The 72089-nt window shown below is 40.1% G+C and overlaps 1 protein-coding gene across 1 annotated transcript; it reads left to right on the top strand.

Annotated features, from left to right (window-relative positions):
• The first annotated feature begins 25205 nt into the window (after positions 1-25205).
• LOC133418449 (homeobox protein OTX2-like) lies at positions 25206-28708 on the top strand. The gene is made up of 3 exons (XM_061707137.1): positions 25206-25593; positions 25790-25941; positions 27184-28708. Exons 1-3 carry the CDS (start codon positions 25497-25499, stop codon positions 27820-27822), a joined length of 888 nt encoding a protein of 295 aa, XP_061563121.1. The 5' UTR covers positions 25206-25496; the 3' UTR covers positions 27823-28708.
• Positions 28709-72089: the final 43381 nt, after the last annotated feature.

Below are 72089 nucleotides of genomic sequence, written 5' to 3'. Positions count from 1 at the left end.
TGCGTTTTCAGACATCAGATCAATCTCATGACATCAATTTCAGCTATAACTTTAAAAACATGGACTGAATTCTTTAATTCACACCTGGATCCGTCCAATTTGAAAATCTAACCTTCAGTGCAGTGCAGTGCCTTAATATTATCCCACCCAGGTCACAGAGTTGAATATACAATCTCATTGTCAAAAATCAATTTCTTATATCCTTTCCAGGAAACTTTTCATCCCTAATGTGCAATATCTGTCTAACTCATAAACATCCTGCCTGCTTTTTTTTTGCACTATTTCTCTTTCTTTCTTATACTACACTACTTTTATTTTCATTCCAATGTATATACTGTTTATATTTTGTAATTATATATGTTTTACGGTACTTTTCTTTTTACCCTTTCGCTGCATGCGTGTGTTGTGTGTAATTCCTGCTGAGGCGAATTTCCCCTCTGAGGGAGGAATAAAGGACAATCTAGTTTAATCTAATCTAATCTAATCTAATGTGAGCCATTATTATTAATACTATTATTATGTCCATTTTATTTATTTCCTCATTAACCTTCATTGAGGATATTCTGGTCATATTTAACCGGGGGATTGGTACACGTCACAAGTGACACATTACATAAATAAACTACTATAAATATATACCCAGGATTTATTGTAAGCAAAATATATATTTTAGATTACAGTTTATATAATAAAGCTGAATCCCTAGTTAAAGTATTGAAGTACTAAACAAGAAGAAGCCAAGAATATATATGTATACATGCATTATTCTATTTATTGATGGAATCTTATATGAATGTAATAATAATACCACAGTGGGTTTCTTTAAGTCCTTAAACCATCACAATCTCTTTTATAATAGATGTAGTTTTGGAAAAAAACAACAGACAAACTGTGAAGCATGTCAGCATATCAGTGCCATTTTCCATTCCTACATTTGCATAGTCTACATACACCAACTCTACTAAATTAGATCCAGAGATTTAGCAAAATGCCGTCGCAGCAAACTCCATTGCAACAGAAACTGTCGCTTTACGACTGTAGTGTGAGGGTATCACAGTTGTGTTTTCAGACATTAAATCAATCTCATGACATCAATTTCAGCTTTAACTTTAAAAACATGGACTGATTTCTTTCATTCACACCTGGATCTGTCCAATTTGAAAATCTCACCTTCAGAGGAAGCATCTTGTTGAGTCAGCATTGTTTAATGGATTTTTACAGCAGACAAAAACATATTGAGGGTACTTTCTCTCATTTTTATACTTTATACTATTATCCCAACCAGGTCACAGAGTTGAATATACAATCTAATTGTCAAAAGTCCACTTCTTCTGTCCTTTCCAGGAAGCTTTTCTTCCCTAATTGTGAGTCATTATTATTAATACTATTATTATTTCCATTTTATTTCTTTCGTCAGTAACCTTCAGTGAGGATATTCTGGTAGAGACTGAACGTGATCTGGTGTGTTTATTAGTCTGGAGTCATATTTAACTGAGTTGGTACACGTCACAAGGGACACATTACATAAATAAACAACTATAAATATATACTCAGGATTTTTTGTAGACAAAAGATATATTTTAGATTACATCTTATATAATATCACTGAATCCCCTCACACTTGAAGTATTAAAGTACTTATACAACAAGAAGCCATGAATATATATGTATACATGCAATATTCTATTTATTGATCACTCTTATATGAATGTATAATAGTACCACAGTTGGTTCTTTAAGTCCTTAAAAAAACAAAGAAAAAAAAACGACGTGAAGTGTGTCAGCATATCAATGCAATTTGTTTTAAAAGGATTAAATAAAGTTCAAAGTTGAAATTCAGAAATTGCATCATAAACATAATAAACTAGTTTGTTAAGTTTATCATAGATAGATAGAAATTTTCAAAACCATTAATGACATTCGATTTTTTTTTACAATGAGATTGAAATTAAAACATGAACGTTTCGTGTTAATGAATCTCAATCTCATGTTATGAAGTCAGACCATATTGGGAAATAGAACTGGTGAAGTACACATAATGAATTACTTTTGGTAACTTTATGCAATACATAATATTGTACTTTTTTTTTCAAATCACATTTTCATACTTGACAAATTCTTATATTAATAAACGTAAATATTTGAAGGAGTTCCCTTCTGTTGTTATTATTTTTGTTGACATTTATTTGTATTTTGAATTCGAGTGGAACAAGAGGATACCCCACCAAGAAGAAAATCACAGAATTCTGGGGAACGTTTTAAAATCAAGGCAGGAGAAATAAACATTACTGTAGAGTCAGTCAGAGTTGAAGATAATGCATCTTTATTTTGCTGCAGATACAGCTACATTTCAAGCAAATGCGTCAATTAACTGTAATCTTCATGTCTATAACTGAAGAATTTGCGCTGGTTCACTGCGCTGTAAACTCCGTGAAGGTTATAATATTTGTCACCACTAGGGGGGCCCTAAATAGAGTCGCCGTTTCATATCTGCAATGCTGCAGTTTCTCCAGCAGATGTCGCTAGAAGACCAATTTACGTGTCATCCTCCTCCGGCAAGCTGCAGCTGCAAACACTTACTTTAACCCCCTCTACTTCAGAAATGATATATGTACTTTATGACATCTAAACAGCTGATGTCTGTCAGCTGTATTTATAAAGTACCTATAGATGAAGGTATGAATACGTATCTTGTGAGCTCACGTGATTTCAATTTAAAAGTGCAATGGACACTTGCCCAGTTCACTCAAGGTTATAAAAACCTCCCCTTTGTTTTTATTTAAGAGTCAGTATTTAGATTTGTTTTGTCTAATCCGAATAGTAATACTATCACCCTTACAGCAAACTTTAACTGTTTTATTTCTGTCTTCAGAAACAACAATGCGTGGTTAATATTTTATCCATCCATCCATCCATCCATCCATCCATCCATCCATCCATCCATCCATCCATCCATCCATCCATCCAATCCATCCATCCATCCATCCATCATCCATCCATCCATCCATCATCCATCCATCCATCCATCCATCCATCATCCATCCATCCATCCATCCATCCATCCATCCATCCATCCATCCATCCATCCATCCATCCATCATCCATCCATCCATCCATCCATCATCCATCCATCCATCCATCCATCCATCCATCCATCCATCCATCCATCCATCCATCCATCCATCCATCCATCCATCCATCCATCCATCCAGGTGTGCCGGATCCTATCCCAACTCATTACAGGCGAGAGGCAGGGGTGTTAATAGAATGGGCGATATTTTACCGTTCACGAATATACCGTCAAAAAAATTGGAAGGAAGGAAGGAAGGAAGGAAGGAAGGAAGGAAGGAAGGAAGGAAGGAAGGAAGGAAGGAAGGAAGGAAGGAAGGAAGGAGGAAGGAAGAAGAACGAAGGAACGAAGGAAGGAAGGAAGGAACAAACGAAGGAAGGAAGGAAGGAAGGAAGGGAAAAAACAAGGAAGGAAGGAAGAAAACAAGGAAAGGAGAAGGAAGGGAGAAAACAAGGAAAGGAGGAAGAAAAGAGGAAGGGAAGAAGGAAGGAGAGAGCAGGAGGAAAGAAGGAAGGAAGGAAGGAAGGAAGGAAGGAAGTAAGGAAGGAAGGAAAGAAAGAAAGAAAGAAAGAAAGAAAGAAAGAAAGAAAGAAAGAAAGAAAGAAGAAAGAAAGAAAGAAAGAAAGAAAGAAAGAAAGAAAGAAAGAAAGAAAGAAAGAAAGAAAGAAGAAAGAAAGAAAGATAAATTCCCGTTGATGACGTTTTTGTGTAACAAACATGGCGGATCTGAGAGCGAGATAGATTTATAGTTACAAAGGTGGAGTGGAATTGATATTTTTTTATATCGTCATTTTTATCGTTATCGGGATAAATGCCAGAAATTATCATGATACATTTTTTAGTCCATACCGCCCATCCATACTGGTTAATGTTTTATATTTGTTTAAAGTTCTCTGCAACTCTTTCTTCAGAAGTACATTGTCCAGTTGGATATGACAGGTTCATTAAACACCTCCTGATCTTTTACAATGCGCTAAGTATTTCTTCTTTGTCTCTGTGGGTTTTGTGATGGACTGGCGTTCTGTCCAGGGTTAGGGTTAGTTTAGGGTCAGTCACTGACCCTAAACACCATGGAACTGATGGAAATTAAATAAAAAGACTGGACGGAGGAATCCTCTAACACAACGGAGCTTGAGTTTACTTCCAGTGTGATCAAACTCCTCCTGGGTGGCAGTCGGCACCGCTCTGTCATGCCCTCAGTCAGGAGGAGGTACAGAACCACGACTGTAAACAAAGTGAAAGTCCAAATACAAACCCATCCGCCCATAGACAGATAGATAGGCGCTATTAGCGTGAACATACAAATTCTTTCCAACAGAAGTACAAAAGCCGATTCTGTTGGTGCGTATACATTACAAAGACACAGAGCAACTGAATGAGACGGAGACAGTTCATTTAAAGCTAAGCCTTGGGGCTGAAAACTCTCTGAAGAGCTGGAATCAGACATGCACAATCAGTTCCTCTTCAAATCTCCTTTGCAGGCCTATCTACTTGAACAGGCTTCTCTTAATTACTTTCTCCATCACTTAAAGAGCTGTGCCTGGAACTCAGAGCACCAGTGTTTTGCCAGAGACATTTTGGCTGGTTTGAGTCCATGTCTGTCTCTTTTTTTGTCACAAGCCTTACTTTGCCCCCCTCCATCCTCCCGAATTCCCATTTCTTTTCCTCCTGCTTTCATTATGCTCTGCTCTCGTCGTTCCACGGCTTTCCCCGTCCCGTCTCTTCTACCCTTTTCCAAATATCTCCAGGGTGTCGGTTGCGTCATGTGACTGGTGTGCTTGTGATTACAGAAGTTGGCAGACATATCGATATACGAGGAAGAACCCAAAATACCTTAAAAAAAAACAAAAAGAAAGCCGGAAAAACATCAACATGGCTCTCGAACACAGACAGAATGACCCGAATTGATGCTGAAAGCCAAGTTCCCTTCTTCTTTCAATTTTTGCCTTTTCTGTTGTGTCCGTCAGAACTGAGCTCAGCGGCTGAAGGCCAACCTTTTGGATCAAAACCACCCCCTCTCTCCTGTCCTGCCTGTCACATTTGGCCTGTTCCCCTCTCTCCGCTCACTTCCATGCGTCCTCCTCCTCCTTCTTTTATTTTTTTTTCCCCTTTCCACAGCGTCTGGTCCGTAGAGCTGTATTTAATTAGTTTCTGTTGGGTTAATTAGGGACTAAAGTTAGGGGGTCTGCGCAGGACAAAAGCGGGTCAGGCCGGGCGGATGCAGGTGCTGCAGATTGGCTGCCAGATTCCACCGTTTGGATTAAGATGGTTGAAAACTGTCGCGAGGAGTGGAGTGAGAGAACAGCCTATACCCTTGAACGAGCATGGAAGGAGGTTTACCGTCACATATGGAAGTCCTTATGCATCCACATTGGCACTAGGGATGGGCGGTATGGACTAAAAAATGTATCACGATAATTTCTGGCATTTATCCTGATAACGATAAAAAAATACCAATTCAACTCCACCTTTGTAACTATAAATCTATCACCACATTCAGTCTTTGGAGCCCCCAAATCACTGCTCTAAAAGAATACTAAATACTACTAAACTACACCAATTAAATTGAATTAATAAAAACCATTAAATTAGTACACCTGTACTGCAAAACTGGAATGACTCAGATCCGCCATGTTTGTTACACAAACACCTCATCAACTGGAATTTATCTCTTTCTTTCTTTCTTTCTTTCTTTCTTTCTTTCTTTCTTTTCTTTCTTTCTTTCTTTCTTTCTTTCTTTCTTTCTTTCTTTCTTTCTTTCTTTCTTTCTTTCTTTCTTTCTTTCTTTCTTTCTTTCTTTCTTTCTTACTTTCTTTCTTTCTTTCTTTCTTTCTTTCTTTCTTTCTTTCTTTCTTTCTTTCTGGCTCATTTCTTTCTTTCTTTCTTTCTTTCTTTCTTTCTTTCTTTCTTTCTTTCTTTCTTTCTTTCTTTCTTCCTTTCTTTCTTTCTTTCTTGCTCATTTCTTTCTTTCTTTCTTTCTTTCTGGCTCATTTCTTTCTTTCTTTCTTTCTTTCTTTCTTTCTTTCTTTCTTTCTGGCTCATTTCTTTCTTTCTTTCTTTCTTTCTTTCTTTCTTTCTTTCTTTCTTTCTTTCTTTCTGTCTTTCTTTCTTTCTGGCTCATTTCTTTCTTTCTTTCTGGCTCATTTCTTTCTTTCTTTCTGTCTTTCTTTCTTTCTTTCTTTCTTTCTGGCTCATTTCTTTCTTTCTTTCTTTCTTTCTTTCTTTCTTTCTTTCTTTCTTTCTTTCTTTCTTTCTTTCTTTCTTTCTGGCTCCTTTCTTTCTTTCTTTCTTTCTTGCTCATTTCTTTCTTTCTTTCTTTCTTTCTTTCTTTCTTTCTTTCTTTCTTTCTTTCTGGCTCATTTCTTTCTTTCTGAAAGAAACGAGCCATTTTTTTCTTTCTTCATTTCTTTCTTTTTTTCAGGCTCATATCCTTCCTTCCTTCCTTCCTTCCTTCCTTCCTTCCTTCCTTCCTTCCTTCCTTCCTTCCTTCCTTCCTTCCTTCCTTCCTTCCTTCCTTCCTTCCTTCCTTCCTTCCTTCCCTCCTTCCTTCCCTCCTTCCTTCCTTCCTTCCTTCCTTCCTTCCTTCCTTCCTTCCTTCCTTCCTTCCTTCTGTCCTTCCTTCCTTCCTTCCTTCCTTCCTTCCTTCCTTCCTTCCTTCCTTCCTTCCTTCCTTCCTTCCTTCCTTCCTTCCTTCCTTCCCTCCTTCCTTCCCTCCTTCCTTCCTTCCTTCCTTCCTTCCTTCCTTCCTTCCTTCCTTCCTTCCTTCCTTCCTTCTTCTTCCTTCCTTCCTTCCTTCCTTCCTTCCTTCCTTCCTTCCTTCCTTCCTTCCTTCCCTCCCTCCCGTACGTTGATTTAACACAGAACCATAAATCAGTCTTTACACAAAAACGTCATCAACGGGAATTTATCGTTTTTACCGCGAGATGACAAATTCTTATCGTGGGGAATTTATTTGACGGTTTATCGTGAACGGTAAAATATCACCCATTCCTAATTGGCACCAACCTCAGCCACATCCTTCTGTTGAGAATTCCCACATATTGACGCGGTTGGAGCGTTCTTTCATACGTTACCTCTCGTATTACACTGGCACGCTCCGCAGAGCAGATCTAATGTACGCTAATGTTGCCAGTCTGCTTCCTCGTCGCCACACAAGGTGCTGTGTTGTATGATCTCTTTCATATCGCTCCCAGCACTTAGGAGCCTCGTTTTCATCTACGAGTGGCAGCTATACCCTTCCCTTTTCGCTTTGTTGCCCCGGCTTTGTGCACATGCAGTCCAAACAAATGGAGCACACATGAAATGAACGACTGCAGCCTGTGAAGCAAACATCAGTTGCACGGATGCAGTGATCACAAAAAGTGAAGCTTTGAAGATTATTTGTTCTTCCTTTTGTGCGTTTCTGCAATTCACAGACCATGCACGCGCTTAGGGACGGACGCCGCATGTGATCTGGGTTACGGGGATGGAAGACGTATAGAAGAACCACAATTTGACCTTTTTGTCACTGCTGTGGCGACGACGAGGGACCGGGTGAACTGGTGTTTTAGAGTGATGTAGTGGAGGAGAGGACAAGGCGAGGAAGAACAGCAAACTGGCATGGCTGGAGCCCCCTTTAGTGTGTGAGGGGTCCTGGGGCCCTTTAGACAGGCGCCAGCCCAGCAGGGAACCAGAGACAATCACACAGCACCAGATTCAATGCACAGAGATGCAGGGATGGAGGGAGGTGAGGGGATGCAGAGAGAGGTGATGGAAAAAAAACAAGAAGCGGAAAAGGTCCAGGTAGAAAACAGAAAGAGCAGCGAGTCAAAGAGTTGAAAAGAAGTGGAGCGAGAAAGGAGGAAACGGCAGCGTGCACGGCTCGAGAGGAGGTGAGAAGAGTGAAAGGAAAGAAAGAGCGGAGCGAGGGCGAGATTGCACAATATTCTCTGTGTAACAGTCTTTATCACCAGCCCAGATCGTGGCGTATGAACAGTGATCCAAGTCAACCATCTGCTGAGGCTAGATAAGCCTGTGAGAGCCGGGTATTGAGCTGTCACTCAGGGAGGAGTGCGGAGAGAGAAAGAGAGGAGGGAGGAGAGAGAAACAGGGGAGCGACCACGACGGAACTGGGGAGCGATGGAGGGAGGACGGGAAGAGGGAGGGAAGGAGGCAGGGGGGTCCGTGCGGGGAAGGGGAACTGAAAGGAGAAGATTTGTGCCGAGTGGAGAGCATCCGTGTCATTAGAGAAAGACTTACCGTCAAAGACGTGTCCAGTCTCGTTCTCGCCGATCCCCCAATAATCCCCCCGTTAACGGGAGGAACCAAAACACTTCTTTATTTCATTTTATTGTCGCAGATGTTACAAACACACGCTCACGTACGAGCTCAGTTCAGTCCTCAGTTTGCTTCCTGTCACCATAACACACACCTGACACTAGGGACGGGCGGTATGGACTAAAAAATGTATCACGATAATTTCTGGCATTTATCCCGATAATGATAAAAAAAATACCAATTCAACTCCATCTTTTTAACTATGAATCTATCTCGCTCTCAGATCCGCCATGTTTGTCTTCAACGGGAATTTATCTTTCTTTCTCTTTCTTTCTTTCTTTCTTTCTTTCTTTCTTTCTTTCTTTCTTTCTTTCTTTCTTTCTTTCTTTCTTTCTTTCTTTCTTTCTTTCTTTCTTTCTTTCTTTCTTTCTTTCTTTCTTTCTTTCTTTCTTTTTTCCCTTCCTTCTCCCCTTTCCTTCCTTCCTTCCTTCCTTCCTTCCTTCCTTCCTTCCTTCCTTCCTTCCTTCCTTCCTTCCTTCCTTCCTTCCTTCCTTCCTTCCTTCCTTCCTTCCTCTTTTCTCCCTTCCTTCCTTCCTTTCTTTCCTTCCTTCCTTCCTTCCTTCCTTCCTTCTTTTTTCCCTTCCTTCCTTCCTTCCTTCCTTCCTTCCTTCCTTCCTTCCTTCCTTCCTTCCTTCCTTCCTTCCTTCCTTCCTTCCTTCCTTCCTTCCTTCCTTCCTTCCTTCCTTCCTTCCTCTTTTCTCCCTTCCTTCCTTCCTTTCTTTCCTTCCTTCCTTCCTTCCTTCCTTCCTTCCTTCCTTCCTTCTTTTTCCCTTCCTTCCTTCCTTCCTTCCTTCCTTCCTTCCTTCCTTCCTTCCTTCCTTCCTTCCTTCCTTCCTTCCTTCCTTCCTTCCTTCCTTCCTTCCTTCCTTCCTTCCTTCCTTCCTTCTTTTTTCCCTTCCTTCCTTCTTTCCTTGTTTTCTCCCTTCCTTCTCCCCTTTCTTTCCTTCCTTCCTTCCTTCCTTCTTTCTTTTTCCCTTCCTTCCTTCTTCCCTTCCTCTTTTCTCCCATCCTTCCTCCTTTCCTTGTTTTCTCCCTTCCTTCTTCCCTTCCTCTTTTCTCCCTTCCTTCCTTCCTTCCTTCCTTCCTTCCTACCTTCCTCCTTCCTTCCTTCCTTCCTTCCTCCTTCCTTCCTTCTTCCCTTCCTCTTTTCTCCCTTCCTTCCTTCCTTCCTTCCTTCCTTCCTTCCTTCCTTCCTTCCTTCCTTCCTTCCAAAAATCAGCTTTACACAAAAACATCATCAACGGGAATTTATCATTTTACCGTGAGATGACAAATTCTTATCGTGAGGAATTTTTTTGACGGTTTATCGTGAACGGTAAAATATCACTCATTCCTACCTGCCACACGCGTTAAACGAGGCTGTCGGACAGTTTAAAGCAACTGTGGAAATCTCACACACACACACACACCCACACACCCAGTGTATAGGTAGGTGTGCGTGGGAGTTATGTCGATTAGACACCTCTACTGTTACTGAAAATCCCCCAGACTGGTTGATGAAGCCCACGTGCAGGTGATTAAGTTAAATCCCACTCAAACATGCCTCCCTAAACCTCTCACTTCACAACCAGAGATGACAGTTTTCTTCCATACGTCTGTCAAGAAGAGACAAAGTGACAAAACCTGAAGTAATAATGTCATTTGCTTGTTTTTTTGTCTTTTAAAGATGCTTTTTAAAGTCCAACTCAGCATCTTTTTATATATATATATGTTTATAGCGTGATGCGGTGGTAGTATGGGGGTGAGAATTAGGGCCAGGAGGGGGGTCAGGCCAGGGAGTAGGGGTTAGGAGGGGATTAGCCGAGGCCAGTTGGATCATTTTACAGCCGGCGGACCCCCCTTCCACCCTCTGCAGTGTCCTGACAATGAGGATTAAACTCCTCTTGTTCCTCAACTCCGAAAAAACGGCAGGATGACAAAGACACTATTCCTCCGGGTCTCCTGGCTGCGGCTGGGAGCTGAGATGAGGAGAGCGGGGAGGGAGGGACAGAGGGAGGAGACGGAGGAGGACGGAGGCAGGGGGTCTATCAGAAAAATTAATCCCTTCACAGTTTCCTCTGGGTGCAAAGTGAGATATGAGGCAGACATGTCTAATGAAACGCTACAGTCATCGAAGGGCAAGGCGATAAAAGCACATATTAAACTAATGGAGCTCATCATTAGTGGCTCTATTAAGCGGATGGAGATTTTCTTTCCCTCCTTGGTTATCTTGCAGAAGATGAATCAATCCCAACAATAGTCCACCTTCTCAGTTTCATTTATTTGATTGATCTTGTGGAAATTTACTCGACTATTATTTGAGTTTATGATTTGATGAATGCATTTTCATTCAGGTGATCTGTTTTCGGTGCACACTCGCATCATCGGGACACAGTTCACTTTTCACAAGTACAAAGGGGGAACAAAAGTGATATGTTTTATCAAAGGTTGTGCACGGTACTCGAGTTGTAAAAAAAAATCAGGGGGGATGGTGGATTTTATCATATGGGGACAGATAATTTGTGCTGATTACAAATAATATACAAATACAAATAATAGCAGTGACCAAAACACCTGCAGAAAAACTGCAGGAATGACATAGCAGCAGTTAAATGCAGCCTTCTGTAAGCTTTAAATATCCACTGGGCTTACATCAAATACATCAAAACACAAGAATAAAAAACACTTTTCTGAACTTATCAATATGACTCTGTCCTTCACAGGATAAGTAAAATGGATCACTGCAAAAACTCAAAATCTTAACAAGAATATTTGTCTTATTTCTAGTTAAAATGTCTCATTTTAGTAAAAAAAATCTCATTACACTTAAAACAAGACTCATCACTGCACAATTTTCACCTGTTTCAAGTAGATTTTCAATTGAAACAAGTAGAAAAATCTGCCAGTGGAACAATAGTTTTTTGCTTGTAATAAGAAGATAAATCTTGTCCCACTGGCAGATTTTCCTACTGTGAAAATTTACTTGAAACAGGTGAAAATGGTCAAATAAGTTATTTTTCTGGTGTTATTTTTCTGGTGATGACTCTAAATGTTGAAATAGCAGTAAAACCACATTCATTGATGAAATGACATAAGGGATGGAAAGGGGGGATGGCAGTTTTACAGGGGGGATGATTTGGACCGTTTTTATTTCAGGGGGGATGCCACCCCCCCTCATCCCCCCTCAACTCCAGTACTGGTTATACATCATAGTGCAGTAAACAGCAATTTCTTCAGATTTAACAGATACATCATTAAAGCTTCTCCAAGTAATTACCAGACATGGGCCTTTTTCACAAAGCGACTGCTGTATAACGACTCACTGCAGATGGCCTCTTCATTCAGCCTCCACTCTCCAGCTGTGCATTCGCAGTGATCCCGTGAAGGCGAAATATTCCCCTGTCCTCCGAGAACATTACTGAGGACGGTCCCTTCCCTCCTCTCTGCTGTCCATAGTCAGCAAAAAGTCCCTAATGTCTCACTGAATAAAGCAAAAACAAGAATCTTACACCTCTCCTCCTTGGTGCCATCCATACTGTGTGGCGTAAAGGTGCAACAGCGGCAGGACAGACTGCCTGTGCGGATGGCAGAGGTGTCAAAAGTATTCACATTCATTACTCAGGTAGAAGTATAGATACTAGAGTTTAAAAATACTCCTGTAGAAGTTGAAGTATCAACTCAAGTGTTTTACTCAAGTAAAAGTATAAAAGTACTGGTTTCAAAACTACTTAAAGTATAAAAGTAAAAGTAATCTAAGGGGGAAAAAAGCCATTAAGGACAAAATTCATTGAAAATGAATGCATCTTAGTATAATGCAAATATATTAAAGAACCATATATGTGTACTATTGAGCATTAACATGTGTTTCAGAGAGCAGAAGATATGATGACTAGTTGCCTATAAGTATTGTAATGGTGCAAAAAGTCAAACTTCAGAGGCATGTTATCATTTATCCTAACCTTTATTGGAATGTACATCCAAGTTTAGTTGCAGGAATCTGAGGGAACGGATGTAAGAACAAAACTGGACAAGAACATCTGAAACAACCACAACCAAATTCACTCTATCCGGATGGAGCAATTTAACTGGATATTTTTTTTTTAAAGGCCGAAATGAAATAGAGTAACGAGGCTGTTTTTAAAATGTAAGGAGTAAAAAGTAAAGATAATTGCGTGAAAATGTCAGGAGTAAGAGTAAAAAGTCGTCTGAAAAATAATTACTCTAGTGAAGTATAGATAACCAAAATTTCTACTTAAGTAAGGTAACTAAGTATTTGTACTTCGTTACTTGACACCTCTTGCACTCTGAAAACACAAGAAAAATGGCACCAACGAGGCAGGAGAAGCTTCAGGAGGATTTACAGGAGTAGTGCAAGCTGGCTTGAGCTTTGCAAGACTAAGAAAACTTTCTGGGAGAACAGTTAAAACGGTCAAACTCCGACTTGGAATTAGTCATCCTGTCATGGTTTTGATATTTTGTTTTCCTAAAGAATCCAAGTGACTTTATTTTCATGTTCTTGGTTTGGAGCCAATACACAAAGGGTCTTTGAAAGGGTCCCTATAGGTTCCCTGTATACGTTACACGGCACATGAATGAACAAGACTGTTAAAAGATGGAAAAAAGGACGGCTGTTTCTTGATATCTTTTTTCTGATACACAACTCCAAAATGGGCATCAATTTATTTCATTGGAAACCTAACTAGTCTTTCTTCTTAAGAAGAGAACAAATTCAATTAAATAACAGAAAATGTCGGAAGCAATTCAAACCATAAACACAAAAAAAATATTGGCTTGATAAAAAGATAAATGATGCCGCCTGCTTTAAGGGTTTCCCCTAACAAACACCATGAAACATGGTGGATGAAAAACAGCAGCGCACGTTAGAAGGAATGAGAACATCAGAAAGCTCAAAGTTTAATATGGGAAGAATGAATGAAAAATCCCCAAAGAAGAGCTCAATGAGTCCTACCTTGTTACGGGAATCCCTTACAAGCTTCTGAATCTTGTCAATGGGTGCCCAAACCTCTGAACTAATCCCAGTAATTGCAATTTTAATCACCCCAGAAAGTCTACAGGTGCTTGAAAGCTTATTTATTTACTTATTTTGGCCTTTTAAGAGAAGGATACTCCCTGTTTCCTGTCTTTAGCGGTGCTGAACTTCCATATTAATACTATATGTCAAACTATCTGTTAAAAGTAAGCCGCCTGATGCTGAGGTGCATCATAGGGATTTATTACAAAAAAAAAAAAAAAAAAATGACTCCAAGCTCAGTGAAGTTAAGAATAAATCCTTTGTAAAAGCCAAGTGCCTGAATATAGCTCAAAGCTTGGTGATAAAAGATCTGTTGCAAGTGGCCAAGTGTTCGCCACGGGATGAAGGGCCGAGTTCAGTCCGTCCCGGAGAAAGACAGCTCTGGATGCCCTCGGCTGTTTCGGCCGATGTAAAAGCTCCTTTTTTGTTTGTAGATGGGGACAAAAGTAAAAGTTTTACATTGTTGTGGTGCAGAGAGTCAAATATATAGGTCAGCATCCAAGTGAGGGGGGGACAATGAAAGGGAAAGACAAAAGAACCAGAAGTGCACTGGACTTAATCTGAGAGCTGAAAATGAGGGAGTTGTTGGAATGTAGAGAGAAGAGTGAAAGGGAGAGGTCCGAGGGGGGGACGGAGGAGAGCAGAGGAGAGGAGGGGCATTTCTTATAATAATAAAAAAAAGAGGTTCTTTTACTTATAGGATGGGGAAAAAAAAAAGAGCAGAAGAAAAGCCTCCTCTCGCCTCCTGGACGCTGTGTCAAAGCCAATCAGTGTCTGTTCTGGCTGCGTTGCTCGTCTCCCAGGCACCAACTTACAATGGAGGAGAGCCTCGGCCGCCACACCTCTCACTTCCAATCTGCATCCTCCAGGACAGGCCTGAAGGCGGAGGGACCGGCAGAGGGGGACAACAAAGCATTTCACATTTTCACATTCTCATAAAAAAATCCCTCTGTAGTTAGAATTGGATTAGTTGGAAGTAAAGAAATTTAAACAACAACGAAAAAAGCACTTTTCTGCGGCTTTAGACGAGCTTACGTAGACTTTGAGGGATAATATCAGTTTATATTGTCCGGAAAGTTGGGATAAGTGTGACTCAGGGTAAAGGGCCGAGCGTAGGTGGGAGTATTGTTTCTTGAAGATGACACAAAGATGAGCCCCTTTGTGTTGCGGGGGTATACGTGCATGTGGCCGAACACAAGCACGGCTGAGTTACACAACGATTACGCCGAGCAACAATCCCGTGAGCTGTGGAGGCCTGTGCTAATAAATGTATGCAACAAGGCTTGATCCTTAAAAAATATATCTGCACTGAATAGACGCCCCACTAAATCGCATTGTCGAGCAAATCCCACGTTAAAAGGAAAGGGTTACTGTGCATTTATACTCTTGAAGACTTCGGCTAAGCCAGCGCCTCTGTCACTTTGCAGCACAGGCTTTGCCGAGCCCTGAGCAAATCTGTCTCGCAGTGGCGATTGGCTGAACGCTGAAGAGACCATCTTTTTTCACATGCCTCAGCACTCACCACCCTCCTCCTCCTCCTCCTCCTCCTCCCCTCCTCGGCCAGTGTTTACCCGTCACCAAACAATGGCTGGTTACTGGCAATTAAACAGCATTTTCCGAGGAATCCGTGGCACTGGTCTAATGGCATTACTGTTGGATGATTCAATCCTTGAATAGTCAACAGGATTTTGCCTCTCACCAGGAAAATACTGCTTCATCGAATTACCCGTATTACATAGATTTACCCAAAGCTTATGATTCAGGGTCCACAGATTACTGCTCTTCTAAAAGATGGTGGGAGAAAGGAGTGATAGGCCAAGAGAGCGATAACTCCAACGCATCAAAGCTGGCTGCCACCACGCGAAAACACGCAGACTCACCCAAAACATTTGCAGATTATTAAATTACCTGCATGCAATACTTTATTTTTGAACCATGCTTCGTTGTTTTTGGTCTTTTTTTTTTTTTTTACTTGAACTTTAATTTTTGGATGTTGCAAGCTTCAGTCTGACACATGCACGCACGTTTCTGCACACAACAGCGCAGGAGCCAAACCGCACATTGTGGCCTTTGACCTTCCACAGGTCGAGTCGAGTTGGGCAGCTCGAGGAACCAAGAAGATCGGCCAAGTCCATTATCTCACAATGAAAGGCTAATTACTGGGCCTGCAAGCCTCAAATCACACGGCAGCAGACTGCTTGTCTCTGTCCTCGGCTCACCCAACATCTTAATTGCTCTTTTATTCTCTGACTGTTTCTACTGTGCCTCTTTCCCCGACTCGGTTCTCCGCTCGCCTCAGTCATTTCACACATAAAAGCGAGATGCTAATTGCCTGCTATGGAAAATATTGGGCCTGTGATTAGCCAGGCGGTGGGGTTTGGCTGGCTCGCATTTCTCTCTCTGTCTATATATGAAGGACTGTTGAGCCAACCCGTCCCGGAAAAATAGGAAACCGCAGCTGATGGGTGTAAAGGAAAATTCATTTTGGATGCGGAGCGGGGATGAAAGCTCGAGGACCGTTATTGTGCTCCGGTGGCAACTTGTCAAACTGCTATGTTGGCAGAACGTTGACAGAAAATCAGCGGGAGCAAAATTACAGGAAAATGAGCTCAAGTTACTTTCAGGCACAGTTGGTGTATTGTTATGGGATTGGCATTATTAGGACAATTATTATCCTTATAATAATATAAACAGGTGGACTACTATCAGTTCATGACATAAATGTATAAGGAGGTTTGTTGATGTTTTTATTTTGAGGTATATCTTTGATAGTAATGATGACTTATTGACCAAAACCCTCATTAACTTCTGTCTGACCCTGATTTTTTTCAATATTTCACTGATAATAGCGACAGAATGGAGTCATGAGTGACATTTAAATTAGATCCAATGTGTAAGATCTACTCTACTCTAACTTTGTCTTTTGCAGTACGAGAGTTTTGAATGCTTCATTTTAATTGAGAAAAACAAAGATTTAGTGTCTAAAAGTTTGTACACGATTGTATTTATATGTCAGATTTGTGTCTACAAGACACAAAACATTACGTGAAGCTTGAAAAAAAACTCTTATCTCTCACCAGCACAGGCCTCCGATGATTATTTTTATGACTATCAGAAAATATCTTGTCGTTTTTTTTGAGAACCTGAAACAAAAAACGCTCAGTCAGACAAGTTTTCTCTCCAGTCGTCCTCCAAGTAATTTTTAAGATGTTGGAAATGGTGGAAACGGGAGAAAAACTGTGTTTTTCCCGACAGTGGGGCGTTTGGATTTGAGGCTCTGGAGCTGGTGGTGGGTGCAGGGGTTGAGCGGGGCGCAGGTCGGCTGTTCAAAGGCTGGCTTTCTACATTGTTGGTCAGTTGGGGATTAAGGTCCTCTGCGCAGCAGAATAGCCCCACTAATTAAAAAGGATAAGAAGGCAGAGAAATAGCGAGAGGCACGGGAGGAAGCAAAAAAGAGAGGGAGAGGGGAGAGCAAATTTGCAGAGAAAAGAAAGAAAAGAAAAACTGTTTTCAGTGTCAGTCCTGCAGCCGGGGCCCATCAATTCAGACGGGATTAACTTTACACTCCTCCTCCTCATTTCTGCCACTCTCTCCTTCTATTGAGCAGTTTCCGAACTTTACTCTCCACCTACAATTTACTCTCTTGAAAGTGAGAATTCAAAAGCATTAAGTTGGGCCTCAAAAAGCAACATCTTAGCTTTTGTTTTTTTAAATATAGTAACGTTGGAGGAAAAAAAAAAGGAAGATCGTAGTTAAATTTGATTCTACTGAAAGTCTGATAAAGTTGAATCTACATGTTAGTTTGCATTTTGTATTCAAACCCAGCTGTGAGCACCTGTGTGTGTGTGTGTGTGTGTGTGTGTGTGTGTGTGTGTATGTGTGTGTGTGTGTGTGTGTGTGTGTGTGTGTGTGTGTGTGTGCTGCTCCCCAGTCAATCACAATGTGAATAGAGGGGTTGTGTGCTGTGCCCCAGATGCTGGTTGACAGTAGGTGGGCTGTTTGCTGTGGGGATGCCAGGTTGTGTTTTTGTTTGGCCCTCCTCTGTCCCGCCTGCCTCCCTCCCCTCGGCCGGTGGGGGTCCCCGGGCTCCCGGGGTCTGTCCCTGCTGACCAATACCCAGGTATGAGGCCTCTCAGCTTGGCTAACACTAGCCACAGGCCATGGGAGGTTAACGAGGTATCAGCAGGCACAAGGCTTTCAATCCTCCCATGAGCAAACCACAAGTGGTAGATGTATCTGAATGAAAAGGGAAAGAATGGGATATATAGAGCCATGCAATATGACCAGAAAGTGAGTCAAATGGCAGTACAAGCTAATTTTAATACATCCATGGCACTGAGCTATCAAAAGAAAGTCTCTAGAAAGCCATTTCATTCTTCAAATGTTATCCCTGCTTTTTTTACATGTGTGAAACTCCAGGAAACTTTAGGCCCCGTTTACACATAGCCGGGTATTTACAAAAACGGATATTTCCCCCTCTACGTTTTGAAAAATTCCATCGTTTACACGAGATCGTTTTAAAAATCTCTTCGTTTACACAAATCCGCATAAATAGGCTGTTAACGTCATGCCAGCCAATCAGAATCCTGGAAAAAACATCAACAAATGACACGTGTAACTTCCAGTTAAGGCTGATTTATGGTTCCGTGTTACACCAACGCAGAGCCTACGGCGTAGGGTACGCGGCGACGCACACCGTACGGCGCGCATCGCCGCGTACCCTACGCCGTAGGCTCTGCGTCGATTTAACGCAGGACCATAATTCAGGCTTTACTTCCAAGACGGAACGAGAATCTTTCGTTTGGAGTGACAGAGAAGTGGAGTTACTTTTAAGTGTGACTTTAGAATATAAAACAGGTAAAATACAAGAAAATATTGACGGTGGCCAAACTTATTGTAAACACGGGTCGCACACATGACGCTGGTGACGTTTCTGTTGCATAATGTGACCTTCTGAAGCCTAAATCTCCGTTTTCCTCTGTTTAGACGCAAACGTGAAAACGGAGTTTTTGAAAATCTCCACTTTGGCCGGAGTTTTCAGAAATGATTGTTTTGGTGACTTTGAGCTCCGTTTTCGTGTAAAACGAACGGCCAAAACGCATGAAAACGCCTCCGTTTTTGCTCCGTGTAGACGGGGCCTTAGTCTTGATGATTGGACGACTGGAGGCTCCTCCTCCTTGTTTTTCCACTTTAATTTAGCTTCACCAACAGTGTTTTAATTCACAAAACTTTGGAATAACAACATTTACTGCATCTCTGAGCACGATCAGGGAGGTTACACACCCCTTAAGCACTCCGCTGTACACAGCTAGGGACTCTTCTAATTACACAGTAGGTCAATACTAACAGACACGAACTTTGATTGCCACTTAATCATCGGTACGTGCAGTTATCGGCTGTTCGGTTATGCCCGTATCAATAAATCTATTACTGTTTGGTGCATATGGCAAACAAGGAACTTTTCCATTGTCCGATACAGTTCTGCGAGTGTCGTGTAACAGATGGGCTCAGTGGAGAAGGCCAAGCCATTGATTTGACCTTGATACAACCAGCTGAATGGAACTGAAGTGGTTGGAGGAGGCAACACAGTAAACCCTATAAGCAGGGCCGCCGCAAGGGGTGTGCGAACCGTGCGACCGCACAGGGCCTCGCGCCCCAAGGGGCCTCGCGCTATGGGCCGTTTTTTTTTTTTTTTCAAATTTTTTTTTTTTTTTTTTCCCTTATAAATATCAACAGTCACGTTCCATTACAGACCTAAATGTGTACTAGTCTGTGCATATCAATAAATATATGTGCAATGATGCGCGTGTCTGTTGTTCAGTACAACTGATCAGACCAAGCGCAGACACAAGCTGCTCTGATCCAGACGGTTGGAGTTGGAACAAACTGTCACACAATGTCGAGAGAACGAGACAGAATCAGGAAATTTCGATCAGGGGATGAAAAAAGAAAAAAAACGAGAGAAAATGGAAGAGTTTAATGCCTCTCTGAAAGGCTCGTTTGATAAATTTGTTACAAAAATCACCGATCCGACCAGGTCTCAAGCAGCCGTGGGGCCCCGCGTCGAGGCAAGAGATGATGATGAGGCAGGGGAAGGTATCCAGTATTTTGCTAATTGGAGAGTTAAAATGTCGTATATAGACACCCGATCCGACCCGAAAAACCCCAAAAATTTCGGGAGGGCCCCCCCGGCCATTTCGCACAGGGCCTCGCAAATCTCCCAGGCGGCTCTGCCTATAAGTGTCTTATAATGCTATATGTATGCAGGTACGTCTCTGTGTTGTGACCATGTGACAAAAGTGGTGTTTTTTTTCTGAACATATTTAGAGAAAAGGGTGTTTTATTAAAAATCATTGTAACGTTTGTAAATGGAGCAAACCGAGTCAGGAAGAGTGGAAGCAGCACGTTATATTTCCATCACGCCAGCCAGCAGCCTGTCATCCACCGTGAGACTCAGTCCCACGATTCTTAGCCTTCAATTCGTCTCCCTGGCAGCGGGAGAAAGCGTGACTTTGTGGATATGCCGGGAGACAGGGGGAGGGCATATTGCCACAGACGTTAACAAGCGTCTTCACCTTTTAACAACCACGGCCCCGTTTAGCTGAAACACTCCCCTGGGCTATTAGATATTTTCCGATGAATTATATATCAGAGCTGAAGATGAAAGGACCCAGTGTGAGCCAAAAACGTAGCTGGGGGACAACAAGGGGACCAGACGTTTAAGCTTGCTCGGGCTGTTTGTTTTAGATCATTCTGGGTTGTGGGAAAACTCCAGTTTGGGTTAAGTAAAATGCCTATATATCTATATCTATACAGTATATATATCTCTATATATTTCTATATCTATATATCTATATATAGCTATGTATATCTATCTAATATAGATAGATATCTATCTATCTATCTATATCTAACTATAGCTATAAAGATATCTATCCGTCCATCCATCCAACCATCTCTCTCTTTCTCTTTCTCTCTCATATGTATATATATATACCGTATTTTCTGGACTATAAGCCGCGACTTTTTTCATAGGTTTTCAACCGTGCAGCTTATACAAATGTTCTATTCTGTGGATTTTTCTTCCACCGCTTGGGGCGCTCTAACCGGAATTAGAATAAAAACTAAGACAAAATAAATGCAAAGAAGAATACGCTACTTCTTCTTTAGCAGATAGAAGTAGAAGCAGATTTCAAACAGATAAATGGATAAATAAATACCGGTTATTTTCTCTTGGTTCTGTCCCGTTTTAATCAGAAAAGTTGCTGCTGTGTTAAAAGACTGTTAGGAAAGGATCTATTTAGGTACAAACATGTACATCATTTACAGTTCTTAATCCTTCTGTACATGCAGTAAATATCTAATCTAACAACATAAATATCTGCGGCTTGCATATGCTTTTTTTAAATAGGTGCGGCTTGTATATCTTTTTTAAATATTTTTTTTAAAAATAGAGCGGGTGCGGCTTATATGCAGGTGCGGCTTATAGTCCAGAAAATACGGTATATATATATATATATATATATATATATATATATATATATATATATATATATATATATATATATATATATATATATATATATATATATATATATATATATATATACGTGTGTGTGTGTGTGTGTGTGTGTGTGTGTGTGCCAGTGATCACTGATTGGTAATTAAAACTGCTCAATGCTCAATTCACAAAAGTCAAAAAGTTCATATTTAGTGTGTTTTCCCAGAACCAAGCTCATATTTGTATGTTTTTAAGGAGACTGTCCCTTACTCGCTATTTTGCTTCCACTCTATTAAAGAGTCACGTTAATCCAATATTCTCTGGTATTGTCTTGTAGAGACTAGAAAACTAAAAGGTAAACGTAGATGTCATTAAAATGTTGCATAGTCTTTAAGTTACATATGCCTCTTAAGAGTGAGTGATTCCATGCGGGGCCCATATTCTATTGATTATAGCCTTGTCTGACCAGCCAGCAGCCTCACAGTCTGTTCATCTGGCAAGTAGACTCCTAATTAGTTCTCTAACCTGCTGCTTGTTGGAGAGCATCAATTTTAAGCTTCGTTTAGGTTTGCTGAGGCCAAAGCTTTGTCCCAATGAAGTCAAACATTTAACAAAAAGAAAAACAACAACAGAAACGATGAACTGGGATTAAAGGAGAGCACTAAAGATCAGCAAGAGGAGTAGATTGGAAGTAGCTGCTGACAATCCAGCAAAGACGTTTATAATCCTGATAAACAAAGTGGTGATGGCTGAGGTTAATGTGGGACTGGGGAGGTAGGAAAATTGAACAAATATAGGCATATATATATATATATATATATATATATATATATATATATATATATATATATATATATATATATATATACGTGTGTGTGTGTGTGTGTGTGTGTGTGTGTGTGCCAGTGATCACTGATTGGTAATTAAAACTGCTCAATGCTCAATTCACAAAAGTCAAAAAGTTCATATATACATACACATATATAGCCTATGTATATATATGTGTATGTATATATATATATATATATATATATATATATATATATATATATATATATATATATATATATATATACATACACATATATATACATAGGCTATATATATATATTTATAGTGTCTTTTTATTTCGGAACATTTACAATATTATGGTATGGTTTTATTTATGCTGCATTTATGCTGCACTTAATCAAATGTATTGTGTATTGATGTATTTATTTATTCAGTACTATTGCACTGTTGATGAACATTCACCCTTAACATTTTACACTGTAAAACTGACATGAGAAAAAGCAGCAACTTATTGCTAATCGGAAATCTGCTGGATGCAATCAGTACCTGTTATATCTGTATATACTTTGATAGAATATATTGACACCATTCTTCCAAAAAAAATTACAAAATTAAAAAAAACACTCCTCTCTCTCCCGCTCTCTCTCTTTTTTCTTATGTAGACCCACCCACGCACTGACACACACTTTCTTTCTCCATAAATATGAGCATCTCTTAGTATAATCCGCATCCAACAAGGTTATCCGGATGGAAAGCTGCTCGATGGGCCTGCTGCAACCTCCACCGATGGATGGGCGTTTTTACTAACCGGGCGTCTGGCGACTGAAGTAAGTGGCACTGCTCTTAAACTGTTTCACAATTGTTCCTTTTATTTAATCGAAAGTTAAATCCGGCGATGAAATGGGGACAGCCTCCAGAGAGGATAATGGAGGAGGCGTGTTTTATAGGGAGAAACTTTTCTCTCCGCTTGGCCCCTGCTCGAAGCAAAGGAGCGTTCAGCCTATGAATCAGAGGACCGGAGGACCAATCCACAACTTCATAACAACCTGCACTAAACTGTTCTGATTTTATTTAAAATGCGTTAAAAGAAAAGAAAATAATCACAGTCAGGGATCTTTTTCATGTAATGCACCAATAAGGCGATGCGCACTTTACTTGTTCATTAATTCTAGTAATACATTTTTAAATATTACTCAAAATATTCAAGTAATATTCAATCAAATAGTATATTAAATATCATATTAATATATATATTTTTTTATGATTAAACTTTTTTTTATTGATTTTCCATCACTCGATCAAGCACTTCACATGTCCATAATATGGCCGTTTACAGCAATACAAAACCAAGCTGTGAACACGAGAAAAGAAAAGACAAAGAAAAAAAAAAACAGAAAACAAAGAAAATGCACATTCCTCTTGACACCATATGCAACACCGCATTTCCTCCTACAACATTGCACTTCACATTCATCTACCACACATTATTTGATAATACACATACCTCAGGGATATGACACACAGATTTCAATTATTATGGCTAACCTCTCCACTCATCATTTCCAGATAGGGTTCCCAGACTTTTCTGAACACACTTATACTGTTGTTAACTCTGTGAATAAGCTGCTCAAATGAAGCTATTTTAGCCAGCTCATCTCTCCATTCCTTAAAACTGACCTTCTCTCTTGACTTCCAGTGCCTAAGTACTATCCTGCCATATTAATATATTATAAATATTGTAATAATAATATTGTAATACTATTCATAGAATAAATAACCATAATAACAACAACAGCAATAATACTAATGTTAGTTTGGGAAAGTGAGAGGTTTGGGGTTGATGCTGGGTGGGGGGTTCAGGGGGGGGTTGTCTGGCAGTCAGCTGGCCTGATAACTACAATGCCAGTCTTTGTTTTATTTTCGTGACGCAGAAAATGAAGGAGGCCTGAATGCGGAGTCGTGGCTGGCGTCCTGTAATCAGGCCAGCGCGTGCCGTCCGGATTATCTCGTTAATTTCTTACAGAAAGAAAAACGACTCAGTAGAAAATTTGTGGGGAGGTTGGGGGGGGACAGCCCCCTCTTTGCAGCCCCATCATAATTAACAGCTGAGCGGGGGAGTGTTTATTATTGACCTTATGTGGAGCAACGAGAATGAAAAAGTGACAGATTGAGAGGAGAAGCAGGGAAGTGGCAGTTATTATTGGCTGTATAAAAAAAAAAAAAAAACGAGGGTTCCGGCCGCTGAAGCAGGAGCTGCGGGGTTCCTACCTGCACGGAAACTTTTAAAACGGTTAAAAGCACTTAAATTATTATTATTTATCTGTTAAACCTTTACAGGGATTTTTAATAGAGTATGTTTTACAAGAAATTCTGAGCTAAATACAATATTGGTGTCAGTCATTTATTGTATTTTCTTTTATTTTCATTCATATTAAATGAGAATGTGTCAATAATTCAAGACTTTAAAAAAAAATGCTTGATCAATTACATAAAAAAACAAAATATTGCTAGCCTCTAACCAAAAACAGCGCATTTTAATCCAGACTGTGACACATAGGTTGTGGATTTTGCTACCCAAAATACATCTAAGCCTTAACTGGTGTGTTTTGTTATGATAAAAGTTTATTTTATTTTATTTATTTATTCATTTATACATATATATTTATTTTTTGTTATTTGTTTGAGTAGTTGCGCTATAATAGCAAATTCATACACCTTATTTTGGGGGTGGTCCGGTCTCCAACCCGTAATAAAATGAAAACATGGGCCTTAAGACGACTTGTAAGATAAATTGGCCATCTCCTTGTTTCGTTTAGATGAAGTACTCCCCTCTAATCAACACTTTTCGATAGTCTCACCTTCCAAATCTAATTACCGGGAGCAATTCATTAGTGAAGGGGTGGGGGGGTTGGAGTGCGGGGGTTCAGAACCAGCCATCACTCTGGAGGACCGTCTTCATGTTTCAAATAAAAGTTTCTTTCCCCTCTGCATTTGGACCCAGATACATCTGAAGCGACAATGGTTTTAATAGCAGCAACAATAGTCCTGATATTTAGAAACGACCATGCAGGACAGGACTGCGTCTGAATGAGCGCTCACTTTGCACTATTTTACCTCCTTTGTTTGTTTCCCCCCAAAGTCTTTTTGTTATCTGCATCACTTATCGGTCAACACTGGGCTTTGTTTCTGCAAATGGCCCCCAATCAGCTGTCTATTTAGCTTCTCCCAACCTGTGGCTATATGCTAATTGAGGGCCCTGTAGGGGCCCAGCGAGTGTGCGCATTTTAACGGCAATGTTTTGTTTTTGGTGGTACTACGAGAGGAGGAGCGTTTTTTTTTTTTAGTAAGGGTTGGGGGTGGGGTGTGTGTGTGTGTGTGTGTGTGTGTGTGTGTGTGTGTGTGTGTGTGTGTGTGTGTGTGTGTGTGTGTGTGTGTGTGTGTGTGTGTGTGTGTGTGTGTGGTGGGTGGGGGCTGATCAGCCAGACAGAGCATCTCCAGTCCAGCGGGGACAGCTGGGGGTCTCCAGTCGGGTTTAAGAGCCCTGCGAGTTCGAGGACGCCCACTTCGTTAAACCCACCGCTGTGCGTAAAGGCTGCGCGTAAAGATTGGAGGACACGCACAGATCTCAACACTCTTTCTCCAACAAAACCAGAGAGAGAGAGAGACAGAAAGAGAGAGAAAGAAAAACATTTTGTGTATGCATTGCTTAAGGTTGACGTGTACGTCCTGACAGCACGGAGACGCAGCGGAGGATTAAAACGCTCTTTTCCACACCACTTGTCTTCTAAACTCGACCGGCCGCCAACATGATGTCTTATCTGAAACAACCTCCGTACACGGTGAACGGACTGAGCTTATCTACCTCGGGAATGGATTTACTGCATCCTTCTGTGGGATATCAAGGTAATGTCTACAATTGTGAGTGCAACTATTCCTAAAGACTTTTTGTCAGTTTCTGTAAGTTGAGCTATGGGGCCTATAGATCAATTTACCCCCTCACAGTAGATCTGAAAATAGTCTAATTATATATTTTTGATGGTGTGAAATGTAATATAAATGTATATTCCATAATTAAATGTCTCAAACTTTCTTATTTCAGGGACCCCTCGCAAACAGAGGAGGGAGAGGACGACCTTCACTCGAGCGCAACTCGACGTGCTGGAAAACCTCTTTAACAAGACCCGCTACCCGGACATCTTCATGAGAGAAGAGGTGGCCTTAAAGATCAACCTGCCCGAATCCAGAGTGCAAGTAAGTCGTTAAGCATGTTTATCTCAATACAGGGGTGGAAAGTAACACATTACATTTACTCACGTTACTGTAATCGAGTACTTTTTATGAGTAATTTGTAATTTTAGTAGCCTAGTTTTTGAGTAATTTTTACTTTTACTCGAGTACATTTTGACCCAAGTATTTTACTTCACTACATTTGAACCCCCTCACGTTACTGAGTACAAAATTTATGGTGAAAATCTTGTGGGCATTTTATTTTGGTTTATTGTGAATAGCAGGATCCTGCGGGCATTGGGCACTTTATTTTGTGTTTGAATACTTTGATTCTGGTTTTAGTGTTGTCGGTTGGACAATATGACTGAAAATAGTTTGCACTTTACAGTACAGGTTGTGACTGTCCTTTTTGTCCTGTTCTGCGGAAGTAAAAGGATCATGTTACTGAGCTCAGCTGAGCTTTTACAAGTGTGGATGTTTAACTTTAATATGCCTCGAAGTTAATTAAAACAACTTGTGCTGGATTTGATTTGTGACTCATCCTTTTTTTGCATTAAATAACTGAAAGTAACTTTTACTCAAATTACATTTTAAATTAAGTACTTTACTTTTACTCGAGTACATTTTTAGATGAGTACTTTTACTTTTACTTTGAGTAGGATTTAAGCAAAGGAAAGATAATTTTACTCAATTACAATTTTTCAGTACTTTTTCCACCTCTGTCTCAATACCTATGTCTGCTGAAGATCGTTTACTGCGTCCCTGCGAGTTTTTTTTTTTAAACTTCTCTTTATTGAGGTTCTGACAGCATTACAAGTATATCTGTTCAGCACTTTTATAGAACCACTTTTTTTTTCCCCTCCCCAAAATTGAACATTTTAATGGGAGAACACAACTCAGCAGGACACACTAAACAGACATAATACCCCGGTAAGGAAAACAAAAAAAGACAAAACAAAACAAAAAGTAGTAGTGGGGCAGAGTAAGAGAAATACGGAAATAATAAAAACTAGACAAAACAAAACACACACCATCAGACTGGCATAGTGATGTCCGAATTGCTAGGGCATGCTGTAATTATTTCACATCATGTGTAAACCAAAGTTCACTCCGGGGGTCCAGTCCCTGCGAGATTTAATCAGACCCCACTTGTCTAAAACTAAAGTATTCTGCTTATTTATTCAAATAAAATAAAACCTAGGCAGATGAAGTTTTTATGGCATGTCTAATGTATTAAAATGTAGTTTTTTTTTCTTCTCCTTTCAGGTGTGGTTCAAGAACAGGCGAGCCAAACACCGCCAGCAGGCCCAGCAGACGCAGAGCGGAGCGCAGAACAAGGCGGTGAGCAGGCCGGTGAAGAAGAAGGCCTCCCCGGTCAGAGAGCCCAGCTCGGAGAGCGGGGCCAGCGGCCAGTTCACGCCGCCCTCCGGCACCCCCATCCCGGCTGCGAGCTCCAGCAGCAGCGGCAGCGCGGCGCCCGTCTCCATCTGGAGCCCCGCATCCATCTCCCCTCTGTCCGAGCCGCTGTCTTCCACCTCCTCCTCCTCCTCCTCCTCCTGCATGCAGCGCTCCTACCCCATGACCTACACCCAGGCCACGGGCTACAACCAGGCCTACACGGGCTCGTCCTCCTACTTCCCCGGCATGGACTGCGGCTCCTACCTGTCCCCCATGCACCACCAGCTGTCGGCCGCCGGCTCCGCCATGAGCCCCGGGGTGTCCAGCCACCTGAGCCCGGCCTCCTCGCTCTCCGCGTCGGCCTACGGAACCACGGGACTGGGCTTCTCCGGAGCCGCCGACTGCCTGGACTATAAGGACCAAACCGCCTCCTCGTGGAAGATCAACTTCAACTCGGACTGTTTGGATTACAAAGACCAACAAGCCTGGAAATTTCAAGTGTTGTGAGGGGAGAGAAATAAAAAAAAAAAAAAAAGGACACATTTCTCTGCCTATTTTTAGGGCTGAGGGTTGAAGCTTTTCTGTGACTATTATTGGCCCTTATTTCTACCTCGGGTCGAGCAGATCAGGACTGCCGAGGCAGGTTGTCTCACTTGTCGGGCTTACTTATTGAACATTGAGAGTGACTTTTATAGCCAACTTTGATCAAGGGCACGGAACAAATGTTTTGACCAGAAAAAAAGAGAAAAGATCAAGAGAGCGAAAGATCCCGGGTTAACATGACTGGGTTTGAGGGATAGGTCAGGTTTTTCTTTTAAGCTCCTTAAAGACTCCCTCTTGTCTTTCTTTTTTCATTTTGTTAGCACACTGAAGAGCCCCTTTGATCAAAGCGATGTGCATGAGTGTGTGTGTTGTAAAGAGCGTGAGAGAGAGCAGCTCTGACGGGAACCAGGATGCACTATTTAATTTATGAGAATATATACTTATGAGACAATCAGTCCGTATGAGCATAAATGTTATGTGTTTTTCAGTTATTATTTTTACCCATGTAATAGTTTCTTTTTAAATGTGATTCTTTGTAATACCTGTATGCAATTTTACTCCGCGCAATGGTGCGCCACAAGTCAGCTGTGAATTTTGATAGTTTTATGTCCCTGTCTGGAGGTTTAAATGATCAATTAAAACGAGGATTTAGTTATACGGAAGAGCAGGGTAAGTTAAACCAGCCATTTAAGCGGAAATTTGCAGTGAAAGAGCCACAAACACCTACAATAAAGAAACTTGACCTGATCCTCGTGTTAATCCATCTGATTGTGTTTTTTTTGCTGTTTTATCGCCTGTTTCAATCCTTTTTTTCATATTGACCCACAGATTCGTTTAGATTGTATATGCGCCATGGTTTCTAAACCAATCTTCTTGACATATATTAAACGTCTTTGGCAAATATTTTCCTCCTTTTCACCAGCTTGTAGTCACATAGCTGCCAAGAAGTGCAGAGTTTCTGTCACAATTGCGCATTATCAAAGGAGCACATGCTAATCCCGTCCCACAAAGCGGGTCATCCAACATTTTTATCGACGGATTTGGTTCTGTGCGCATTACTGGCCACTTCACCCAAGAGACATTTGAAACGACTCATGGTGCACGAGGAGTGTGCACAAAACAATGCTCCATGTGCACGAACTCGGGGATTAAACATAACATCGGAAAATAAATGTGTGATCACTTTAGAAAGGTTTTCCAACTTGAATAGGGGCGTCAATTGGGTATGGCAAGGTATGGCAGCCGCCACACCTATTATTCTATTACTTAATACATATAGAATAACTACAAATGCAAATCAGAACAACATGATCGATTTCACTAGTTATTATACACTGCAAAAACGCAAAATCTTAACAAGAATATTCGTCTTATTTCTAGTTAAAATGTCAAATTTTTAGTAAAATTTTTTTTTATTACATTTAAAACAAGAGTCATCACCAGAAAAATAACTTATTTGACCATTTTCACCTGTTTCAAGTAGATTTTCACTTAAAATAAGTGGAAAAATCTGCCAGTGGAACAAGATTTTTTTGCTTGTAATGAGAAGATAAATCTTGTCCCACTGGCAGATTTTTCTACTTATTTTAAGTGAAAATTTACTTGAAACAGGTGAAAATGGTCAAATAACAAGTTATTTTTCTGGTGATGACTCTTGTTTTAAGTGTAATGAGATTTTTTTTTACTAAAAATGAGACATTTTAACTAGAAATAAGACAAATATTCCTGGTAAGATTTTGAGTTTTTGCAGTGAGCGAGACTGCATTTGAAAAAGTTCCAATTTTCTTGACCACACAGATAAGCTACATATCAGACTTCTGTGATGAGTACTTGCTGGACGTGTTGATTGATACTCTAGTTAAGTTCTGTGACTCGTAACCTTGCCATACCTTAGCTTCCACTGAATTGACGCCACTGCTTGAATATCAAAAAGCACATAATCTGAAGCCATGAAATCACCAGATATTACACTTATATTCCGTCTCAAATTGCACTTTTAAACCCCGTTCCTCCTCTGGTCAACGATGAAGGAAAAACATCCACACTAAAAAGAATCCATCAGGTGCAATCATCTGTTGCGGTGAGTGTGATTAGTCCTGCAGGACAGAAGGAGTTGAGTACCGGACATCTCTGTGGAGACAAACGCGGATTAAAGTAAAGCGAAACTCAAAATATTGCTGGATGTGACAAGAGACTCTTTTTGTGACTCTGTTTTTCCTTTAAACGCCAAAGGGTTTATGTTGTCTGTTAGGAGCAGCAGACATTCCCCAAAATGGTTCTTGTGGTTCAGATTGGTGCACTGAGTTATACTTTAATTTAATGACTGATAAACTAATGTTGAAGTTTAAAAACGTGCTATTAATTTAAGAAACATTGATTGAATCGAAATAATAAGAAACAGCCCGAGAAAACGCAATAAATGAATATATCTTCCGAGCTATAAAGTTGGATTATTGTTTAATTTATGTAGTAGGCTATTGTGCATCGTTCCCAGCCTGTGGTGACAGTAAAATCTACATGTCCACGAAGATGAGCCTGAAGTTCCAATTTAAAATAGATGAAAAGTTCAAAAACTAAAAATCAAAGCCAAATGACACCAACTCCTTGAGGGAGTTTCATCCAAAATCCTAAATGTGGCGTTTAAGCAAGATTACGCATAAATTGGCGCTTGCCTAAACACAAACACACATGTACCCGCGCACACACACATAGCCTAACCCTCTGGATTTTTTTTTTTTTCAAATTGTTTTTGCATTAATACTAACAAATATAGGTCTGCGCTTAAGCATTAACCGCTAACAAAGTTTTAAACCCATGAAAATCTAAAGGCTCGTCAACTAAATAGTTTACCAGCACGTTGCACCGTCAACCAATCAGAAGTCAGCAAGAAACCCGAAGAGTGCTCATTACAATCATTACCCTATAAAGACTTTATGTATAAATGGTTCAAACAGGGGCGAAAATCCCGTTTCATAGTTGGGGGGGACAATAAACAGTAACATTTTAGAGAATAAATCCAGGGGGGGACAAGGAATACAAGTTTTAGCCTTCCTTTAATACAGCATTTTGACATTTTCAACTCTATCTCGCAAACAGGCAGAAGACCTTTCTTAGAGTAATACAAAACAATGGTATTAGGTGGAAGGTGGCAATAATACAGCACATCTGACATAATACACTGCAAAAACCCCAAATCTTAACAAGAATATTTGTCTTATTTCTAGTTAAAATGTCTCATTTTTAGTTAAAAAAAATCTCATTACACTTAAAACAAGACTAATCACTGGAAAAAAACAACAATTTTCACCTGTTTCAAGTAGATTTTCACTTAAAATAAGTAGAAAAATCTGCCAGTGGAACAAGATTGTTTTGCTTATAAGATAAATCTTGTCGCACTGGCAGATTTTTCTAATTATTTCAAGTGAAAATGTACTTGAAACAGGTGAAAATTGTCAAATAACAAGTTATTTTTCTGGTGATGACTCTTGTTTTAAGTGTAATGAGATTTTACTGTTTATTATTATTTTCGATTTCGGTTTCGGCCACAAATTTTCATTTGCATCACTACTAAATACTACTGCATTGTTCCAAAATGATTAATTCTGTCTCAAATTATTCTAGGGGGGGACAGCTTTACTAATGGGGGGGACTTGTCCCCCCTGTCCCCCCCGGGATTTTCACCCCTGGGTTCAAACACTATTTATTACAGGCCGTCACGTTTTCACTGTATGCGGTTAAAATTTTCAACAAATCTATATGGGTCAGCAAAGACCAGTGAAGATTGATTTATGGTTCCGCGTCACATCAACGCAGACCCTACGGCGTAGGGTACGCAGCGACACACACCGCACGGCGTGCGTCGCCGCGTACTCTACGCCGTCGATTTAACGCAGACCCATAATTCAGGCTTAAACCGGTGCTTCTGCAGGACTGGGACTACACCCCCACCACCAAATCGCCAATTGATTTTACTCTAGCACAAGCGACACTGAAGAGGACCGTGTGGGCCAGAGACACGCATCAACGACCATCTCACGGTGTTTGAGGTTGCCAAACAATAATATGACTAATAATAAAGCGGGAACTGAGAACAGTTTGTCCTCAGCCCTCCCCAGACACGGTTTTCCTCCGGCCTTTGCTGCCAGATCTGCGTTCTCACCTTCCCAGGCCACGGAGAGGAGGCCCCGCATCAGCTGTAGGCCGGAGACAGACCTCCATCCATCCATCCATCCATCCATCCATCCATCCATCCATCCATCCATCCATCCATCCATCCATCCATCCATCCATCCATCCATCCATCCATCCATCCATCCATCCATCCATCCATCCATCCATCCATCCATCCATCCATCCATCCATCAGACCCGATCATATGTCATTTAATATCCTTCAGCAGTGCAAACGTTGCAAAGACATCTACACTCGTTTAACAGTAAGATAAAATACAGGACTTTATCTTTTACATTTCTAAAACCATCTGTAAAGGAAAGTCTTCTTATAAAGAGTCCAATGCGTTATTCTGAGAGAAGTCAAAGATAGCAGACTTTTGCTTGCCAAGTCATTTTCTTATGCACATTGTGTGATTTTATTCTTGTCCATATAGCCACCCAGACGTAGTGATGATGTTTTCCTGCTCCTGCTGTCATTTCTCTTCAAAAATGGTCAATAGTCAGCCAACTGATTAATTAGCCAGCCTCTAATATTATTGTATTATTCTGCTTGTATTGTTGTTTATTAAGATCCCCATTAGCTGTCACCCATGGTAACAGCTAGTCTTCCTGGGGTCTACACATAAAATACATATAAATGTAACATATATAAAATTTGTACATTACTACGTGACTTTACTACAAAATCCCGACCCACCCATCCACCTCCCAGCACACAACCCCATCCTACTCCGTACATGCACAAAACAATGAAAATAATATACATGCACAAAACATTGAAAATAAAATCAAAATAAAACAATGTCAGATGTTACAAGAACACTGTTCTAAAAATCATCACTAGGTACAAGATAACACACAATCAAAGCTTGGTTTAGACTATTGACTAGAACATGTTTAGAAGTCAAGACAGATTAAAATTAAACATGGTATCCATGAGATCAAAACAAAACGAGAATTCTACATGTTATGAAATCAAAACTCTAGTAAAAACCTAACTGACTGCTAATTGTTACTTTAATGGTATTCAGCCAACGTACTTTTTTAAAGATGTTTTTTAAAAACCATTACAGAAGTAGTGTGTCTTAAGCAATTGTATCTTAATAATGAGATTGAAAAATAATTATGGATGGTCATTCAAATGTTCATAAAAACAACAATAATAGGGTTGCCTAAAAACCTTTTAACCTGCAGGACAGGTGATGGTTGTGATGGACTGGTACCTGTCCAGGATGTGTCCAGCCCTTCGCCCTGTGACAACCGAGATGCGCGTCAGCCTCCCAATTACCCTAAATAGGATAAAGAAGTAAATAAACTACAGGAAAAAAAGATTTTCTTTTCTTTGCATCTGTTAATGCATCTCTTGCGGGTCTAGACAGAATCACACACACACACACATATATATGTTAATCCTAAGTAGGTGATGCTCTTGTCTTCTGCACTATAGAGACATATGACCATGTTTGTTTGTTTAAGTATACAAACAAAAGTAAAAGTACTAGGGCGCCTGCATATAAATACCCCAACGGCCATCTGACACATGATTACACACCAGCAGGTGTATACTGTATGAGCACATGACAAAACACAGTGGACTTTCTTGTGTAAAGAGTGTCATATTGGAGATAATCGGCCAATATAACTGTAGACTATTGTTATGCATAAGTATGTGTCCTACATTCCCAGGGAGCCAATGTCTATCACATATAAGCACAGCGAGACATACATAATTCATCTGCAAGCGGCAGCAGTCATGGAATCTCATTTAAATGACTGAAACAATGGCGTTTCTGTGCTCTCGTCAGACTGGCGGTTGACAAATATGTTAAATGGTGACGAGCAAGTGTTAACTCCCCCTGACCCCCTCTGACCACGTTAAGCTGTGTAATGTATAGGATGATTTCAACACGCGGATTAGACAATTTGATGAGATTAGACTAAATTCTATCACGCACATGTTTGCTGAATGATGGCGTGCATTGGTTTAATGGGACTTAATGTTGCGTTGAGCTCCAAAATACTGATGACTTTCAAAATAGACTCATGTGCTTGCAGAAAGAGGTCACTAACCCAAGTCTGTAACGACTGCCCTTTTTTTGCCCTCTCAAATTGATGCTATTTTATTTATTTATTTTTTGCAAACATGCCGGTTTTTAGTTTTACAGTGCATGACGATGCACCTGGCATCGCCCTTTCAAAACTCTCTGAAACTAAAACAACTTCACTCTCTTTATTTATCTGCAACATTTATGTATCCGGTCACACTGATATGTTTGAAATTGTGACTTTCCCAAAGCCAAATCCTTCGAAATGCTACTTGATTTCTTAGTAATTGAGCCTTGAGAGCCAAGAAAATCTCTTTAAAGGATTCTATGAAATCACAGAAATGTATCCGGTTCATAGTTTTAACATTAATCTCATCCAATAGTATCTTAGTACATTCAATAGTAGCTTAAAAAGAAGTGCTGAAAATTAATGGATTTGATTGGAGCAAAGATTCTTTATTGTTGGCCGCGTATGATTGAAATGATTGTCAATGCTGAAAACTGCCATTTGATGAAAGACTGCTCCGTGAACACATACATATTTTTGATATACACCCATAGGCATAAAGCAGATAGAGGATTACAGGTTTTACAAAATGTAGCATATGTAACCGAGTGAATTGCCATTAAAAAATTAATGCCTTTTTTTTTTTTTCCAAGCATCCATTTATTTCCAGACCACACCACCCTGGATTATGTCAACAGTGGACATTCGGCCAACAAAGCACTTCTGCCTTATTGAGAACAGACCATTAGCAGGAAAAAAAAAACCCAAAACAAACCCAAATCTTCTTATATGAGCCGAAAGGAGATGGTTTAATAAGAGATTACATGCATTTAATGGCCAAATTTATATCCACAAGCTTAAGCTAAAAGCATTTGACACAGAGAGGGAGTCTCCGTATGAGGTGCAGGAACGTTACAGTATTATTTCACCTTCGTAATATTGTAAAAATGAGGAAAAGCCTATCTCAGACTGATACATAAAAACTAGTCCATGCTTTTGCTAGATTGGACTATTGCAATTTATTGTTAGTGGGATGTCCTGAAGTTGCTCTAAAACATTTCTGATGAAGAGTGGCAGGGGAGATCATATTTCTTCAATTTTAATTCCCTTCATTGGCTTTCTATTAAATTCAGGATAGAATTTAAAATTATTTCGTCACATATAAAGCTCGTAAGGGTCTAGCTCCCTAATTTATGAACATTTTTCAAACTGCAGGCTCATTTGCGTCTCAGAGACTCTCCCAAATAGGTGGTGAAGCCTTCAGATACGGCTCCTCTCTTGTGGAACCAGCTCGCAGGTTGTGTTCAGAGACCAGACATCATCTCTACCTTTAAGATACAGTTTATAGTCAGGGATACTTTCATTAATGATGTACATATATTTATTGTATGATATGTCATTATTATTGTCTCTCTCTCCTGTCATCTCAGACCATCAGCCAGTCGAGGCAGATAAGCATCCTCCCTTATCTGGTTCTGCTGGAGGGTTTTTAGCACCGCCACCAAGTTCTTTACTCCCCACTGTCGCCAGATTAATCAATCAATCAATCAATCAATCTTTATTTCCATAGCAATTTTAAACAACCACTGTTGACCATAGGGCTTTACAGCTAAAATGAAATTGAGGCCGGTCAGCGAGGGACTGTTACTCAAGAGGCAGTGGGTTACAGAGTTTAGGACCAGCTACTGCAAAAGAGCGATCACCCTACTGTGATGGAAAATTTAGCCTTAGCCACTTGATTAAGCCAAAACTACAGAGAGCAGCAACATTTTGCCTTGGCCCAACTAAATGTATAGACTGGTAGTCTGCTCAAAAAAGATGAACACTGACCTTAAAGATGTTCTACATTTTTAGTGTTGTTATCTTCTTCGTTTAGATCAAACAATCAAATACGTCACAGCAGCTTCGCTTCAGCCCTCTTACTTCTGCTCCAGGTGCTGAATTGTCTTCTTCCGGCTCTCGACGAAGGCGGACGCTTTTTCTGCTCTCTCCCTTATCTGCCTGCCCTGCTACTGCTTTTGTTTGTCTCGTCTTCAGAGTCTCTTCTTTTTCACTCCTCCGAAACTCTACAATCATGGAATTGATTAACTGGTCTCTCATCACAATTGACCAAATTTTTGCAACAAGAAGACAGGGGGTAAGGGAGCCCTCTTGCCCCGATGGGACATTTTTTTCCGGATACACAATGGATTCCTACAAATATTGCAAGCCTTTGTGCCTCCAGATTCTGTCTATCGAGGATGTTGAAGATGCCTTCATAATTGGATTTATGATAGCAGGATTTCTCTTGATCATCCTCCTGATAGGAGGGGGGGGATTCCTAGTATATCGACAAACGCGTAAGTCATCGACAGCTGTTCTGGCTCTTTCAGAGCTGCCGGACGTGGCTGAAGGGTCAAGCAACGCGATCAACGCTCAGACTCTTACTTTGGGGGAGCAGAGCCGTAAACTGGATGCGATTCTCGAACAGAATCGCAGGCTGGCGGCGGTCTTTGAGCTCATTGGCAAGATTGATAACACCCTGGAGAAGTTGGAAGCTCGGCTTTGTGGGACGTGATCACAAATTCGTCTGATTGGAGTCGCCATTGATGAACCAGAGACTGAAGGCAGACGGAAAATTACTGAGGCTGCCTGTTTACAATATAATTGTTGATCCTATAATCTGGCCTTGACAGAGCGGTCTTGGGCCCATCGCTCTGGTCACAATCTTCCTGGTGGAATGTAAACAAGGTGACTCTGCCCCCACTACTAACCCTCCCCCTCTCCCACGAACACCTGTGGATCCCTGTTTTCAGAACTGTACCGAGCCGCCCGATAACATCAAGGACATTTGGCTGAGAGCAGCTCTGGGCGAAGGTTCACAGACTCATCGCCTCACATACACTTACTGATAAACACACACACCTCCCTCAATTCAACGCCTTCCTCGACCCTCCCTCTTATCACCAGCCCCCCACCAGCTGAATTTATACACATTATGAGGATGCCTTTTTTTTCCCTCCTCCCTCCCCCATCCCCAATGTTATTCTTTCTGATCTGTTCTTACCAGTTAACTCATGTCTTATGTTATTTGTTTTGTCTGTGCCCTGATGGGTTGTACTGGTTGTCATCTCACTGTGCTGGGACGCCAGACCGGTGACAATAAAGGCTATTCATTCATTCAAAAGAAACCAGGCCGAATTGAGTCGAGCCGAGCTGAGATGAGTAGAGCTGAGTAGGTGCTAGTGGAAAAGTGCCATTACTGTTCTGTGTGCCAGAACCAGTTCCAAACTGGATCTATACAGAACTTGATTGCTTTTTCACTGGCCGGAGAGTACCGGAGAGCCATAACTCTGTCATTTATTACATCACAAAAGCAGAAGGACGAAAACTGTAAAAGGAGCATAACATCCTTCAGAATGACAACAATGGAAATTGAATTTCCATATGTGCAGACCAAGCGGCAAACATCTAAAGATTTGTTGCAGTTCCTCGACCGGCCAATAGAGGCTGGCTCCAAAAGCGAGTCAATGTCCATTAACGCCCATGTTAAAATGTCCAACTTTAGAGCAGAAATAAACATATTTACAGCCTTGTTCAAAAAACTGTTTTGGTGTCAATTGTTTGATTTCACATCCACAACAACTTTGAGGGTTGTGAGTTTCTTTGTACCGCGCCAGGAGAGTATATATAAAGCAATAAATGTATTTTTAATATGATTTATGTTATATCATCTTCATCCATAATTACCATGCTACCACGCTCAGTGAAGCAACCACCTGTTTTGTAACAGGGCATCGGCTAAAGGCAACCGTCACTTTTGATTTCACCTTCGAGACAATATATTACACTGTACATGCCACTGTAAATGTCTGACGGCAGCTCTGCAGATATTTCGGCGGGGTTCAGCTGAACCTAACTTTGATTGACATGCGGTGCGGGTGTTCCCATCGACTTGCTGAGTAACATGGCTCTGAAGAAAAATGGGCTTCTGAACCGGTCTTCAGAAACCAATGGGTCACATGATTTAATGCTTCGTCAATTGTTATATACAGTCTATAGCAGTGGTCACCAACCCTGGTCCTCAAGATCTACTGTCCCGCATGTTTTGGATGTTTCCCGGCCTCAGCACACCTGATTCTAATTAACGGTCCTCATCAGCTTGTTATCAAGGTCTGGGGCCTCATTTATAAAAGAGTGCGTAGGATTCATACTAAAAGTGTAAACCCAAAAGCCCTGATTTATAAAACCGTGTGCACGCACACTTGCACGCAATGTTCCTTTATAAATCACAGTCCAGCTGGAAGGTTGCGCACGTGAATTCGCCTCATATCCCGCCCTCTACACGCCCACTTCATACCATAAATGGGCAATGCAAAGTAGTATTTGCATATGAAAGAGCCTGCTGAGCATGCGCAGCGGCTTCCTGCAGCCTGTTTCTGCTGCACGTCAGGATGAATGAGACGTGTCGAGCCAGGCAACCATGCCACTAAATTTCACAGAGACTGAGATCGGGATGTTGTGGATGAGGTGGAGGACAGGAAAATTACATTATTTGGTGGTCACAGTAAAAGTAGAAAAAGTATATAAATAGTATAAAATAAAGCGAGTGGGTGGCAGCACGCCGTTGCTGCCCGTGAGTGCCACGGCGCAATTTCCACTGGGGACAGGGGGGACATGTCGCCTCCACTTTTCAAAATCATGTTTTTGCCCCCCCCCATTTTTTACAGTTTAAAAACGGCTGTAATTGCAAATCATCAAGACACCCTGTGCGAAGACGATGCGAAGACGGCACGGAATCCCCGCTCCCCCTCCCCTTTCCCCTCAGTGCTGCTCAAGGCTGATTGATGGTTCCGCGTTACACCAACGCAGAGCCTACGGCGTAGGTGCGCGTCACCGCGTACCCTATGGCATAGGCTCTGCGTCGTTTTAACGCGGAACCATAATTTAGGCTTACGCGCAGGTAAAGGTTTCACGCACGCGCGTAAAACTCATTATATATTTAAAAAAATCTGTCTCCCTTTATGGGCTCCGTAGAGTGGCCCGGCACTCATTTGTTCTGTCCTCAGTCACTCTACAGTTGTCGCGGTGGGTGATGAGGAGGTTCCCGGCATGTCCTGCACCGCGGCTGCAGAAGCAGCACCAGAGTCCTGACTGACGCTGTGCTTCACACACAGAGGGACACGATCAGCACTGTTATATTATAAGTCTGATATGTGATGACATTATTAAGAGTATGACATGTATCTGGCTTAATTTCACCACCTCACCGCCTGCGTCGCCAGTTCCCCATATCTTAAGTAAGTTCCTACGGGAGGGTCAGGGTTGGCGTAGAGATACGCACATTTTTCGGTTAGTTTTTTCTTTTTAAATCCCAACCTTTGCGTAGAAGGTGCTTGCGCATCTTTCAAGCCCTGTTTTGTGCGCAAGCAAGCTTTATGACAGTTCTGTTGTTGACACAGCTCCTTGTATCCCGGTGTGCTGAAGCAGGGAAACATAATAATAATAAAACATTTTATTTATAACGCACTTTATATTTAATAATCTCAAAGTGCTACAGAGCAGAAAGATAAAACATGAACTTTAAAAAAAAAATAGCATATAAAATATATATTTATCTATAAGCATCTAAAACATGCAGGACAGTAGATCTCGAAGACCAGGGTTGAAGACCACTGGTCTATAGTGTCGATGTTGGTCCTGGCCCTAAAAATGTTGTTTGGAGTCCGGAACTGACTTCATGCAATTTTCTGCCATCAACATCGACAGCATTTACCTTTCAGGATAAAAGTAAGTCTTTTTAGAGTTGCATGTTTGCTGTACAGTAGATGTATTTTTAATTGTGTGGTTAAATCAGTAGGGGAACATCCATAATTTCCCAGTATGATGCGTTTTAAGCTCACAGAGGTTGTCTGAATATGGCGGTTGCATAGTTTTAGTTGGTTATAATAATCACAGCCCCCGCCGCGATGAAGTGGTTCTTGCATCTGGTCCACCAAGGTTTCAGTCCAGCGTAGCACCAGTTTTCTTGGCTTTACGGCAAATGTCAAAGGTCAAGGGGCCTCGTAATGCCAATCAGACATGAGAACAACATACAAATCACACACAACTCCATTCTTGTCGATTCACAGTGCGAATAAAATGTGGGACTCTTCAACAGAAGGGGCTCAGAAACACTGCAGGAAACAAAGCCTCATGTTCATAGTCTCCTCATATTCACTGCTACACCGACCTTTTTTATTATTTCTGTGCAGATGGAGGTAAAACGGTAAAGGAGGATGGATGGACGCCTGACAGATGCCTCGCCCTAACTCAGCCCTCCCGTCAAGGGCAGCGAGGGAGATCCTGGGGGCGAGCATGTCTGTTGCAGACAGGCGGATGCTTCCCTACATGTCTTCCTCCACTTACAGGCCTCCGATTGTAGCGTGTGTGTGTGTGTTTGTGGGCATTAGGTGTGCAGGTGTGTGTCTCTATGTGCTTCCTCTCCCCTGAGGTAGAGTGTGAAGAACAGTGTGGGGAGCGAGCCTTGATGTGTTCACGGGTCTGTGGAGCAATCGTGTGTGCGAGCGTATGAGAGCGTGTGCGTGTGTTGTGTGTGTGTGGGGTGGGGGGAGTGTGCCCTATCTGCACCCCCGCCCCCCCCCACAGCCGCCAAACGCCTGGCCACCTGCTCTGGGATTAGGGAGCATGCGGATTACACGCATCACAATGGAGATACACAAACACAAATATGCCCTTGGACAACAAAGGACACACTCACACCAGACAGCCTCACCACTAATCGCTTCTAGCATCTTCAATATTTTTTGCTTTTTTTGGGTTCAGGGGCAGAAATGAGCTGTCAATTTTTTGCTGAGACTCTATTATCATTCAGGGCGGATTCACAGCACAATTCACTGGACTGGCCTTGGCGGCTTTTCAGTGATTGTGTGTGTGTGTGTGTGTGTGTGTGTGTGTGTTTTACCACGCATGTTGTGACCCACAACAGATCAGCTGTTCCCCTTTTAAACCATGGAGAGACAACAACCTGACAGTGAGTCCTGATGATGACAAATGCACAAAATAAACGGTTTCATGTTTGACAGGAAACTTCAGAAATGTTCTCTAAATGATGTCCTATGTCGCATTAAGTCAACCATTAACAGTCCTTCGTTTGGTGCCTTTTTGACATCTGGTACAACAAAAGATTTAACGTTAGTGTCCACAAGGCTGGACACAACCTGAGCTTTCCTTTACAGGACTCGTGTGTCCGTCACTCCTAGATTTGCACAAAACCTAAATATCACAAATAAAAAGCTGGAAATGCTTATAAAAGTGCAAGATATCACAAAAACCTTTTTACGCATTCACAAGGTGGTTCTTCAGATGTGTAGTTGTGTAATGGAAACAGTGTTCTTCGCATTTGCACGTCTCTGACATCACTGGACGTGACGTAGCCAGTTAAGCGAAAGTCCTCCCAATATAGTTTCCAGCTGTTTTTGGCCTCATTAATATGATGTAGTAGCTACAACACCACTTAATCATTACCCTTTACTGCATTACACAAGGGCTTTGTTTCTGAAAAATCATTTAAATGATCCTCCGCTGTCTTCTTTGTCTGTTGACAAATTTGCAACAGCGGTACAGCAGCAGTTGCTATAATTTGTCAAAAAACTAAAGACTTTTTCTTCCATATTCTTCGAAGTCAAGATCTTATTTTCTTTTGTTTTGAAGAGAAGTCTTGCAGGAGGAGATACGGAGTTACAGGGAGAGAACTAGCAGAGTTACGCTCATACACACACAAACAGAGAAACATGGTTCAATGGAAATATCGACAAAGTGTCATGTAAATCCAACTAGTGGCTTTTTTTTGGGACACCAGAGCAGGATCTATCAGCATCTTTCATTTTAATAGTCCTATAACATATATGGCAATAAAACAATTATTTATCATCTGCCATTACCATATAAAATACAAGTAATTACAAATACGAAAATTCCAATGGGTTTTGTTAAAACTTAGAATGACCTCTCCCATACAAAGCCTTCATCGATGGGGCACACCAATCTGAGACTGAAGGCCTACAGTACTTGTGATTTCTACAGTTTGAAAAGGTAAAACGGGATGCTGAGCCTTCAGTTATGAGGCTCACCTCTTGTGAAAGCTGCTCCAAGTTTGGGTTCAGGAAAAGAACACCCTCCTTACCTTTACATTTAGACATGTCCATTCTTGATATACCCTAGTTTAGGGCAGCTGTCAGCAACCCGCGGCTCCAGAGCTCTTTAGCGTTGCCCTAGTGGCTCCTGGAGCTTTTTCAAAAATGTTTGACCTTTTTTTTTTCCTTTTTTTCTTGTTTTTTTTCTTGTTTTTTTTCCTTTTTTTCCCTTTTTTTTCTTCCTTTTTTTCCTCTTTTTCTTCTTTTTTTTCTTTTCTTTTTTTTTCTCTTTTTTTCCTTTTTTTCTCTTTTTTTCTTCCCTTTTCCTTTCCTTTTTAATTAAGACATCTTGACTTTTTTCATGAAATTTTGACTATTTCCTCGACATTTCGACTTTTTTCTCGACATTTTGACTTTTTTCTCGAAATTGTACTTCAACATTAATCTTGACATTTCAACTTTTTTTTCTCGAAATTTCGACTTTTTTCTCGACATTTCGACTTTTTTCTCGAAGTGGATAATGTAAAAAAAATCTTCCCCCAGTTCTAACTAATATATAAACATGCAGCATGTGTTGTCTTCATTCTAAGGCTGATACAAGACCTTTAATTTTTTGCGGCTCCAGACATATTTGTTTTTTGTGTTTTTGGTCCAATATGGCTCTAAAACAATTTGGGTTGCCGACCCCTGGTTTAGGGGCTGCCTGACCACGAACTAGCCCCGGGGGGCCTGTGAGGCATCGTGTATTTGTTATCACTCTTTACTTTCCGTGCATGATTATGCCTTCATAGCTGCAATTGGCTTTGTCTTAGTATTTTCTTTTTGTACCAGTGACCTATACGGGTTTCCTATGTCAGCCAGGTATACCTGGTGTTGTGTTTTTGTGTTAGCATCTCTTATCAGCGGCCTTTAGCTGGTGAGAAGTCTGGTTTAGATGGCATATAGACTCTTAGTGAAGATCGCTATGTATTGTTTTCTTTATTTATAACATTATTTGACGGAATGGCAGTATGTGGGAGCAGATATAATGAATTCAATTTAATTGGAATAATTTTAATCTTAATTGATTATATAAAACTTGATTGAACTGAAATTACATTTTATTCCAGCTGGACCTAGTTGGACTGTATTTACTAGTACTTGTACTGAATTTGATGCCTTCAAGATTACTTTTGTTATAGATTCATCTGAATCTTAATTAAAGTGAAAATAATAGACCTAATTTGTATTTGTATACATTATATAATTCATTTATTAAAATATTGTATAATCTAAGTGGACTTTTAGACTTATGGGAGAAAAGTATTAGATAAGAAGCCAAAAAGGCCACGTAATTGTCGTATCGACCCGATAGATTTGATTTAAGCGCCCATCAGGGACAGTCATTCAAAATTAGAGCGAGTCATGGAGCTGTGATGCATTACATTGGATATTTCTTATCGAGTTGGTTAAGACATCTGTCCCCCATCACTGAAACTAAATTAAAAAAAATGCTTATATCAGAGAATCTACAGTAACCTGATGCCAAAACGCTGTCGTACGACCAAAGTAACACTCTTCCGATAAATGATCACCTCTCTGAGAGCAACAAAGTTGACCTCGTTCTCCCTGGATGAGGTGAAGTGTCAGAGGTTGACTGTTAAAAGTGTAACTGTGCTCGTGTGCGTGTCACCCTCCACCTTCCTCCCTCCTTGGTTCCTTGCCTCCTTTTTGCCCAGTGGGGTCGACGGGTTTGTTTTGCTAATGACCCCATCCCGTTATGACCTCATTCAGGTTGCGCTTGGTAATTGGTGGCACACTGACATGCTGCGGTGTCGGGGGAGGGGCCGACATGCCCAGGGGGGCGATCCTTTTGTAAACATCCCTCCCCAACAAATAAGGCATTGTTATTGGTGATTAACGGCAATGAAGATGTAGTGTGTGTGTGTGTGTGTGTGTGTGTGTGTGTGTGTGTGTGTGTGTGTGTGTGTGTGTGTGTGTGTGTGTGAGTGATTGGGGGGGGGGCACAGTGAAAGATTAATGAGGGTGATGAGCAGAAGTGTTCGTCAGCACGTTTACATGCCCAGTCAAACCATTTAATTGGACCATTGTTCAGTTATTGAAAAAGTCCACACCCCATCTTGAGCATATGTCTGATTCTGTTGTGACAGGTGACCATAATGACCAATTTACGTAAGCTACAAAAACAATTAACAAACTATTTATCATGGGGCCAAGTGGTGCCAAGCATTTACATATGGTTTAGAGTAAAAAAAACAACTTTTTTTCTGCATGAACGGTATCACAGTAAAGTTCCAGAAAACTTTATTGTTGAAGGTCAGTTATGTTGTACAACTTTATTTTAGATTTCCAAAATGCCAGAATAATTAGAGAAATAACTTTTAATTACTTCCATCAAAGTGTGATGTTTACACACACTGTGTTGACCGTGGATTTTAAATAGTTGGAGAATCCCACATGATTATATCTTGGCGTAAAGGAGCTTTTTATTTTTAATCCTCTTTTTCAGTAGCCTATAATCATAAGATGGGCACTTAGTAAATTGTGGGAAGATATTCACTCAACATGATAAAAAGTGCACTGGATAATAAATCACAAAGAATTACTTACCCTGCCTTTAATTTTTTAAATAGACCTGTTATGAAATCTGACTAAAGCTGATCTGTTTGGTTGTAGCTAATAAAAATTGTTATGTTTGAAAAAAAGGACTAACTTGTTACGTGGATATATTCAAGCAACATCTGAAGACATCGGCCAAAAAGTTCAAGCGTGGACAAGAATAGGTCTTCCATATGGTCAATGATCTCATGCTTGCCTCCAAACCCATTACAGAGTAGCTTAAGGACAAAGTAAAAGTGAATATTGACTTTAAAGGGGACCTATTATGAAAAACACGTTTTCTCTTGCTTTAACATATATAAAGTGGTCTCCCCTCAGCCTGCCAACTCAGAGAAGGAGGAAAGCAACCAAATTCTGCAGTGTCTGTACAGCCGCCCGGATGACCCGTCCAGTGTGATGTGGATCTACGAGCCAATAAGATTCTGCTCCCGTCGTTACGTAACCAAAATGCAATTTACTTAGATTGGCCTCCGATGCGTGAAACCACGCCCACAACTAACTCTGGCCGGAACAACAACAACTAACTCCGCCGGCCGGAGCTTCCGCCATTTTTTCGTAGCGGTGTATCGCGTCATTCAGGCAGCCAATCAGCACAGAGCCTCATTATCATAGCCCCACCCATTCAGAATCCTGCATAGAGAATGAGGTTAGAGAATGGGAAGATAAAGATATGGTTTAGAGGCTGAATTTCTAATTGATTTAGCAAAAACAATCAAAAGCTTGTTTTTAAGACATTCAAGTCCTGTTTAAAATAGGTATTAGATGTCATAATAGGTCCCCTTTAAATAAAACCATTGCACCATTATTTATAAAACTATGACACTGGGTGGAGCCAGTTGTAACCCATTGTGTTGCAGTGGGATACTGTATACATGCATGGGTGGGGGGGGGGGTCTCTTGGTGGGAGGTCTACTGCCTTGACTTGCATCCTCCATGTTTAGGACCCACCCTTTAGGGCCCACCCGGGCTTTGGAGGCCAAATAGGAAAAAACTGCAAAAATGAAATCACGTAGACAGAATAAGAAGCGATATTACATCTCAAACATTCAAACATACAAGTTTATTTTCAAAATAACAAGATCGGGTCCATTCAGGGCAGAATAGTCTCACCTTGAACCCAGTTGAGTAGTTTGTTTTGTTAAATGATAGTAATGTGTTTCCACACATAAAGTCCCACTGAAGTCTTCTTTGTATTTATTTAGTCAAGGTACAAACTTTTCTGGGTGTAAAACTCCTCTGTAGCTGTTGCAACATGTCTGAGATCATTGGGATCTTACTGAAACATACTGAAACTGGGCTTCAGCTCTTAATTCAGTAGTGTTGAATCTATTCATGTACAGTAGGTTTTTCACTCTTGACCATAAGTCATCTGATCCCTGAACCGATAAAGTCATAAAGTTTCCTCTTGTAGATTTTTACAAGCAAAACTTTTCTTTTTCACAGTTTATGTCCCTGCCACTTAAGTTTCCACAAGATAATACTCATCTTTTAAATGCAAGGTGGTATTTAAAAGAAAAAACTAGTTCATTGCATCATTTGTCATGGAGAACCTCTGCACTGGATGAAATCAGAGCTGCAACTTTTCTCCCGTTAGGACCCATCTTTTTTAAGTTTTTTTTGTGGCTTTAGTGGCCCTTTATTCAAGTTGCAGACGGGAAGGGGGTAAAGAGAGAGAATGGGGATGACATGCAGCAAAGGTGCACAGGCCGGGATTCAAACCTGCGACCCCTGCAGGAGGACTGTAGCCTCAGTATATGAGCCGCTTGCTTTAACCACTGTACCACGAGCGGCTCAGGACCCATCTTTAAATGCTGTTTATCTAATCTGCTTGTGAATCAATGCTCACCTGATGTGCTGATCCCTTAAATGAATTTTATGCAGTGATGTAGGTGTTATTAACTTTTGATTATGTGTAATAATTGTTTTTTGTTGATAAAAATCCTTTATTTATGCTGGAAGTATCACATTTCCAGCATAAAGGTTTTGGAGTATTAATATCTCTAAAGAGCATGAATACACTCGTCTCTTCCTCCAACTGTTTCCCCCAAAATTTCCATTTGACTCTCAGATGGAGGCCCGTCGAGCACGGCTGGGACTTAAACTATTAGACTTGTAATGTGGCGCAAAATTATCCCCTGGAGGTCTATGCGTGAGCGTTAAGTGGCTGCATGTCTCCTGTGAGAAGTGCCTGGGGTCATTCTTTGGGTTTTACTAATGTGTGTGTCTACATGTCATTATTCAAATGAACTGAAGTGAAAGAGCATCACTGGGATGCGAGCGTGCATGCGTGCCTCTCCATCCCACGAGGAAACTCAGCATCAAAGAAGTCACACGATCACTATCAGTGTTAATTATCAACTATTACATCATATTATTCCCATTAATTTGAGAGCATTTATAAATCAATTAGTGTCCATTATATTGTTCCGTGTGTGTGTGTGTTTTGTTAATGACTTTGCAGGTTTAATTTCAAAGTATTTAGGCATCTGTCAATCCACAGTTTGACTAAATGCCCATAAATGGAGACAGGTTAGTCCTTCACCAGTCTTCCCAGAAATGTGTCAAAGCAACATAATAATAATAATAATAATAATAATAATAATAATAATAATAATAATAATAATAATAATAATAATAATAATAATAATAATAATAATAATAATAATTATTATTATGATTATGATTATTATTATTATGATTATGATTATTATTATTATTATTATTATTATTATTATTATTATTATTATTATTATTATTATTATTATATAGGAGGAGGGTTCCAGGATTAAAACTATCGTGATGAAGATATCTATTGCCGATGTGGATGGTAGAAGTGCATGGGGGAAAATAAAACCACACATGGGTCTGTATCTGAAAGAAAGAATACAAGATTAAATGATATGGGAGAATTAATCTCATATCTTAAAAATGGAAATAAAGCATTTGATGGTGAGGATCGTAAATGTGCATGCTTTATAACCCCCAAAAATATAAGCCGTTCTCTTTTGTATTAGTTCATCTGAGATGATTTAGCCGTGTTGTATGTTTTAGGAAGTTGCTTAAATCTCCAGATGCAGTATTTGTTTGAGTTCATGTGACATCCGTCAAGCTGAACATATGTTCATATGGATGCAGGTCCCATGGGTGTTTAAAACCTTGCACAGAACAGGAAGGGCTGTTTTTAAAGAAGATGAAAGAGCACTGACAGGTGAGTGACGCCGCGGGCTGGTTTGATTTTTCCTGATGGAGAAAATCTGTAAAATGAAATAATGTAAAGCAACTGTTATCTTTCTCAAAAGCTGCAAGATTAAAAATCAATGAGGAATTCATGAAAAACGAAGAAGAACCATCAGAAGAAAACATTATGAAGGTATAGTCACAGTTTAGTTTGTTCATACGTATTCTGTCATTGAATTTGGAGACATGGATCATACACCACCAATCTTTCTATGACAGCTTTGTCTTTTGCACAACCTTTTTTTGGATGTCACAGTTGTTACTGTTGCCCTGGTCGTGTTGTTTCTAATGTAATGTCTCTTTGCAACAATTGGACATAAATATGTCCAATACAAAGTCAATATTGTGTACAGAACTTTTAAATGGATTAAAAAAGTTTAAAATCACATTCATTTCAGCTTGTTTAAAAGAAAAACTAAAACACACTTAGTAGATTGGAGGAAATTTAATTTCACCGAAGGTCTTCTGAATGTGACAATAAAGCATCCTTGGATCATTGAAAGTCTTTAAAATGTGTTTGCTGAGGAAAAACTTCAAATGCTTTTAGGTAAATCCATTAAACTGCACGAGACAATGATGGATGAGAGTCTTTGCTGATGAACAAGACATAATGAGATACTCCATCATGACTTTTTCCTGGGTTCGTCGGAATAAGATACGTTTTCCAGCAGGAGGCTCTCTCTGGGTCGAAGCACTAGCAGACACAGATAAGAGAAGGTGAAGACCAATCATTTACTTAAATCATGACAGAACTCATCAAAATATATCACAGCAAAGTTTTGACTTCTGGCATATTCATCTGTATTCTTTGAATGTATAAATATGTTTTCAATGAGAACAGGAAAGGAAAATCATATCATACAGAGCTGATGTTCTCCAACGTGTTCCACTTGTACAACCGCCTGCCAAGAATAAACTAACAAAATAACCAAGAATAAACTAATTATCTTGTGTTAATGTGAGGAAACAAAATAAAGTCCATGTAATGGTGTTTGATTGTGAGATTAAGTTACATCATATTCGAGGATGGTTGTGTTTGTTTTTGAAAACTCTATCTGTTAAAAAAAAGTATTAATATTTAGAGAATATTAACCACTATAAGCATCAGGAGTTTTTGCTGTCTGGTTTTCTTTTGTCACTTTCCACTAAATCTGTTTCTCGTCTTTATTTTACAATAACAAACATTTTTTCTCTGTAAAACAACAGTTAAGCGTTCACCGCGATGGAGTTAAAAATGAGCAAAGCCATACACTAATTACTTCAACTTAAACTAGTTGGATGTTTGCACATCTGGATTCCAATTATTGATAGATTTTACTGTCAATTTCTAATTCCAGGTCAGTTTAGGTCAGATGGGAATGTCCTCTGCTGTAATGATCCAGACAAACCGCCGAGTAAAAGATAACCTTATAGCCTCTGTTTCAGAGTTTTCTGTGTGGTTATTTTTTTGTTAAACCTCTGGGCTCAATTCAATGTTATTTACTGTATACAGCATCTATTACAACATAAGTTGTCTCTAGGTGCTTTCCAGAGTCCCAGAACATGACCCCTGAGCAAGTTAGTTATTGATTTGTTTGGTGGTCCTTTTTAGAGTTACTTTTACTGTTAGGACATTTTGACATTTAAAGTTTGACGTTGAAGTATCTGCTGATATGGATCATGTTTTAAATATCTGAAGATGTACAATCAAGAACAGTTCATCTGCATCAGGGTGGAAAAACGCAACTCAAGGAATAACTCAAGGAATGGCCTCTATGTTGGTGTTATACAGGCATGGAGTACGGTCAAGATCAACAAGAAAACAAGAATAAAAAACATCTGGATGACAGTAATTCTGCTTCTGGACTCTTAAACTGAAAAAAAAGGATGAAATACTGCACGTGTGCAACGTGGGCACAGACAAAACTAAAAAATGTGAAGACAGACATTCACATCACTGCTTTTTACTTTTAGTAGGTGGCACACAAAAAAGTCCCCCCCCCCCCCCCCCCAACCGCACATCCTCTTCCTCTTCATCTCTCCCTCATCCTACTATCACATCGGACAGCGTCTACTTACAGCACCACGCCAGAGAGAAGAGAATGGGGAGAGAAGGGATATTATGACAGAGTGGAGAGAAAAGAGAGTGTGAGAGAGAGAGAGAGAGGAAAAAAAGGGCAGACAGGGTATTATGAGAGAGAGGGATGAAAGCAGTGAAGGCATTTGGAGTCTTTATTCGCCTTCCTAAGCCTTGGGCTCTGCTCCCAATCCGATTGGTTGATACGGCCAGCTATGTAAATGAAATGCAAAGCAGAGAGACCCTGACTTCCCTTTGCCAATTTGTGGGGCCCTTTCTCTCTTCCTCCGCCGATGGTTTCGTTCTTTTATCAGTCTGTCTTCCTTGCAACGTGATGCCTTTTTTTTTTTCTTCCTTTGGTATCACAGTCTGCTGCCTTCAACCTCTGATTCTTCCTCTCGCTCACTGGAGGATAATGATTTGCGCCCCCCCCCCTCTCTAAGAGCTGAACTCTGCACTTCTCTAATGTTCAGCTCGAAGGATTTAATCCAGCAGGCCTTTTTTTTTTTTTTCCTGGGAAACTCCAGTAGTGATTAAGCATATGCTCAATTGCAAGCTCAATTGCAAACAGTGTTTGTGTATTTCCAGAAGCATATGCGCCCGCTTGAATACGAGTTATATTTGGAGGTTTCACTTTGTATAAAGAGATGCAAAGTAAAGGGCAACAATTTTAATAAAACTGCTCTTAACTTTATTTGCTTGGATGAAAATACTCAAAATAACTCCTATTTGTGACATAAACATAACATTTTAAACCTCCGGAGAACTCTTCATGCAGAGTACAAGTAAAATATTTAAACCCCTGGTTGTGGGATTTACTATGTTGTTTTCTCTGTATTTATTTATTTTAAAGAGTCTAATCATCTCTGGCAGCGGTTGGTGTTTTTATCGGCTGGAAAAGGGCGACTGGTGACACTTTTAAAAGAGGACAAATGCCACAGTCTGTCCCGGATTAAAGATGCCCACCACAACTGTAATCCCTGTAATGCTGCCAAATTGGTATTTCCTTCTCTTCTTTCTGCTGAACTGTGCATCACCAAATGACCTGAGATTGGGAAACTGAAATAAAACATCCCACTACGACTTACGTCACCTGATCTGGATGAACTCTCTTGCCCCGTTAAGTCCTGAAATGATTACTTCTGCAAAAAACAGAGTTTGTGAAAACAACTATGGAAGTTGACTTCAGGCTGTGTGCCGAAACATCAAATTATAACGCACGAGTAACCCTGCTCTCGTCAGAGGTTTCTGCAGGCAACGGCTCGTGCTCATCTGAGAAACACAACAGTTATGTGTATGTGGAGATGAATAAAAAAGAAAAATAGGTGAATAATCTCAGAGAAAGAGAAGGATGATGAAACAAAGAGGCAAGTGCATGGAGGTCCAGTGCTTGAAGGGGTCAGTGTTGAGTTCCTCTCCTCCTTCACTGTTTGCTGTGCAAACACCGCCCCCTGCAGGCCGCTGTGTAAAAGTCTCCTCGTTCAGAACCAGCTGCACATTCACAAAGGATCAAAGATGAAAACGTTGAATCAAATAACACTAAAATACTTGACCTTAATTAGAAAACAAAACTGGTAAATTACCAAATTGTATCATGAATTATTAATGATGAAAAAAGTAAACTGATAATATTATAATCTGCTTTAATTTAATCAAATCCTTAGCTAGAGAGATCTTGATCCTTGAAGGACATTACCAGATCTGGGTCTTGCTGAATCTCTGCCTCTCCAACATATTTAAATACATCTTCTTCTCCTTCATCTTCTTTCAGCTTTGCCCTTTAGGGTTCACCGCAGCAGATCACCTGTTTCCACCTTACACCCATCTTCCACATTCAAATCTCCTTTTGGTCTTTCCTTCTTTCTCCTGTCTGGCAGTTCCAGCTTTCTTATACCAGTTTATTCCGTCTCCTCTTTATGTCTCCAAGCTATTTCAATATAGCTTCTCTTAATTTGTCTCCAAGATGCTTTACCCTGGACGCTCCTCTGCTTGTTTTTGATCGTATCCATCATTCACACTTTAAATCCCATATGGTTTCATAACTAAGGGCACCAAAGAGGAAGCCAACCATGAGGGATGCAAGTGAACTAAATGGGCACAGGTTAAAAAATTGGGAAATTGGATGTATGTGTTGTGGAAAAACCTGCAAAAGCTCTTTAACACACTCTTTCCAACTAATAACTGGACTGAAACTGAGTGTGTAAATTACCAAGAATAAGACTTGAAAGATGATTCAGATTTTGGTACATTTAACGAAACAGTTCCATGCAAAAGGGTCAGAACATACATCCGGCGTCTCGATGCAGAATGACAATGAAACAGAGGAGCGTACTGATATTGAAGTGTAGAGGATGATACATTCTGGTAGACAAAACATTGGTGTTCCCACCGCTAATCTTTGTTTGGGCAGAGTAGTAGTCTGCACCTGTAGTCGGCCATGGCTTTATTCTGCCGCTCTCAGCAGTTTTGTTTTCATCAAGTATGGGAAACACTTTTTTCCCCATCACAGTATGCGTTTCTAAAACTGCACAGAGGTGTCAAAAGTATTCACATTCATTACTCAGGTAGAAGTATAGATACTAGAGTTTAAAAATACTCCTGTAGAAGTTGAAGTATCAACTCAAGTTTTTTACTCAAGTAAAAGTATAAAGGTACTGGTTTCAAAACTACTTAAAGTATAAAAGTAAAAGTAATATAAGGGGGAAAAAGCCATTAAGGACAAAAGCCATTGAAAATGAATGCATCTTAGTATAATGCAAATATATTAAAGAACCATATATGTGTACTATTGAGCACTAACATGTGTTTCAGAGAGCAGCAGATATGATGACTAGTTGCCTATAAGTATTGTAATGGTGCAAAAAGTCAAACTTCAGAGGCATGTTATCATTTATCCTAACCTTTATTGGAATGTACATCCAAGTTTGGTTGCAGGAATCTGAGGGAACGGATGTAAGAACAAAACTGGACAAGAACATCTGAAACAACCACAACCAAATTCACTCTATCCGGATGGAGCAATTTAACTGGATAGTTTTTTTCTAAAGGCCGAAATGAAATAGAGTAACGAGGCTGTTTTTAAAATGTAAGGAGTAAAAAGTACAGATAATTGTGTGAAAATGTAAGGAGTAAAAGTAAAAAGTCGTCTGAAAAATAATTACTCCAGTGAAGTATAGATAACCAAAATTTCTACTTATGTAAGGTAACGAAGTATTTGTACTTCGTTACTTGACACCTCTGAAACTGCATGAGTCCCACGTTTTAGGAAATTAAATAGTCTGGCTCCACTTAAAATCAGGAAGATCCCATGTCGGGTCCATATACTCCAACACAGGGAGGGACTTCCTGACAAAGCTGCTTAAAAACCCCACTCACACACTCAAAAAATAAAGGTATAGGTTATTTAAATTTTCTGTAGTTTGAGGAATGTGTGTGAAGCTTGTGTTTTTGTTCACATCTGGCACAAGACAGTTCTCAGTCTATGGGAAAATAACAGCATTTTTTTTACTGTCTTCTTTGTTTTACCGGCTCTTTGTTCATCCTCTGACCACTTGAGTGTCTGCTGTCTGCACATGTTTATGTGGACGTCTCTGTAGTCCCCCAGGTAGCAATGTATTGGTCATATGTACATAAAACTGTTAGTTCTCCAGCTAATGGATAATCAATGTTAATATATTTAGTCTTTTGTTCCTTTGACAATATATCTGTGTCTCTCCTTCTCTATTTCCTATCTCTCTTTCCCTGCTCTACTCGGCTGGCCTCCGGCAGACGGCCCCCCTTATAATCCAGGTCCTGCTCAAGGTTTCATCCTCCTAAAGGGGAGTTTTTACCTGCCATTGTTTATGTAATAATTGTTCGGGGTCATGTTCTGGGTCTCTGGAAAGCGCCTAGAGACAACTTGTGTTGTAGTTAATGTTATATAATTGAAATTGACTTTCTCCAGGACGGTTTCAAATATCATGTGTTTAGATCTGTACTGATGTTTATAACATCCTTTATCCAGATAATATCCAATGATTATGTAAAGAAGCAAATAAATACAGTTAAATGGAAACAGAATTAGAAAATAAAAATTTAATATAATTTTCTCCATATATTTATAATTATTTTAAACATTCTGTCCTTTGGATGCTCATTTCTATAGTTTAAACACTTTTTATATCTACAGTGCAAAAATTAACTAGTCTTATGGTTCAATTTTACATACAAATGTGATCTAAACTTTATCATAGTATCAGAAAAACACAATCTCAAGATTTAGGTCGATTGCTGTTATTGTTTTGGTTGGCTCCGTGCCGGTTTCGTGCTTTGTTTGTGGTTTTTTGTTGCAGATTTCCAGTGCTTGACGTGTGTTTCCGTGTGTTCCTGCTTCCTGGATTGGCAGTGGATGTCATCACCCCCCCCCCAAAAAAAAAAAATCACTGGGTTTGTATGTGTATATTTATGTATGTGTACGCATATGTATGCGTATATATATGTATATATATTAAATATAGTAATAATGCACATATATATACTTTTGGTTTCTACCATCATGGTATCAATCATTAATATGTGTGCAGACAAGGGCAAAAAAAAAAAAAACACAATGTTTGATCCAGGTCAGATTTTATAGAGGAACTGTGTATAAATGGAGACACCTTACCGGCGGTGAAGTATGGCGGAGAGATAAATGTGATTTGGGCTTGTTTAGCTCTGTTTAGATTAGATCTTAGATGATGCAGCAGGACAGTGACCCTGAAATCTCATTTCCACTTGCTACTGTGAACTCGTGATACGTCTGTTATGGCACTTTTCCACTAGTACCTGCTCAGCTCTACTCATCTCAGCTCAGCTCGACTCAACTCGGCCTGGTTTCTTTTCCATAACAATTCAAACCTGGAGCAGAATCTGGAGGGTTGGAGCAAAGCTGCTGTGACGTATTTGATGTGACGTATTTGATTGATTTGATGTGTGATCTAAACAAAGAAGACAACCACACCAAAGATGTAGAACCTGGAGGAGATGATAAATGTGCTGCTGGGTCTGTGACTTGTGTTCGATATCAAGTTAAAAAATGAGAGTGAGAGAAGTTTCAAGAGGCGACGCTTTTTAATTTTTTCAGTTTGTCTCGGCGCTGCTGAAAAGTCTGTTTGTAGCCGCGAGCAGCTATGAAGTGACAGAGCTCCTGGTAGATCTTGTCGTTCCTTATCGACCGTCTAGATCCCTTTTTAATTCTCTCCTCAGCCACCAGGTTTATGAACATTTGCACCTCAGAGCTGGACCAGAAACAGACTTTTGCGCTGCCATTGCCTGTTGAATAAAATGAACAAGAAGCCGTCTGACTCCAACCCCCCGACCAATCGCTGGCCTGTAGTGTGATGACGTCAGATACAGCCGACTGAGCCGCTTAGAACCTCGGCAGAATAGTTACAGAAAACGTATCTACTCGGCACGTTAGACCCCTAGTGGAAAGGCGCCAAACCGAGGCGAGGCGAGTCGGGCTGAGTAGGTACTAGTGGAAAAGCGCCATTAGTCTACATTCTTACTGGCATCTCAATAAACTCAATAGTTAAATAGTCTTAATTGCATTTGAACAGAATATACAAGCCTGCTAGTTATTGATGTTGTGCTAACTAGCACAACATCAATAACTAGCAGGCTTTTGAAAACAAACTTCTTTCAGTTGTTTAATTATGGAGTAAAGTAGCTTTGTTAGCAACAGCATGAAGCTGACTCATCCATCAATAACTACTTCAGATTGAAGCTGGGCAAATGGAAGTGTGGCATAATGCCTTGTTTCCATGTATCCTGTCCGAATCTGTATGAAATATGGATGTTACATCAATCTGTGCTACAAGCTGAAGGATAGGCTATTTGGTTTTCCATCAAAACAGAGAGTTTCAAGCGTACTGAAAGGATTTCCAGAGGTGCAAGTTAATGAAAACGAAGACTACAACTAAAACTAAACTGAGACTAAAACTAACAGTGAAAAAAATAATCATGTTAACTGGAATACAACTAAAAACTAAAGTTAACAATGCAAAAATAACCGAAATTAAATGGAATTGTTGGAAAATGTATGTTTTTGTTTTCTGTCTTGTTTTCTTGTGTTTGGCACTTCATTTTCTGCAGGTCTGTAAAGAGGGATGGACATATAGTCCAGGTCGGATCCAGAACTACCAACAGAGCTGGCTTCTAATAAAGATTCAACCCGCTATCATCTCCAAGGGCTTCAGTTATTATTCCTCCAGAAACAACAACGGCTCAACAACCACAAGAAATAAATGTTGGTTTGTTACGAGCTAGCACTTTTTTTTTTGTGTATAATTGTGACTTAGATGGAGATCAGATTACATTTGAAGGTAAATTAACTCGGAAAACCAGAAAATGCCAAAGGGTTCACACATTTTTCCTCGCCACTGTATCATGATTTTAGTTTATTTTGTGACCTGTATTGTTCTATCAACATGTTGGTGCATGTTTTTGACATTATGGGGTACCGGCGTTGAGGACCACCAGCAGGCCTCTGCAGGGGCTTTGACCTGCACACTTTTAAAGTTGGCATTTGGGAGAACAGCCCCTGAAACCGTGGAAACACAAAAAACATGTTTCCTGTGTGCACACTAGGGATGGGCGGTATGGACTAAAAAAATTATCACGATAATTTCTGGCATTTATCCCGATAACGATAAAAATGACGATAAAAAATATACCAATTCAACTCCACCTTTTTAACTATAAATCTATCCCCACATTCAGTCTTTGGAGCCCCCAAAACACGGCCCTAAAAGAATACTAAATGCTACTAAACTACACCAATTAAATTGAATTAATAAAAACCAATTAAATTAGTACACCTGTACTGCAAAAACTGGAATGACTCCTCGCTCTCAGATCCGCAAATCAACGGGAATCTTTCTTTCTTTCTTTCTTTCTTTCTTTCTTTCTTTCTTTCTTTCTTTCTTTTCTTTCTTTCTTTCTTTCTTTCTTTCTTCTTTCTTCTTTCTTTCTTTCTTCTTTCTTTCTTTCTTTCTTTCTTTCTTTCTTTCTTTCTTCTTTCTTTCTTCTTTCTTTCTTTCTTTCTTTCTTTCTTTCTTTCTTTCTTTCTTTCTTTCTTTCTTTCTTCTTCTTTCTTTCTTTCTTTCTTTCTTTCTTTCTTTCTTTCTTTCTTTCTTTCTTTCTTTCTTCTTCTTTCTTTCTTTCTTTCTTTCTTTCTTTCTTTCTTTCTTTCTTTCTTTCTTTCTTTCTTTCTTTCTTTCTTTCTTTCTTTCTTTCTTTCTTTCTTTCTTCTTTCTTCTTTCTTTCTTTCTTTCTTCTCTTCCTTCCTTCCTTCCTTCCTTCCTTCCTTCCTTCCTTCCTTCCTTCCTTCCTTCCTTCCTTCCTTCCTTCCTTCCTTCCTTCCTTCCTTCCTTCACGTATGTTGTGCGTCGATTTAACGCAGAACCATAAATCAGCTTTACACAAAAACGTCACCAACGGGAATTTGTCGTTTTTACCGCGAGATGACAAATTCTTACCATGGGGAAATTTTTTGACGGTAAATCGTGAACGGTAAAATATCGCCCATTCCACACAATGTGTGGGAAGCTACCGAACAGCTTTCAGGAAGGAAAAAGGCCTACCATAGCACATGTCAGCCAACCACACACACACACACACACACACACACACACACACACACACACACACACAACCTCCTCCTCCTCTCCGCCGTCGTCCCATCAGCCATCGCTCTGTGCTGGTTCTCTACCCGTCCTCTCCAACACCCCCCTACTGTCCTGCCAAGCTGACAGCTCCAAGCTCCATGGAAAATGAGTGTCGCTCGCATTACAATCGCGCGGGACAGATTCCATTAGCACTATCTGAAATTGAGCGGGGAGCGGGAGGCAGAGGCGCGCGCCCCCTTATCACAGGGAGAGGGTGAGCTTCGCCGACGTCACTAATCCACCGGCTGGGATTGAGCAGGCACACACACACACACACATGAAAAGACTAGACTGAGACTGAAAATACACACACACGCACTCTTTCATAAACTTAAAAACAACCAACCCAAACAGGTGAAGTCACCTCTCTGCACGTACACAACACAACCCTTGAACACAAACAGGAAGTGAGCGGCCACGTTGCACCGCACGCCCCGACAGTTCTGCATCGTAATGAAGTCGAGTAAGATTTGCATATAGCTAAAGAACGTGATGAAACTGGAAGAAAGCGGGTGACGGATCAGCTCCCGGCCTCGGTGGGTGGGTGCTCCTGAGGAGGGCCGCTCGGCGGGGCTGCCGGCGGGTTCTGGTGTCATCGGCGTCCATCAGAGGGGAAGCTGAGCTTTTTCTGCTCTTGCTGTGTGAGCTCTTAACTTTTCTAGCTTTTCTCCGTCTCTTCTCCTCCTCTCTGCTCATAAACACAAACATCCTCGCTTACATGCGAACATAAACAGACACACACACATACACCCCCCCCTCCGAGTGTCCTCATCCTCATAGTTATTAACCCCTGACACATAAATCCAAGGGTATGTGGGTGTGTGATATTAGCCGTGTGAGAGTGTGGGAGGGTGGATGGGGTTAATCTTTATGTTGTGTGGATCTTTCACACAAGATCACTCAATTTAAATAGAGTGGGAACTCTTTGATGTCTCCAGCGCTCCCTCCTTCCTCCTCTCATTCACCCCTCTAATTTGATTCATGTTGCCCCCCCTCCGCCTCCCCTCTGCAGCGCAGTGATAAAGTGTAATGAGAAATGTTTTGAAAATGGCTCTCACCTTCCACGCGATGTTAATTGCGCATGTACTTGATACAGCCAAAGAGAAGGGCGCTCATCCCTGACGCTGAAGGTGCTGATGAGGGAAGAGGGGAGGAAAAAAAGAAAAGAAGTGAAAAGCAGTGCTCGCTTTTCCAAGTGAGCGAAGTAATGACTGAGGAATGGCAGTTTCATTAGTTGTCATTTACAGAAAATGACAGCATGGGGCGGTTGTTAGTCACGCAGTCAGACAGCAGAGTGCTGACGACGGCAACGGGAACATTCGGGAAGATGTGGGAACACAGAATGTTTTTCCTGCTGCATGAACAAAAAGGACAAAAAGCGGTCAGGAAAAATCAAATCTAACAGATTAATTTGTTGTTTTAGAGGAGCCACATATTTATTTTTTATTACAGGGTCAGAAATATATCTAAATATTTAATTAATGTACATTTTTGGAATAGAAATACACATATTAGAAAAATAAATATAGTTGGGTAAAGCAATGATGCATAAGCGGACTATTCTCATTACTAATAGATTCACTTTCTGAAGAGGAAAACAAAAGAAATATAAAATATTACAGATGTGATGATTCATTATCAGTGGAATCACAAATGTCTGTAAAAATTCACATAATAAAGTACATGATTCAAACTGTGGAGTAATTAAAAAAAAAAAAAAAAACATTATTACCTTTTTTTTAATTTTTCAAGTGCATTTATCTTCAATCAGATTTAACCTCTAAAGTGTTCCCTTGTATACAGTTTCTGTTCTGGTCTCTCCATCGTCCCTCGTCTGCACGTCTACATGTTGCACCATTTTCCCTCCCCGAGTCCATCCTCTCTCTTCATCCTTCTGCTGTTTCTGACCCAAACTCGGCCGGTTGTTGGTTTGGTTTTTGGATATCAGGCTTTAGCCACATTTTTTGGGTTCAAAAGGCGTTATTATTGATTGCCCCTGCTTGTGGGTCCTCTATCCCTGAATCATCAGACTTTACTTGTACTTTGAATGATCATATACAACAACAATACTGGCTGGTTCTGCTGGATGGTTTTGGTGCAGACACTTCATGAGACATAAACCCCCACCTGCAGCATGATGGAAACAGCTCATGAGGTTACAGCTAGATCATACCTAAACATGTCATCTCCCAGCACTATCTTTAGTAAATATTTGATCACATATTGGGCAGCATGGTGGCTTAGTGGTTAGCACTGTTGCCTCACAGCGAGAAGGTCCCCGGTTCGACTCCCAGGCCCAGCAGGGTCTTTCTGTGTGGAGTTTGCATGTTCTCCCCGTGCTTGTGTGGGTTCCCTCCAGGTACTCCACAGTCCAAAAACATGCATGCTAGGTTAATTGATCATTCTAAATTGCCCGTAGGTGCATGGTTGTGTGTTTATATGTGGCCCTGCGATGGACTGGTGACCTGTCCAGGGTGTAACCACTGCCTCTCACCTGAAATGAGTTGGGATAGACTCCAGCAGACCCCCGTGACCCTGCAAAGGATAAAGCGGGTATAGATGATGGATGGTTGATCACATATTTTAATAAAAATAAACTTTTTTTTTTTTAAAGCATTTCTTCAAAGACCTTAAAGTACGACGGAGTATTAGGGCCAAACTAAGACAAAAAAAAAGGAAATTACGAGAATAAAGTTGTAATAGAATAATGTTGTAATATTACGAGGATAAAGTCGTAACATTACGAGAATAAAGTAATATGAGAATAAAGTCGTCATATTATGAGAATAAAGTAATATTATGAGAATAAAGTCATCATATTATGAGAATATTATGAGAATAAAGTCGTAATATTACGAGAATTAAGTCGTCATATTATGAGAATAAAGTCGTAATATTACGAGAATAAAGTCGTAATATTATGAGAATAAAGTCGTAATATTATGAGAATAAGTCGTAATATTACGAGAATAAAGTCGTCATATTACGAGAATAAAGTCGTAATATTACAAGAATAAAGTGTTAATTTATGAGAACTCTAACAGGAAGAGTGTGTTAAAATGTTGAATATTGAGCATCTTGTGAAGTTATATTTATATATTTATAATATATTTAATATTACGATTTTATTCTCGTAATATTACGACTTTATTCTCATATTATTATGACTTTATTTTCGTAATTTCCTTCTTTTTTTTCTTAGTTTGGCCCTAATACTCCGTCGTATTAAAGTTCTTATTTGGTGTTTTTATTTCTTTTCACTTCTGCCCCCCCTTCAGCATAAGTAAATACGCCAGGTCGGGTCAATGCCATTTCACGGCGGGCCGCTGACTTTTTCCTCGGTTGCAGTGAGAAATGTATCTAATGTTGTCCTGTTGCAAAGACCAGCTGCTGTGAACAGCGATGTAACGATATGGTTGAAAGGGGAGCTGTCATACTATATCATGAAGTATTATGAGGAAAACGCATCAGTCGTCCTTCTGACTTGTAATAGTAGCAGGTATCGCCACGACAGTGATGGAGAGCTTCATGGTGATATACAGATCCCCTCCTCTGCCATGTTTTTATCCCCCAACATCCAGGCCGGGCCTCCCCGACCAAAACATCAGCGTGTGCTGATGGCCGCCATGCTGGAGGAACAGGAGACCACTTGGCGAGCCACGAGACAGTCTGGATTACCAATCCACCCCCACAACATCACCTCCCTAACAGGATAACACAGCATAATAAACTCCATAAAATAATCAAACTTATTACAACTCTTAACCCCTGTTTAATACATTCTGGTCGGCTTACGTGCATCGGCATTCTCCGACAGTCGAACCGCAAAAGAGAATAGCCTTATAAGACCGGAGAACACAAGAAAGCAGATTGTGGTGCCTTAATATTGGTGTTAATTGGATTTGGAAATTATGTGGCTAAATTAACACTTTAAGTGGCTCAGTGAAGTATGTAGAAGGAAAGAATAAAGAGGGGGAAAGTCTTAAAGTTAATTAATCATCTGTGGGCCCGGCTTAATTAAAGTTTCCTAGTGTTTGTAGTTAATGCATGTATTGATGGAACAATGGCACGAATGCTCGTCCCCTGCTACCTCTAGAGCAGGGTCCGCTGAGAGTTAAGATTTCAGAGCCTTTGATTAACACACAAACGCACCGACTCTCAATACAGCAGTATTTCTGCACACACGGAGACGGGAGAGTCCCCTTTAAACTTCCCAGCTATATTCTATTGAGGGATTCCCGGTAATTAGCTCGGACAAATCCCTCCCCTGAGAACACTGCTATGCTGCTCAACATCACCTCTTTCGTCTAAAAAGAAAGAAAGAAAAAAGTTGCATAACAGAGCCGGGCATCACTTCTGAAGGGTCTGCAATAAAAAAAAAACCAAACAAACAACCTTTTAACATCCCTGTTCCTCCTCCTCAGCATCTGCTGCACTCCTGTAAAACTGAAAGAAAACTAAGTAACTGACTCTGAAGGATTTAATCAACATTATATCCCTGAAACCAGAGGACAGAAATAGATCGGTTGGATCCATTTTATCCGTTTGTGTAGCATCGTTATACACAGATTTTATGTTACTGGTGTCTCTTTTTAAAATCTTACCCTTTATTTTGGATTTCTGCATTTTATCTTTTAGTTCACTCTCCATCGCATTTTATCTTTATAAATCGTGATTTATGTCCCTGCATCCCTGCAGATGTTCCAGCTGACTACAATGACCTTTGAAACCTTTAAAGGTCTGAAATGAACCGTTATTTCAGGGTTATTTTTATGCATTTGTTGTTTTGTGGTGCTTATGTACATATTTACATTTTTTTATATATATATTTTTTATATTTTTTATTGTATGCTGTTATTTTATGTGTTTGTAACTCTTGTGCTCTTAACTGTCTTGGTCTTAACTGTCACTCTTGAAAAAGTTATTTTAAATCTCAAGAGTCTTTTTTTATTACATTATTAAATTAATTACAAGTTTGAAAAACAAGCTTAAAGCCTCCTCTCTTTGCTCCTGTATTTTGAGGGTTTACATTTCAGGATTAGCTCAAGTCATTTCTAGAGTTTTCTCTCACCTGTTACTCTTTGTTTAAATAATCAAGTAAAAGCCATATCACAAATGAGATTTTAAAAGTTTAACGGTATAAATTCTGCACACTTAACTCACATGTTTTTCTTGAGGCTTGGAATGAAAAAACTCAGGAAACATCTTTTAAGTGGCCTTGTCTCAGTTTACTAAACAGTGGCATGTACATCTATTTCCATAATATCAAACATAAACATTAGATCCCTATAAGAGAGGATCTCCAAGGCAAGGCAAGTTTATTTATATAGCACAATTCAACACAAGGTAATTCAAAGTGCTTTACATCAACATTAAAAGCGACAAGACACAATTAAAACATAAATAACAAATAAAATGAAATAAAATGATAAGAAAAGGGGTAAAATGATAGAACGCACAAGTTGTTCAAAAGTAAGGGCAGTAGAGTACAGCAGGTACACAGTGATTCCCGGGCCTCTAACCCAGCTTTATAACTTTGCGCGGTTTTTTCAAAAGTATTTAAAAAAAAAAATAACTAAAACTTAAATAACAAATAAAATGAAATAAAATGATAAAGAGTTGTTTATTGTTTGTTTTAGTATTTAATTTAAGAGTATGCAAATAAACAAATAAAATGATGAGAAAAGAGGTAAAATAATAAAAAGCACAAGTTGCACAACACATGTGAACAAAAAGTTTTACTTCTACTATGTGATGTTTAAATGTCTCTGTAAAGCACTTTGAATCACCTTGTTGATGAATTATGCTATACAACTTGCCTCGCCTTGTCTCTTCAACGGTGAAACAAAGCCTGCTATTGTGTTTAAATGAGGTTTGTGTGTGTGTGGGGGGGGCTTGCATGGACTTGGCATGTGATTTAAAAGTTGCATGGTCTAAATATCTGCCAATATGTTCAAATTACTTGCATGATGAGGATGGTGAAAGCCTGCTCTTAGCTTGCCTCACCGTGACAACTCTCCCTTAGCTCTCTGAGTAAAGCTTTAACTGCTGTCCACACGAGATCAAAGACATTAACTACTCATAAGTGCTTGACAGCCACAGTTAAAAATAAAGGAAACCTTTTTCTACAGTTGTTAACTCACTTTGCTCACAGTTATAACAAAAAAACATTCACAATAATCATGAGCACGGCAAAACGCTGTCACTTTCATCTTCTGATCAAATATAAATGCTGTGTCCTCTAACTCCAGTCTCTGGGCATCTATCTAGTCAAAAAAAAAAAAAAAAAATCCTTCAGAAGTGCCTATATACACATACTCACGCCATGGAACAAAGAACCAAAACACTTTTAGAGCACGGATGAATCACAAGTACACATGCATGTAGAATTAAACAGAGTAAAATGTTAAAGCTACAGCACGAAAAAACACATATACAAGCCAATACTTCACGAAAAACAGCTAAATTAAGACAAACGTGTCCAACACACCTCTTTCCATGGGAACTAATTTGACTTAAAGGAGCATGAGGCTCCTTTTAAGAAATTAGACTCTCTAGCGCCACCCTTCGCCACGACGGCCGTCGGGGGTACTGCAGCCAACAGTGAAGCCGGCACGGGAGAACGGGGAGAACGTGCATGCAGCGTCATGTGACGTCACATCCACAGCCCAGCGCGGGAAATTCGGAGTCCGAATTGCAGCACATTTTGCAGCAACAGCCTGTTCAAGGCAACAGAGAGATACACTAGAGGGCTCATTCGTTTTGGTTTGGAACGCTTCATCTGACATTATTACTAGAAAACTTAAAACTTATACTAATTTTTTTCATAAATCCTGCCTCATGCTCCTTTAATAGTTGGACTGCAGGTGTATTGATGAGGACTGCATGTGTTGGTATTCTGCAGCTAATCAGCACTGATGAAGAAGTCATGTAGCCGTCATTAATGCACCAGAAACAGTTTTTACTCTGTCCTGAAAAATTACATTCAGAATATTAAATGTGACAAAAGTGAGGTTATTTATCCAACCTTATCTTCTTTGAGTTTCCTGATGACATTTTCAGAAATATTTCATGTTTTCAGGAAGTTGGATGTATCCTCCTTAGTGACCATCAGCAGTGTTTAGCTAGCGGTTCCCAGAGGTGTCAAAAGTATTCACATTCATTACTCAGGTCGAAGTATAGATAATAGAGTTTAAAAATACTCCTGTAGAAGTTGAAGTATCAACTCAAGTTTTTTACTCAAGTAAAAGTATAAAAGTACTGGTTTCAAAACTATTTAAAGTATAAAAGTAAAAGTAATGTAAGGGGGAAAAGCCATTAAGGACAAAAGCCATTGAAAATGAATGCATCTTAGTATAATGCAAATATATTAAAGAACCATATATGTGTACTATTGAGCATTAACATGTGTTTCAGAGAGCAGGAGATATGATGACTAGTTGCCTATAAGTATTGTAATGGTGCAGAAAGTCAAACTTCAGAGGCATGTTATCTTTTATCCTAACCTTTATTGGAATGTACATCCAAGTTTAGTTGAATCTGAGGGCAACGGATGTAAGAACAAAACTGGACAAGAACATCTGAAACAACCACAACCAAATTCACTCTATCCGGATGGAGCAATTTAACTGGATAGTTTTTTTTTAAAGGCCGAAATGAAATAGAGTAACGAGGCTGTTTTTAAAATGTAAGGAGTAAAAAGTACAGATAATTGCGTGAAAATGTAAGGAGTAAAAGTAAAAAGTCGTCTGAAAAATAATTACTCCAGTGAAGTATAGATAACCAAAACTTCTACTTAGGTAAGGTAACGAAGTATTTGTACTTCGTTACTTGACACCTCTGGCGGTTCCCCATGTGCTCTAGAAAGTATGTCATACGCGCACGCACACGCGTCAAAGTGTCTTATAAATGCATATTATGATAATCATCTCTATGTACTTAGCACTGAACTTAGTCCTCTACTTCTAACCAATCACTAGTCACACGAGGAGCAGTTGGGGGGTAAGGGCCTTGCTCAGGAGCCCACAGTGGTTCACCTCTGTTGCCAACCTGGGGACTTAAAGCCTGAAACGTCTTTGGGTTGCCTTGCAATGTGACCGGCGCTACCCGTTTGGTGATCCGGGGGATTTGGGTCATTACCAGCGTCACTGTCACCAGCACCACCAACGGCGCTAGTCCTTTCTTCTGGTGGTTTTCCAGGAACGGGTTCTTTATCCAGTGATATGAGATCAGATTTACGTTTTAAGCAGCGAGCCGTTTTTATTTAATCTCATACCGAATTTGACTCATTGGGTCCTGAGAGACGAAGCTTGTTGCTTTGCAAAGAGCGTAAAAAAAGAAAAGAAAAAAAAAAGCACCAAGTCTGTGTAGAAGTTTTCTTTGGTTCAGTTTTATGACCGGGAGAAACAAGTTACCACCACAGGTTACCGCCAGGTCTCCGGTACGATTAACAAACCAGGAAAACAAGTAAAAAAGTCACATCTTTTTATATATTTTTTTATCCCAAATTTTCCTCACCCAAGAAAATGGACTGATTACCTAAGTCAGTCCTGAGCATTGCTCTCCCTCTGCCAACCTCGGGAGGCCCTGCACTGAGCTCAAGTCTGCTCCTTACTTGAGGAGTGAGCAGGCCGCTTCTTTGCACCTGACAGGATGGGGTTTCTCTGACCGGACGTAGCGCATAGAAGTATCAGGATAATCTGGCCAGATCCTCCCCACCCCATCAGAGAGCCCGGCTGGCCAGAGGGGGTAGTGTATAGTCCAGGACTCTTGGCACCCACAGCGTCCCCAACGAGAATTGAACCCAGGACCTTCAAGCTGTGAGGCTGCTGCACTACCAGCTGCACCACCGTGCCCCTAAAACAGTCACATCTGGAGAACCACAGATGTTTGTCACCACAAGAGATGTTTGCCTGTTTTGACCATGTATATTTATATTTTTTGAAAGAAAAAAAAAAAACGTTCATAGCTTATAGTCAGAGGAGTCAAATAACGAAGTACAAATACTTTGTTACCTTACTTAAGTAGAAATTTTGGTTATCTATACTTCACTGGAGTAATTATTTTTCAGACGACTTTTTACTTTTACTCCTCACATTTTCACGCAATTATCTGTACTTTTTACTCCTTACATTTTAAAAACAGCCTCATTACTGTATTTAATTTCTGCCTTTAAAAAAAACTATCCAGTTAAATTTCTCCATCCGGATAGAGTGAATTTGGTTGTGGTTGTTTCAGATGTTCTTGTCCAGTTTTGTTCTTACATCCGTTCCCTCAGATTCCTGCAACTAAACTTGGATGTACATTCCAATAAAGGTTAGGATAAATGATAACATGCCTCTGAAGTTTGACTTTTTGCACCATTACTATACTTATACGCAACTAGTCATCATATCTTCTGCTCTCTGAAACACATGTTAATGCTCAATAGTACACATATATGCTTCTTTAATATATTTGCATTATACTAAGATACATTCATTTTCAATGGCTTTTGTCCTTAATGGCTTTTTTCCCCCTTACATTACTTTTACTTTTATACTTTAAGTAGTTTTGAAACCAGTACTTTTATACTTTTACTTGAGTAAAAAACTTGAGTTGATACTTCAACTTCTACAGGAGTATTTTTAAACTCTAGTATCTATACTTCTATACTAGAGTAATGAATGTGAATACTTTTGACACCTCTGCTTATAGTGCTACAACCAATCTTGTCAAAACCGCATCCAGACGGCTGAACAGAGCAGACGCAGATACGAGGTAGAAAATGGCTTTAATGATGTAAACTAAAGAAAAAAATTAATCCACATCTACATTCTCTTAAATACACAGGAAACTTTTGCCTTTTTTCGTTTCACCCACCAAGAATGTGGGAGAAGACGTACGCGAGGACCAGGACGCCACACATCACGGCAATAAAGAAAGAGCGGTGAGTAGAGGGAAAGGTTAGTGCAAAGCTCACCTGATTTAATCTATGGAGCCGGAAGAATATCAGATGCATTTTAAAAACTAACCCTGTTCATTTGTTTTCTCCAAACGTCCCAGCAAAGACTGACCTCTGGTGGTGTTCTGTGTACTACAACCCACAACACTTACTGATATTACCCAAACTTTCCCTCTTCATCACATTTAACTCTGCTAATGTGATCAAATTAGACAAACATTTCTGACCTGCTGTGTCTCCTTGACGTCCCTTGACCCCCCTTGACCCCACAAGAGCCAAGGGAATTTTGACCTTTGAATGACCTTTGGCTGATCAAGGGATCTGAAGAGAAGAACACAAGAGGACTCTTTCTCATAAATACGCTGAATTGACACAAACATCTTATCTAGTCTTTGGTGAAATAGAAATAGAAATGCATGTTACCAAACAAATATGTACAAAAAAAAAGAAAAGAAAAATGACAAAGCCCAAAAAGTTTTGATATGAAACAAGAAATTTAATTCCACTACGAAACCATGCATACCACAACTTATTTTTGAGTCCTTTCTGTGGCTGTACGATCAACATCACACTGCTGTTTCCCTACATTAGTGCACCGATCAGTTACTATAGGAACGATTCACCACATTGCTGGGTTGAGACGGTAGCAATATGGACTTAGATTCCAGTCAGTCGGGCTCCAGAGAAAAGACGTCCTTTAGTTTAAAACACACATCAGGCCACATTAAACAAACTAAGAACAGGGTCATACAATCAAATTGCAGGTAATCAACATTATCTTCAAATAAAACATGACTGTGGCAATAATGTAATTTCAACGATCCTAGACGTTTTTTAATGTTGATAATAGCAGTAGTGATGTGCTGATCGATACTGAAATATTGATACTTCCGATACCATATCTGTATGCCCTACAATCAATTCTCAAATGAAAATATCGATACTTTTGATACTTCAGTAATTTATGGTAAAGTAACTAAATTTATCAGATTTTGTCTAAATGACACACTGCTGGTAGGAACTACATTTTTTCATTTTAATTTTAATAGAAGTGCTTATGAGGGCCCGAGCACTTACAGTGCGAAGGCCTTATTGTATCTGTAGGATTTTTTTTTTTATTCTTTCTTCTAACGAAAGGAGGGCCTTTTTGCCCCCCTAAACGTGCCCCAAAAGTCACCAAATTTTGCACGCAAGCCAGGCCTGGCGAAAAATGTGATATTTAATGGTTTGTATTAATGGGCGTGGCAAAACGGCTCAACAGCGCCCCCTAGAAAACTTTGTGCCTCAAGCCCCACAATACGGTTTGACGTACATGCACGAAAATCTGTACACACCTGTATCATGTCGCAACTTAAAGAAAAGTCTCTTGGCGCCATGGCCGAAACCGAACCGGAAGTCGGCCATTTTGAATTAATCGTGTAATTTTGGAGCAATTTATGCCATTCTTTCGGCAGTTAATACGGCCCGAACAGTAATGTGCACACAGGTTTGTTATACATCAAAATGTGCGTCTTCATCCTGCGACAACGCACATTACTTTTCTCAGTCAAAACCGTTACCGTGGCGACGCTAGATGACAAAAAGCGCACCCACCCTTCATCTGATTGATCCAGACAGAAAAAACTTTGTGCCTCAAGCCCCACAATACAGTTTGACGTACATGCACGAAAATCGGTACACACCTGTATCATGTCGCCACTTAAAGAAAGGTCTCTTGGCGCCATGGCCGAAACCGAACAGGAAGTCGGCCATTTTGAACATTTTGAATTAATCGCGTAATTTTGGCACAATTGATGGCATTCCTTCAGCAGTTAATACGGCCTGAACCGTAACGTGCACCCAGGTGTGTTATACATCAAAATATGTGTCTCCATCCTGCGACTACACGCATTACTTTTCTCTTTCAAAAGTGTTACCGTGGTGACGCTAGACGCCAAAAAGCGCGCCCCCCCTTCATCTGATTGGTCCATATTTGATAGTTCCCCAAAAGTCACCAAATTTAGCATGCAAGCCAGGCCTGGCGATAAATTTGATATTTCATGGTTTGCATTAATGGGCGTGGCCTAACGGCTCAACAGCGCCCCCTAGAAAACTTTTCTCTGCCATAACTTTTGAATGGTTTGACATAAAGACTCGTGGGTGGTGTCATCGGACTTGGTTTTGAGTACTTGACCTTCATTGGCATGAATTAACCCCGGCCCTTCTTCTGATTGGTCGATATGTGATACTTCCGATTTTCTGGAATAACTTTTGAATGGTTTGATATAGGAAGTCATGGGTGGTGTCATTTCTGATATGCTTATGGGGGGCGGTGGACGTGAGTGCGAGGGCCCGTTCATCGCTGCTTGCAGCTTTAATTTTTGCTTATTATTGTCTTATTTATTTTAATAAAATAAATGTTATTTTTATACTAGGGTATTTTTTTAGTGATGGAAACACCTTTTTCAAACACTCGGCTATATTGTGAATGAGACTGCCACCTCAGTATACTTCTGAGTTTAAAATGAATAGCTAAATAAGTGACTCTGATGTCTTGTATTCTTACAAGATTATTAGGATATCGGTATCGAATCGATATCGCTGATACCAGCCTGAATTTTACTGAACATCGGATCGGAAAGGAAATCGTGGTATCAAACATCACTAATTAGCAGTAACCATGTCAGTAGTCTCAGACACAACGTTTAAAGACAAAGAAATCCTGTTCACAGGTAACTGAGGAAGGATAGGCCTACTGCTGAATAGGGCTTGGTCGTCTTGACGACATGCTACCTTAGCTGCTCTTCGGGCCACTGAGCACTGTGTACAGACGTGCTCCCTCTTCCTTTTGTCTTAGGCTACCGGTACTTGTAATCGCTACTTTCCGTTATTCTGTAAACCATGGTAACCTGTTGCTGTGCTGTGTGCTGCAGCTAGGGTTGCCACCCGTCCCGTAAAATACGGAATTGTCCTTTATTTGAGAAAAAAATGTTGCGTCCTGTATTGAACTAATACGGGACACGATTTGTACCGTATTTTCATTCACTTTTACACCATATTCTAGTTGAATTATTGAAATAAATGAACTTTTACACCATATTCTAGTTGAATTATTGAAATAAATGAACTTTTACACCATATTCTAGTTGAATTATTGAAATAAGTTAACTTTTACACCATATTCTAGTTGAATTATTGAAATAAATTAACTTTTACACCATATTCTAGTTGAATTATTGAAATAAATTAACTTTTACACCATATTCTAGTTGAATTATTGAAATAAATTAACTTTTACACCATATTCTTCACCTGTAGGCTATATTACATCTGGGCTGATGTGGATATACATAGCATAGGAGGATATTTCAGTTGCTAGTATGGTTGTCTGTCTGTATAGTACAGTCATGCAAGTTCAATGCTATTAAAGCACTTTAAACTTTAAATCAAAGCATTTAGTTTTTTCATATAAAATAAACACATTTTTATGCAGTTTAGAAGTTTTGGGGCTTTTTTTTGTCGCCTGCGCTGCTGAAATCAGGGCGTCCCTTATTTCTATTTCTGAAAGGTGGCAACCCTAGCTGCAGCAGCTCCACACATAACAGACGTGGGGAAAAGATTGCTAATGGTTTAACTTTTCACCGCTTTCCTGCCTGGAGGCAGAACCACGGAGGCCGAGTATCTGAGATAACAGAGTAAAAGAGTCGTCGGCTCACTTGGATCACGGCTGTAAGACGACCAAACATAACCTTCCACAGTAAACCACAAACAAACACTCACACAGACCGGGGTTGGATCATTCACACGGGTTTTATTCCCCACTTCGCCAGCTAAACGCAGTTGCTGGCCAGCTCTCTGCGGTGCGATTAACCCCAATCTTCAGATAAAACTAGATTATTGAGGAAAAAATATTAACTCTATTTGTAGCTGCAGAGGAAAAAAATAATCTCACGAGGAAAACAAAAATATTGCTCACGCCTCGGAGCCTCTTCACCATAATATAGCGGTCAAAAAAGAAAAGAAAAGAGTAAGAGTAATACAAAACATGTACTGTATGTTGAACTATTATACTAATTTATTGAAACACATGGCGAGTCAAACATTTACCAAAGCAGCTGCCAAACACTCGCAAACAAGGTAGCCTAAGACGTCGGTTGTGCAGAACTGCGGCAGTAAGTCCTTACTAAAGAGTGGAGCTCCGACCAGGAGCGGGATTTCATATGGATCCAAACCGTTAATAATCATTATTTTTCTCCATATACCGGTCCCTGGCTTCCTTGTTTAAGGTATTCCGTTAAATTCCAGTTGCTTTTCGGCATTTTAACATCTTTTTTTGCATTCCGTCTGTTCACTTGGTGCTACCACACTGCT

This window comes from Cololabis saira, chromosome 18 (genome assembly GCF_033807715.1).
Source record: "Cololabis saira isolate AMF1-May2022 chromosome 18, fColSai1.1, whole genome shotgun sequence".
In the NCBI taxonomy this organism is placed as follows: domain Eukaryota; kingdom Metazoa; phylum Chordata; class Actinopteri; order Beloniformes; family Belonidae; genus Cololabis; species Cololabis saira.
The sequence above is the reverse complement of the archived record's forward strand: the minus strand, read 5'-3'. Positions and strand labels throughout refer to the sequence as shown.

Bases quoted from the DNA above. Each gene is read 5' to 3' on its own strand.
- LOC133418449 (XM_061707137.1), top strand. From the start codon at position 25,497: ATGATGTCTTATCTGAAACAACCTCCGTACACGGTGAACGGACTGAGC. The intron at 25,594-25,789 runs GTAATGTCTACA...TTCTTATTTCAG, and splicing joins TCCTTCTGTGGGATATCAAG to GGACCCCTCGCAAACAGAGG. The intron at 25,942-27,183 runs GTAAGTCGTTAA...TTCTCCTTTCAG, and splicing joins TGCCCGAATCCAGAGTGCAA to GTGTGGTTCAAGAACAGGCG.